General features: G+C 39.8%; 1 protein-coding gene and 2 long non-coding RNA genes across 5 annotated transcripts; all 3 read left to right on the forward strand.

Annotated features, from left to right (window-relative positions):
* The first annotated feature begins 20583 nt into the window (after positions 1-20583).
* Positions 20584-30924, forward strand: LOC307252857. The gene is made up of 3 exons (XR_013844939.1): positions 20584-20642; positions 29988-30119; positions 30839-30924. It is a non-coding gene; the product is annotated as an uncharacterized lncRNA (long non-coding RNA).
* A 2667-nt stretch (positions 30925-33591) lies between these two features.
* LOC307253188 (uncharacterized protein) lies at positions 33592-51944 on the forward strand. Of its 3 annotated transcripts, XM_080031099.1 has the most exons (10): positions 33592-33805; positions 37666-37745; positions 38560-38658; positions 42002-42184; positions 43419-43598; positions 44667-45630; positions 50254-50295; positions 50619-50672; positions 51215-51346; positions 51430-51944. In XM_080031099.1, exons 5-10 carry the CDS (start codon positions 43452-43454, stop codon positions 51708-51710), a joined length of 1620 nt encoding a protein of 539 aa, XP_079887225.1. In that variant the 5' UTR covers positions 33592-33805; positions 37666-37745; positions 38560-38658; positions 42002-42184; positions 43419-43451; the 3' UTR covers positions 51711-51944. The 3 variants fall into 3 exon arrangements, with proteins under 3 accessions (XP_079887225.1, XP_079887224.1, XP_079887226.1); XM_080031098.1 differs by lacking the exon at positions 42002-42184; XM_080031100.1 differs by lacking the exons at positions 38560-38658; positions 42002-42184.
* A 4408-nt stretch (positions 51945-56352) lies between these two features.
* On the forward strand, positions 56353-58907 carry LOC307252609. The gene is made up of 3 exons (XR_013844931.1): positions 56353-56411; positions 56928-57071; positions 58771-58907. It is a non-coding gene; the product is annotated as an uncharacterized lncRNA (long non-coding RNA).
* Positions 58908-72089: the final 13182 nt, after the last annotated feature.

Below are 72089 nucleotides of genomic sequence, written 5' to 3' on the forward strand. Positions count from 1 at the left end.
TGATTTGGAAATTGTTCTCTTTCCTATCTAACAATCACCAATGTCAAGCGGTGTATGAGGCTTGGTGTGTTGTTTTTCTAAACCCTCTCCAAGGTGCTTGGAAGTCTGAGCAGTGGCGGAGTTGGGAGTCTAGGACCGTGGAATCGTCACATACACGGTCTTGGCTCTCTTCCTCCGACGTCTGTTCTGCTTTCTTGCCCTTGGGATGGCTGGTAAGGCAGCGCTTTGGCGTAGCTGGACCTGGTCATTCCTTGGAGGTAGCCCTTGGGGCTTGGAAGTATTGGACAGTGTTACGGGGAGAGGAGTAGCTGCTGTAGACCCAGCGCTGCTCCTTTTCCTCGGCATCTGGCCTGCTTTCTTGCCCCTAGTTGGCTACTCACCCTTGGTTTGACTGGTAAGGCGACGTTTTAGTGGAGCTAGACCTGTCATTCCTTGGGGGCTTCCCCTGGGGGCCTGGAGGTATGTTCGGTGTGACGGGGAGGGGGGCAGCTGCTGTTAACTCACCGCTGCTTCCACCCCCTGAATCTGTTCTGCCTGCCTACCCCCTTGGGTTGCTCGGGAGTATGGGCGTTTGACGGAGGTATGGTATAGGGCCGTGGAATCGTCACATACACGGCCTTTGCTCCATGCCTGCGGCGTCTGCCTTGCTCCTTCCCCCCTGGTTTGGCTGGTCGGGCACCCTCCTAGCGTTGCTGGACCGTCATCCCTGAAGAATCACCTAGGCTTGAGAGTACGAGGAGGTTTGCGGTGCCTGAGTAAGTCGCTGTAATTTTGTCTTACACACAGCTCTACTCTTACCACTGCTTACCTACCCCCAATCTCCTGCCTCGCAGCCCTGCCTGGCCAAATCAGAGCTACCTTGCGGTGTTAACAACTGATTTGTGCTGATCAGGGGGTAAGTATACGGCCCCTCTGGGTTCCACTCGGAACAGCACGCAGAGTGTGGCGGTCCAGGGCGTCAGGACCTTAATCGTGGCCCAGTCTTCTATGGGGGTTAGCCCTACATACACCAGCACATCTTACACCACATACGACCAATCTGACCTTAACTCCAACTGAATTGGGCACCTTTCTCTATTCTCTAAATTTCTTTATTTAACCTTAATTTTAACCTAATTTTGACCTTAATTTTAACTCTAATTTCACTTTAATTTAATACAATTTTGACCTAATTTTAACTTTAAATTTTACTTTAATTTTACTTCAACTTTAACTTATTTTAACCTTAATTTTAACTTTACTTTTAACTCTAATATTAACCTTAATTTTAACTTTGTTTTAAACTTTAATTTTTACTTTAATTTACTTTAATATTAACCCTAATTTTAACTTTAAATTTAACTCTAATTTTAACTTTGATATATACTATAATTTTACTTAAATTTTTACTTGATCTTTTCGACCCCTTTTCTAATCCGATCGTCAATTTCATTCACGCTCTATACTAGGACCGTTCCTTAATATCAAGAGTATGAGAAGACTGACACTGGTCTGAGTAAGCCGCTGTAACATTGTCCCATACACAGCACTGCTCACTACCTATGTGGCCTTTCTCTGATCTCTAATTTATTTCATTACAACCCTACCATAACCTCTATCCTAACCCTAATCACCGACTTTTACCTAAACCTAACCCTGGCTTCTCTATAACAACCTTACCATGACCCTTATCCTAACCCTAATCTCCGACTTTTACCTAAACCTAACCCTCTCGCCTAACCCTAAAATACCGGGTTTTACCTAACCCTAACCCTGGCGTCTCTATAACAACCTTACCACGACCCTTATCCTAACCCTAATCTCCGACTTTTACCTAAACCTAACCCTCTCACCTAACCCTAAATACCGAGTTTTACCTAACCCTAACCCTGGCGTCTCTATCACAACCTTACCACGACCCTTATCCTAACCCTAATCTCCGACTTTTACCTAAACCTAACCCTTTCACCTAACCCTAAATACCGAATTTTACCTAACCCTAACCCTGGCGTCTCTATCACAACCTTACCAGGACCCTTATCCTAACCCTAATCGCCGACTTTTACCTAAACCTAACCCTGGCGTCTCGATAACAACCTTACCATAACCTCTTATCCTAACCCTAGTCGCCGACCTTTACCTAACCCTAACCACTCTGAAATAACAAACCCGATAACGACAAATTTATCCAATAAAGGCTTACATGATTCTACTTCAACAAAACTCTCTCAAAGTTCCTACCAAAACCCGATATGGGAAGATCAAAAACCAGGAAATTTAGAATACAATTGGCATAAAACCGGATACACCCCGTGATTTGATCACCACGGGGGGGGCCTCCCTCGGAGGAGAGTGTCTAGTGAGAAATGGCCGAAACACTCTGTGATTCCGAGGTCCACTACTGAAGAAATGTATCCCTAAATTTAAGATTTATCCACAAAAATAACTAGTTATTTAAACACGTTTATTCAAACCTAGAGTAAAAATACTCAAAAAACCTGAAATAAAGAACCCTTTCTGGGGCAATCCTAAATCAAGTAACAAATCGCTCTGGACAAATTCTAAAGACCTGAAATACAGAACCCTTTCGAGGGCAATCCTAAGTCATGTAACGAATCACTCTGGATAAATTCAAAAGACCTGAAATACAGAACCCTTTTTAGGGCAATCCGAAGTCATGTAACTAATCACTCTGGTTAAATTCTAAGAAGACCTGAAATACAGAACCCTTTTTAGGGCAATTTGAAGTCCTGAAATACAGAACCCTTTTTAGGGCAAAAGAATAACCTAAGTCAAGTAACAAATCACTCTGGATAAATCCAAAGGATCGGAATGCTTTTCAACATAGAAGTAATGAAACACTCAAGACAAGAAATACAGAACCCTGTTTAGGGCAATTTAAGTCATGAAAACAAATCACGTGGGTAATATGGAATGAGAAGCTGCTGACAACGTGCGACGGTCCGTGCATTGCCTTTGGCACCCCATTTCAACTGCCCAGTCGTCGGATGAAGCAGGGGGTGTCATCGAGATAACTCAAACTACCTAACCTAGCCTGTACCTCGGAAGAGCGGGCTCTCAATACAACTCCAGTATATATTACCCTGACAATGTTCTCATTTTCATTACTTCCCATAAGTTCAACCACCAAGGAATACTACATTATTTACATAAATAGTCCTCCAATTGCTTCCTCTACATCCCTCTCCTCGCCTCTCTTCCCTCATGTAGACATGAGGGAGTGGGGGGAGGCAGAGTAAACAGCCCAGGTCGGGGCGGAGGTATGTCTAGTCCGCACAGACAGCTTACCTTGACTCTGCCTTTCTCCGGTCTCCATCATTGTTCTACCTCCTTTAACTCAATTCACTATCGATTCCCAACAAAATATAATTTAATCTAATTTAATTTAATTTAATTTAATAATTTAATAATTTAATTTAATTTAATTTAATTTAATTCAATTTAATGTTAGTTTATTTTATTATATTTTATTTTATTTTATCTAATTTAATTAGATTTAATTAGATTTTGATTTAAGGTAATATATTTCTATTTAATTTATCCTAATTATTTTATTTAGTTTTAACTAATATAATATATTTTATTTAGTTAGAATTAATTTATTTCTTATTCTATTTGAGGATTAGGCCCAAATAACAACCAAAACTGTTTTATACAACAAAATCACCAAAACTCTCCTCTAACTTCCCTCTTCTCGCCTCTCTTCCCTCATGTAAAGATGAGGGAATAGGGGGAGGTAGAGTACACAGCCCAGCTCGGGCGGGGGTGTCTGCAGCCCGTACAGGCGGGGCACCCTGATTCTACCTTCCTCCTGGACTCCATCATTCATCTACCCAATAAACTCGATTTAGACCCAAATAACAACCAAAACAATGACTGTTATCAGTCCATAATCTACAATAAAATACTACAGTCAAGTACAGTTAAAATGCTAAAAAAACAACTGTTAAGTTCTCACTGTAGGGCAAATAACATCCAGTAGTATGTACCTACCAAACATCAAACAACAGTTACCTAACCCTAAACCCATTCATTTCAACAGGGATACTCTCAACAATTCATAAGAGAATACATAAGATGATGATAGATGCTGGGAATTCCGAAATTGCATCAATTACCCAAAAATATCATAATTTTATCATAATGAGCAAAAACTCCACATAAAAAAAAAAAAAAAAAAAAAAAAAAAAAAAAAAAAAAAAGTCATCAAACCAAGGCATGTCACATCTCAAAACGCTCGTCTCGATCTGCTCTATCCGAATATATAAGTTTTTTTACTTACAAACCATCCAGAAGCCGGGAATTCCGAAATGTCACAATTACCCGCAATGCATCATGGGAGATTCTCCACTTTTTTGACAAAATAAGTAATAACTCCGTCAAAAATCATCCAATCAACACATATGATATATCAAACGAATTGTCTTTACCCACTCTATCCGATTATATAAGTTTCACCTACCAAATAAATCAGGAAAAAATCGCGAAAAGTAAGACCGCCAGTCAATATGTACACACCATTAATAAGGTCATGGAGCGACATACAACAAAACAGACGGAAAAGAAGATCATTTCTGGGAGTATTTACCTACTCTTAACAGAAGACTTCTCTGGTGAGTATTTACCTCTTACAGTTTCCAATGTCCCATACATTTCTAATGTTATGTGATTTGGAAATTGTTCTCTTTCCTATCTAACAATCACCAATGTCAAGCGGTGTATGAGGCTTGGTGTGTTGTTTTTCTAAACCCTCTCCAAGGTGCTTGGAAGTCTGAGCAGTGGCGGAGTTGGGAGTCTAGGACCGTGGAATCGTCACATACACGGTCTTGGCTCTCTTCCTCCGACGTCTGTTCTGCTTTCTTGCCCTTGGGATGGCTGGTAAGGCAGCGCTTTGGCGTAGCTGGACCTGGTCATTCCTTGGAGGTAGCCCTTGGGGCTTGGAAGTATTGGACAGTGTTACGGGGAGAGGAGTAGCTGCTGTAGACCCAGCGCTGCTCCTTTTCCTCGGCATCTGGCCTGCTTTCTTGCCCCTAGTTGGCTACTCACCCTTGGTTTGACTGGTAAGGCGACGTTTTAGTGGAGCTAGACCTGTCATTCCTTGGGGGCTTCCCCTGGGGGCCTGGAGGTATGTTCGGTGTGACGGGGAGGGGGGCAGCTGCTGTTAACTCACCGCTGCTTCCACCCCCTGAATCTGTTCTGCCTGCCTACCCCCTTGGGTTGCTCGGGAGTATGGGCGTTTGACGGAGGTATGGTATAGGGCCGTGGAATCGTCACATACACGGCCTTTGCTCCATGCCTGCGGCGTCTGCCTTGCTCCTTCCCCCCTGGTTTGGCTGGTCGGGCACCCTCCTAGCGTTGCTGGACCGTCATCCCTGAAGAATCACCTAGGCTTGAGAGTACGAGGAGGTTTGCGGTGCCTGAGTAAGTCGCTGTAATTTTGTCTTACACACAGCTCTACTCTTACCACTGCTTACCTACCCCCAATCTCCTGCCTCGCAGCCCTGCCTGGCCAAATCAGAGCTACCTTGCGGTGTTAACAACTGATTTGTGCTGATCAGGGGGTAAGTATACGGCCCCTCTGGGTTCCACTCGGAACAGCACGCAGAGTGTGGCGGTCCAGGGCGTCAGGACCTTAATCGTGGCCCAGTCTTCTATGGGGGTTAGCCCTACATACACCAGCACATCTTACACCACATACGACCAATCTGACCTTAACTCCAACTGAATTGGGCACCTTTCTCTATTCTCTAAATTTCTTTATTTAACCTTAATTTTAACCTAATTTTGACCTTAATTTTAACTCTAATTTCACTTTAATTTAATACAATTTTGACCTAATTTTAACTTTAAATTTTACTTTAATTTTACTTCAACTTTAACTTATTTTAACCTTAATTTTAACTTTACTTTTAACTCTAATATTAACCTTAATTTTAACTTTGTTTTAAACTTTAATTTTTACTTTAATTTACTTTAATATTAACCCTAATTTTAACTTTAAATTTAACTCTAATTTTAACTTTGATATATACTATAATTTTACTTAAATTTTTACTTGATCTTTTCGACCCCTTTTCTAATCCGATCGTCAATTTCATTCACGCTCTATACTAGGACCGTTCCTTAATATCAAGAGTATGAGAAGACTGACACTGGTCTGAGTAAGCCGCTGTAACATTGTCCCATACACAGCACTGCTCACTACCTATGTGGCCTTTCTCTGATCTCTAATTTATTTCATTACAACCCTACCATAACCTCTATCCTAACCCTAATCACCGACTTTTACCTAAACCTAACCCTGGCTTCTCTATAACAACCTTACCATGACCCTTATCCTAACCCTAATCTCCGACTTTTACCTAAACCTAACCCTCTCGCCTAACCCTAAAATACCGGGTTTTACCTAACCCTAACCCTGGCGTCTCTATAACAACCTTACCACGACCCTTATCCTAACCCTAATCTCCGACTTTTACCTAAACCTAACCCTCTCACCTAACCCTAAATACCGAGTTTTACCTAACCCTAACCCTGGCGTCTCTATCACAACCTTACCACGACCCTTATCCTAACCCTAATCTCCGACTTTTACCTAAACCTAACCCTTTCACCTAACCCTAAATACCGAATTTTACCTAACCCTAACCCTGGCGTCTCTATCACAACCTTACCAGGACCCTTATCCTAACCCTAATCGCCGACTTTTACCTAAACCTAACCCTGGCGTCTCGATAACAACCTTACCATAACCTCTTATCCTAACCCTAGTCGCCGACCTTTACCTAACCCTAACCACTCTGAAATAACAAACCCGATAACGACAAATTTATCCAATAAAGGCTTACATGATTCTACTTCAACAAAACTCTCTCAAAGTTCCTACCAAAACCCGATATGGGAAGATCAAAAACCAGGAAATTTAGAATACAATTGGCATAAAACCGGATACACCCCGTGATTTGATCACCACGGGGGGGGCCTCCCTCGGAGGAGAGTGTCTAGTGAGAAATGGCCGAAACACTCTGTGATTCCGAGGTCCACTACTGAAGAAATGTATCCCTAAATTTAAGATTTATCCACAAAAATAACTAGTTATTTAAACACGTTTATTCAAACCTAGAGTAAAAATACTCAAAAAACCTGAAATAAAGAACCCTTTCTGGGGCAATCCTAAATCAAGTAACAAATCGCTCTGGACAAATTCTAAAGACTGAAATACAGAACCCTTTCGAGGGCAATCCTAAGTCATGTAACGAATCACTCTGGATAAATTCAAAAGACCTGAATACAGAACCCTTTTTAGGGCAATCCGAAGTCATGTAACTAATCACTCTGGTTAAATTCTAAGAAGGACCTGAAATACAGAACCCTTTTTAGGGCAATTTGAAGTCCTGAAATACAGAACCCCTTTTTAGGGCAAAAGAATAACCTAAGTCAAGTAACAAATCACTCTGGATAAATCAAAGGATCGGAATGCTTTTCAACATAGAAGTAATGAAACACTCAAGACAAGAAATAAAGAACCCTGTTAGGGCAATTTAAGTCATGAAAACAAATCACGTGGGTAATATGGAATTAGAAGCTGCCTGACAACGTGCGACGGTCCGTGCATTGCCTTTGGCACCCCATTTCAACTGCCCAGTCGTCGGATGAAGCAGGGGGTGTCATCGAGATAACTCAAACTACCTAACCTAGCCTGTACCTCGGAAGAGCGGGCTCTCAATACAACTCCAGTATATATTACCCTGACAATGTTCTCATTTTCATTACTTCCCATAAGTTCAACCACCAAGGAATACTACTTTATTTACATAAATAGTCCCTCCAATTGCTTCCTCTACATCCCTCTCCTCGCCTCTCTTCCCTCATGTAGACATGAGGGAGTGGGGGGAGGCAGAGTAACAGCCCAGGTCGGGGCGGAGTATGTCTAGTCCGCACAGACAGCTTACCTTGACTCTGCCTTTCTCGGTCTCCACTCAATTCACTATCGATTCCCAACAAAATATAATTTAATCTAATTTAATTTAATTTAATTTAATAATTTAATAATTTAATAATTTAATTTAATTTAATTTAATTTAATTCAATTTAATGTTAGTTTATTTTATTATATTTTATTTTATTTTATCTAATTTAATTAGATTTAATTAGATTTTGATTTAAGGTAATATATTTCTATTTAATTTATCCTAATTATTTTATTTAGTTTTAACTAATATAATATATTTTATTTAGTTAGAATTAATTTATTTCTTATTCTATTTGAGGATTAGGCCCAAATAACAACCAAAACTGTTTTATACAACAAAATCACCAAAACTCTCCTCTAACTTCCCTCTTCTCGCCTCTCTTCCCTCATGTAAAGATGAGGGAATAGGGGGAGGTAGAGTACACAGCCCAGCTCGGGCGGGGGTGTCTGCAGCCCGTACAGGCGGGGCACCCTGATTCTACCTTCCTCCTGGACTCCATCATTCATCTACCCAATAAACTCGATTTAGACCCAAATAACAACCAAAACAATGACTGTTATCAGTCCATAATCTACAATAAAATACTACAGTCAAGTACAGTTAAAATGCTAAAAAAACAACTGTTAAGTTCTCACTGTAGGGCAAATAACATCCAGTAGTATGTACCTACCAAACATCAAACAACAGTTACCTAACCCTAAACCCATTCATTTCAACAGGGATACTCTCAACAATTCATAAGAGAATACATAAGATGATGATAGATGCTGGGAATTCCGAAATTGCATCAATTACCCAAAAATATCATAATTTTATCATAATGAGCAAAAACTCCACATAAAAAAAGTCATCAAACCAAGGCATGTCACATCTCAAAACGCTCGTCTCGATCTGCTCTATCCGAATATATAAGTTTTTTTACTTACAAACCATCCAGAAGCCGGGAATTCCGAAATGTCACAATTACCCGCAATGCATCATGGGAGATTCTCCACTTTTTTGACAAAATAAGTAATAACTCCGTCAAAAATCATCCAATCAACACATATGATATATCAAACGAATTGTCTTTACCCACTCTATCCGATTATATAAGTTTCACCTACCAAATAAATCCGGAAAAAATCGCGAAAAGTAAGACCGCCAGTCAATATGTACACACCATTAATAAGGTCATGGAGCGACATACAACAAAACAGACGGAAAAGAAGATCATTTCTGGGAGTATTTACCTACTCTTAACAGAAGACTTCTCTGGTGAGTATTTACCTCTTACAGTTTCCAATGTCCCATACATTTCTAATGTTATGTGATTTGGAAATTGTTCTCTTTCCTATCTAACAATCACCAATGTCAAGCGGTGTATGAGGCTTGGTGTGTTGTTTTTCTAAACCCTCTCCAAGGTGCTTGGAAGTCTGAGCAGTGGCGGAGTTGGGAGTCTAGGACCGTGGAATCGTCACATACACGGTCTTGGCTCTCTTCCTCCGACGTCTGTTCTGCTTTCTTGCCCTTGGGATGGCTGGTAAGGCAGCGCTTTGGCGTAGCTGGACCTGGTCATTCCTTGGAGGTAGCCCTTGGGGCTTGGAAGTATTGGACAGTGTTACGGGGAGAGGAGTAGCTGCTGTAGACCCAGCGCTGCTCCTTTTCCTCGGCATCTGGCCTGCTTTCTTGCCCCTAGTTGGCTACTCACCCTTGGTTTGACTGGTAAGGCGACGTTTTAGTGGAGCTAGACCTGTCATTCCTTGGGGGCTTCCCCTGGGGGCCTGGAGGTATGTTCGGTGTGACGGGGAGGGGGGCAGCTGCTGTTAACTCACCGCTGCTTCCACCCCCTGAATCTGTTCTGCCTGCCTACCCCCTTGGGTTGCTCGGGAGTATGGGCGTTTGACGGAGGTATGGTATAGGGCCGTGGAATCGTCACATACACGGCCTTTGCTCCATGCCTGCGGCGTCTGCCTTGCTCCTTCCCCCCTGGTTTGGCTGGTCGGGCACCCTCCTAGCGTTGCTGGACCGTCATCCCTGAAGAATCACCTAGGCTTGAGAGTACGAGGAGGTTTGCGGTGCCTGAGTAAGTCGCTGTAATTTTGTCTTACACACAGCTCTACTCTTACCACTGCTTACCTACCCCCAATCTCCTGCCTCGCAGCCCTGCCTGGCCAAATCAGAGCTACCTTGCGGTGTTAACAACTGATTTGTGCTGATCAGGGGGTAAGTATACGGCCCCTCTGGGTTCCACTCGGAACAGCACGCAGAGTGTGGCGGTCCAGGGCGTCAGGACCTTAATCGTGGCCCAGTCTTCTATGGGGGTTAGCCCTACATACACCAGCACATCTTACACCACATACGACCAATCTGACCTTAACTCCAACTGAATTGGGCACCTTTCTCTATTCTCTAAATTTCTTTATTTAACCTTAATTTTAACCTAATTTTGACCTTAATTTTAACTCTAATTTCACTTTAATTTAATACAATTTTGACCCTAATTTTAACTTTAAATTTTACTTTAATTTTACTTCAACTTTAACTTATTTTAACCTTAATTTTAACTTTACTTTTAACTCTAATATTAACCTTAATTTTAACTTTGTTTTAAACTTTAATTTTTACTTTAATTTACTTTAATATTAACCCTAATTTTAACTTTAAATTTAACTCTAATTTTAACTTTGATATATACTATAATTTTACTTAAATTTTTACTTGATCTTTTCGACCCCTTTTCTAATCCGATCGTCAATTTCATTCACGCTCTATACTAGGACCGTTCCTTAATATCAAGAGTATGGGAAGACTGACACTGGTCTGAGTAAGCCGCTGTAACATTGTCCCATACACAGCACTGCTCACTACCTATGTGGCCTTTCTCTGATCTCTAATTTATTTCATTACAACCCTACCATAACCTCTATCCTAACCCTAATCACCGACTTTTACCTAAACCTAACCCTGGCTTCTCTATAACAACCTTACCATGACCCTTATCCTAACCCTAATCTCCGACTTTTACCTAAACCTAACCCTCTCGCCTAACCCTAAAATACCGGGTTTTACCTAACCCTAACCCTGGCGTCTCTATAACAACCTTACCACGACCCTTATCCTAACCCTAATCTCCGACTTTTACCTAAACCTAACCCTCTCACCTAACCCTAAATACCGAGTTTTACCTAACCCTAACCCTGGCGTCTCTATCACAACCTTACCACGACCCTTATCCTAACCCTAATCTCCGACTTTTACCTAAACCTAACCCTTTCACCTAACCCTAAATACCGAATTTTACCTAACCCTAACCCTGGCGTCTCTATCACAACCTTACCAGGACCCTTATCCTAACCCTAATCGCCGACTTTTACCTAAACCTAACCCTGGCGTCTCGATAACAACCTTACCATAACCTCTTATCCTAACCCTAGTCGCCGACCTTTACCTAACCCTAACCACTCTGAAATAACAAACCCGATAACGACAAATTTATCCAATAAAGGCTTACATGATTCTACTTCAACAAAACTCTCTCAAAGTTCCTACCAAAACCCGATATGGGAAGATCAAAAACCAGGAAATTTAGAATACAATTGGCATAAAACCGGATACACCCCGTGATTTGATCACCACGGGGGGGGCCTCCCTCGGAGGAGAGTGTCTAGTGAGAAATGGCCGAAACACTCTGTGATTCCGAGGTCCACTACTGAAGAAATGTATCCCTAAATTTAAGATTTATCCACAAAAATAACTAGTTATTTAAACACGTTTATTCAAACCTAGAGTAAAAATACTCAAAAAACCTGAAATAAAGAACCCTTTCTGGGGCAATCCTAAATCAAGTAACAAATCGCTCTGGACAAATTCTAAAGACCTGAAATACAGAACCCTTTCGAGGGCAATCCTAAGTCATGTAACGAATCACTCTGGATAAATTCAAAAGACCTGAAATACAGAACCCTTTTTAGGGCAATCCGAAGTCATGTAACTAATCACTCTGGTTAAATTCTAAGAAGACCTGAAATACAGAACCCTTTTTAGGGCAATTTGAAGTCCTGAAATACAGAACCCTTTTTAGGGCAAAAGAATAACCTAAGTCAAGTAACAAATCACTCTGGATAAATCCAAAGGATCGGAATGCTTTTCAACATAGAGGTAATGAAACACTCAAGACAAGAAATACAGAACCCTGTTTAGGGCAATTTAAGTCATGAAAACAAATCACGTGGGTAATATGGAATGAGAAGCTGCTGACAACGTGCGACGGTCCGTGCATTGCCTTTGGCACCCCATTTCAACTGCCCAGTCGTCGGATGAAGCAGGGGGTGTCATCGAGATAACTCAAACTACCTAACCCTAACCCTAACCCTAACCCTAACCCTAACCCTAACCCTAACCCTAACCCTAACCCTAACCCTAACCCTAACCCTAACCCTAACCCTCACTCTGGATAAATTCTAAGACCTGAAATACAGAACCCTTTCTAGGGCAATCCTAAATCCTCTAATACAGAACCCTTTCTAGGGCAATCCTAAATCCTGAAATACAGAACCCTTTCTAGGGCAATCCTAAATCATGTAACTAATAACTCTGGATAAATTCTAAGACCTGAAATACAGAACCCTTTTTAGGGCAATCCTAAGTCATGTAACTAATAACTTTGGTTAAATTCAAAAGACCTGAAATACAGAACCCTTTTTAGGGCAATCCTAAGTCATGTAACTAATAACTCTGGATAAATTCTAAGACCTGAAATACAGAACCCTTTCTAGGGCAATCCTAAGTCCTGAAATACAGAACCCTTTTTAGGGCAATCCGAAGTCATGGAACTAATCACTCTAGATAAATTCAAAGGATCGGAATGCTTTTCAACATAGAAGTAATGAGAAACTCAAGACAAGAAATACAGAACCCTGTTTAGGGCAATTTAAGTCAAAAAAACAAATCACGTGGGTAATATGGAATGAGAAGCTGCTGACAAACGTGCGTCGGTCCGTGCATTGCCTTTGGCACCCCATTTCAACTGCCCAGTCGTCGGATGAAGCAGGGGGTGTCATCGAGATAACTTAAACTACCTAACCCTAACCCTAACCCTAACCCTAACCCTAACCCTAACCCTAACCCTAACCCTAACCCTCTAACCCTAACCCTAACCCTAACCCTAACCCTAACCCTAACCCTAACCCTAACCCTAACCCTAACCCTAACCCTAACCCTTCAACATAAACTCTCTTAAAGTTCCTACCTAAACCCGATATGGGAAGATCAAAAACCAGGAAATTTAGAATACAATTGGCATAAAACCGGATACACCCCGTGATTTGATCACCACGGGGGGGGCCTCCCTCGGAGGAGAGTGTCTAGTGAGAAATGGCCGAAACACTCTGTGATTCCGAGGTCCACTACTGATGAAATGTATCCCTAAATTTAGGATTTATCCACAAAAATAACTAGTTATTTAAACACGTTTATTCAAACCTAGAGTAAAAATACTCAAAAAACCTGAAATAAAGAACCCTTTCTGGGGCAATCCTAAATCAAGTAACAAATCGCTCTGGACAAATTCTAAAGACCTGAAATACAGAACCCTTTCTAGGGCAATCCTAAGTCATGTAACTAATAACTCTGGATAAATTCTAAGACCGGAAATACAAAACCCTTTCCAGGGCAATCCTAAGTCATGTAAATAATCACTCTGGTTAAATTCAAAAGACCTGAAATACAGAACCCTTCTTAGGGCAATTTGAAGTCCTGAAATACAGAACCCTTTCTAGGGCAAAAGAATAACCTAAGTCAAGTAACAAATCACTCTGGATAAATCCAAAGGATCGGAAAACTTTTCAACATAGAAGTAATGAAAAACTCAGGACAAGAAATACAGAACCCTGTTTAGGGCAATTTACGTCAAGAAAACAAATCACGTGGGTAATATGGAATGAGAAGCTGCTGACAACGTGCGACGGTCCGTGCATTACCTTTGGCACCCCAGTTCAACTGCCCAGTCGTCGGATGAAGCAGGGGGTGTCACCGAGATAGCTCAAACTACCTAACCCTAACCCTAACCCTAACCCTAACCCTAACCCTAACCCTCCCATGCCCCTCTGTTTGCCTGAGCTAGGTCCAAAAAACCAACTTTTGAAAAGTGGTAAGTAGCCCTTAACCTAGCCCAGCTTCCACATTCCAATTCCACATTCCACATTCAGATTCCACATTCCACATTCAGATTCCACATTCAGATTCCACATTCAGATTCCAGATTCCACATTCAGATTCCACATTCAGATTCCACATTCCACATTCAGATTCCACATTCAGATTCCACATTCCACATTCAGATTCCACATTCAGATTCCACATTCAGATTCCAGATTCCACATTCAGATTCCACATTCAGATTCCACATTCCACATTCAGATTCCACATTCAGATTCCACATTCCACATTCAGATTCCACATTCAGATTCCACATTCCACATTCAGATTCCACATTCAGATTCCACATTCCAACTTCCGATTCCACATTCCGATTCCAACTTTTTACATAGGGTTTTTAGAAAACTTCACCACAGACCATTACCAGACCACTCAAAATGGCCTGGAACGTGCTCCTAGACACTTTCTGTGGGAAGTATTTTTGACTCCACACTTAGTCAAATTTTCACACAATTTCACTTGTACTCATTTGGCCATAACTTCTGATAGGAAGGTCATAGAGACCTACTTTCAACGGATTTGGAATCAGGAAGAGCCCTTCTTTTAACAGACATATTATGGGCCAAAACTCTACTGCGCATGCGCAGATTAAATCGGCCATAACTCGGGATGGAAACAACATAGAACCAAAATTTCAACGGATGCTGATCCGTCCCCACGCCTAGTATCTTGGTTAAAAATCTTGTGCAGTTGCCCCTCCCCTACCGGACGTTATTCCCAAAAAACCTGTTTTTCCATGTTAAAAAAAGTTTCTCGGAAATGGATAAAAATTGGTGAGCATGTAGTCCTGGCCAAGGGCTACAACAGGCACTGCTTGGAATTGTGTTGCCCCTCTGCGTTGGGGAGTTACGGAGCTTCAAACTTTTCAAATCGCGATTGCAGTACCCACAATCGCCACCAGGGGGACGAAACTTTTTAGGCCAATGCGCCTGGTCCCAAGGTATCCGAGGATGGTCTCGGTATGAGGTTGCCCCTCTGCGTTCAAAATTTACGTCCAAAAAACCACTTTTGAAAAGTGGGCAGATTGCTCTTAACCTAACCCTAACCCTAACCCTCTAACCCTAACCCTAACCCTAACCCTAACCCTAACCCTAACCCTAACCCTAACCCTAACCCTAACCCCTAACCCTAACCCTAACCCTAACCCTAACCCTAACCCTAACCCTAACCCCTAACCCTAACCCCTAACCCTAACCCTAACCCCTAACCCTAACCCTAACCCTAACCCTAACCCTAACCCTAACCCTAACCCTAACCCTAACCACCCCTCCCCTCACACCTGAACCTAAGTTTAGCACCGGAAAAAACAATCCCCATCTACCACATAACCCACCTTCCCATATTTCCCCTCCCCCCCACCCATCCCCGCCACTCACCATATATTTTAATACTAGCACCATGATTATGGAATTTTATAATAGGTACACATATTTATTTTTCTATTATTGGAATTGTGTATGTGTGTATTGATATATGTCCATTTTTATGGTTTTTATTTTATTTTATTTTATTTTATTTTATTTTATTTCATTGTTTTAATCCCACAAAAGTACCACATTTTACTGACCATTGTGCTGCTGCCTCTTCCTCTGCTCAATAGTCTGGGTCCTGGTCTCCCACACCGATGGGAGCCACCACCCCTGGGCTGGAACTGGCTCCCTGGATAGCACCAGCCACAGACTATACCACTCAACCATCCTATCATTTCACTTTCACATAACACAACAGCATCAGATCAGTAGGCCTGTGCACCCAAAACACAAGATGTCATTTTAACCCCAACCCTAACCCAAACCTAACCCTAACCCTAACCCCAACCCTCTAACCCTAACCCCTAACCCCTAACCCTAACCCTCTAACCCTAACCCTAACCCTAACCCTACCATCCAAAACATACCTTTGCAGGCTTGGTTAAATCCCAATTTCTTAGATTCCATAGGATATGCACTAGACAAGAGGACTTCCAGACTGCTTTAAAAGTGCTATGTCAAGTGTTGCTCACTAGAGGGTACTCTCGGTCCTTTCTTAGACTAATCCAAAGCACTTTTCTTACAGTCAAATCAATTAACCTAGATCCTTTGATACCACTTGTTACTTTTTATTCTCAGTCTGCAGTAGCAATGTCCAAGACCTTTAAGAATAATTTCCAAAAATTCAAAGAACAAAGTGACTTACTGAAAGACCATAGGATCATTGCAGCATATAAGAAAAATCAAAATCTACAAGATAGACTAATCAAAGCAAAATTAAAACCTTTAACTCAACGAGTAGAGGTGACCCGCACAGAGTTCTATAAACATGAACTCTGGGCCTATAATAAACAAAACAAAAATGTGTTTGCAACTCAAAAAGGGACAAACAGTAAGACTAAAAATTGTGTAAATTTGATACAATGTCAGAGTTGTTCACTCCAATATGTGGGTGAAACGGGCAATACATTGCTCACCAGGTTTACTCAACACAGGTATAATATTTGTGGTAAAAAAGAAACCCATCTACCCTTAGTCAAACATTTCATTGAAAATGGGTGGAATAAATTAACAGCTACCATTTTGGAAGCAAATCCTAATTGGACCGGAAAACAAAGACAATATATTGAAAAGCAATAGATTTGCAAATTGAATACTCATTTTCCACTAGGCCTTAATGAGAAATAAATACTTATGACAGTTATAGATTCTAGCGAGTGCACAAACCAGTAACCAGCCTTCGGCTGGTTACTACTTCTCATAAACCTAACCCTGTTTATAAGAATGTAGAAGAACTACAAAAGGTACCCAACCTGTTTTTTCATGGGGTCCAAATACTTTTCACAACCACACCCAGACACAAGTAGCTTTTCTACTGCTTTTTAAATGGCCTTAAGCGGAGCCGCGGCTCTGTGTAAACACCCAACTTTGAATAGATATTGACATAAATATCTAAAAATCTAAAAATAAAGGTTATCTAGGTAGGTTCTTGGCTTCCAAAGACCATGGGCCCCCCAAGTGGCTGGGCCCTAGAAAGCTTTCACACTTGTATACCCCTTATGGGCGGCCCTGTCTGCACATACTGTAGATGTGAGCTGATTTTGTGTAGAGATTATGCCCTGATACTGTCATGAAAGGAAGCATTTCTGATATTGTTTCCCAATTCTCAGAAACTTGCAAAATATGTCTACCAATGGATTTTAAGGATTCAGTTTTGCATTTGAGAAGTCATCTTATTCTGAGAAACACATCAGAATGGCACGCCTTCTCTGTAGACATTGTCTATCAGCTTTGCATATATTGCAGCAACTTAATTGACACCAGAGTTTTATAAACGATCTCCAGCAGGTATCATCTGCTGAAGACATCTCTTCATCATAGTATTTTGGATCTCCTTGCAGCTAATGGGGAGTTACAACAAGTGCATCAGGCAGAATCAGGCAATTAGGGACTCTTTCAATGCAAATCCAATCCTAGCATCTTCCCTGTCATAATGTGCACAACGGCTGCATAGAAAATCATTATCACTTCCTCTTGCCTTTGTGAGACAAACAGGATGGCAGTTTTCCATATGAGTTCCAGGTCTGCTGTCGGGTCATATGGTTCTGATCTCTCTCTCTAACTAATAAAGTCAGAAATTACCCAAAAATAACTTGACATTGTTATCTTAAACGTTTCATAAATGTATGGCAAGAAAATTAAATCAAATTAATATTATGACTTCATAATTAATCATTTATTTGCACATGCATTGTACCATATCTCTTGTTAAACAAAGTTGTCGGTTGATATGGACAGTAATGAACGATTTGTGTGGATATCAGAAAAGAATGTATGAATAAAAATAAAAAATTAACATTGGATTCAACCTTAACTACTGACCTTAACTGTCTCTGATGTTGTATGTGGTATCATTGTAATCCCTGACCATGACAACATATCGTTAGACATCACTAGTTATGTGGTATTATGTTTGGTTCAGGAGTTATGATGAAAAATGCATAATTAGGCTATGGCGGAAAGTAAAATGGTCTCCATGGCAACCATGATTCAATTTTGCAATGGCTTAATATCTGAAAATGTTCAGAGCCCAAAACTGTTTAAGTGTACCAAGTTTCAAGCTTTTCTGAAAAGGTTAACAATTTTGCACATATCCCCTCTACCATATAGCAGTACTTTAGGAAGCCGAAAATTGACATAAAGGTATGGTTAAGAAAACCCTTAGAAAATAACTTTCCACCACTTGGATTCCTTAAGACTTTTAGTATGTTATTTATTACATATTCATGAGTCAAAAACTGTTGGAATGGTTTATGTTGCAATTTTTGAGAGGTCAGGTTATATAATGCATGGACTATATCCCCTCTTTTAATGAATCCATTATATTTGAGGTAGCAAGGAGACTAGTTTGAATAAGACAAAAGACAATGTGGGCTGGAGGTGGGGGTTGATCGTTGAAGGGGTGTCAGCAAGGGCATGGTTTGGCAGGTATGTATCTGGGGGACAGAAGAGTGACCTTTAACTTCAATGGACTCTAAGTAACATGTCTTTATTCAATGAATGATCCCAATAAAACAAATGCAGAAACATATTAATCAAAGACTGAAAAGATGGAAAAAGACAGCTGGGTCTAGTCCTGTGTTCTGAGTCCCAGGCTGTTCTAGCTGGTTCTGATTGTTCTTTGCTCTGACCCCCAGACACTAGCTGGCTCTAAGGGTCCTGTGTTCTGACCCTCAGACTATGTTTTAATCTTACTGGTTTTATCTGTCATTTGAATGTTAATTATTGAATATGAATGATATGTTGTATTTCATCAGAGTTACTTTCAAGTGTTTAGACAAATGTGTTGCTTAATTGACCAAACCCCATGATTCTGTTACTAGTCTGACATTAGTTTTGGAATATTTGGTTTTCAAGCTAGCTGTCAGGATTCTAACTGTTACAACATGTGTTGTTATGGTAGTTTCAGAGTGGAAAAAGTAAGTGGATCAGTTTACCCCCTTGATTTCTCTGGTCTGTCTCAGTTTACCCCACAGCTGGGGTAAAGTGAGACACAAGACAACTTTTTCTTAAACAATCATATTTTCACTGCCCTTTGTCTTGAATAAATTCTGCTAATGCCCATTTCTAGGAAACATCCTGAATGAATGGGAAATGTGTAAATTTGACTGAAAATCATTTTAGCTCGCTAAATTATTTTCCATATACATTTACAGTATGTGGCAGTAAAAACAAACTATTTGTATTCCTTTTTACAGAACAAGCAGCCAAACTGGAGGAACAAGCAGGCAGCCAAACTGGAGGAACAAGCAGCCAAACTGGAGGAAAAAGCAGCCAAACTGGAGGAACAAGCAGGCAGCCAAACTGGAGGAACAAGCAGCCAAACTGGAAGGACAGCAGACTGAGATTGAGAAGCTGAAGGAAGGTATTCTCTCCGCCTCTAGAGGGCGTATATGATTCTAATAAATGCAGGTTGTTCTGGGGCTTTTAGAATACGTTCCTGAAATTATTTTCCTAATTAAAAAATCTTCTTAAAGTGATTGATAGGCGATAGGCTGTGTATGAACACCAGATTGTCTTCAGTGCACACACAGTACGGACAGGTTTCAACAACAAGCGTTCTCCAGAATCACTGACTGCACCTTTAATGGAAGGCGGATGTGAAAGTGTTTTATTTACATGATTACCGCAGCATAGTCGTTTTACTGTCATCTCTTTCATGTGGGAATTATCTGTGTATCTGTTCTCAAAATCTCAACTTCTAAAGCACTTACATCAACTAAACTTTCCATAATCATTCTCAGCACTATTCTGAAGGTTATTACAGAAGGATTTGTTCATATGTTGTTCATTGTCTGATTTATGAGACATTTTCTTTTTTTAAAACATACAAAAAAGGCATTTTTAAGACCTGTATATAGTAGTGTTTGACTTATAAACAAAAAAAAAGTCTGTAACCCAAATCTGTTCTGTAAAAACTGGACACTAATATTCTGTAACAAAAAAATGGAATTAAGATTTTAACTCTGGCTTCATCCAACATCTAGATTTTTAGTTTTTTTTAAATAACATTTCACACACAAACACACACACACATACACACACACACACACACACACACACACACACACACACACACACACACACACACACACACACACACTCACTCACAGACAGACCAATGAACAGATAGGAAAATAAGAATGTAGCCAGTCAGAAGAGGACACTACGGGGTGGGTGGAGTTTAATATAGTTTGAAGACTGTAAAAGACTTGATGCTGTTTGATGTGAGCCAGAGAAACTCAGAAACACACACACACACAGACAGACACACTCACACACACACACACAGACACAGAGATGAAGACCCTTGCTGTGTTGGCTCTGTTGTTGCTGGCATGCCGTGTCTCTGCGGATCCACCAGTTGATGCACTGAAGGAGTTGTCCGACTCCTGGGCTAAACTGTGCGCAGACGTGACGGCCCTACAATCTCTGACTCAAGGTAAGAATCACTAGTGAATAACTGGCCTCATGTTCACAGATACCTCGACAGAAAAAAGCACATTTTAATTTTGATGTAATTGATTTCTTTCACCTTAGGCCATATTCCGTATAAATTATGTTGCAGTTAAATCAAACTATTTGTATTCCTTTTTTCAGAACTGCACTGTACCGCAATACGTAATTATGGCTTAAATAGTGTCAAGATGATGTAGATATGCCAAATGTTCAGGCTTGTTTTGGTTGCGGTGCAGAACATGCACTTTTATTTGAGAAGTATTTTATTTATTGGAGACCTTGGTTGTTTGCAGCAGTATTCTCTTTTCTATACTGAAACAGACCTATAAGGTGCAATTGTAGTTAAAATTGGGGTGGAGGATTTGGGGAGAAAATGGCAGTTGGGATAGAGATTCAAATTCAAATACCTCAAACCCTCCACTTGTTCTCTTTGGTCCCTCCCCTATGGTCCCTCCCTGACACGCTCTACAGGTGTGTGGAAATCATCACATCTGTGTCTCTTTCTTGGGGTGGTCGCACATGTCCCCCCTGACATTAATGTTGTGTGGTGACCGAATTTCGCCCATGCTGACAAAGACACAGGCGAGGCTGGACAATTCGATGTTTCAGGTTTATTTCAGAGGTTCCATCAGACAATACAGAGGACTTCATGGTAGCATGAGCATGGGGGGCTGTCCCCCAAAGGCTAGCTGTATACGCCTGTGAGCAGTCTTATATCAAAACCTTGGCATGCTGGTTCTCCTAAAATAGGCATATCACAGGTCCCAGCATCGGATGACGTTTATCTATTAAAAGGTTGTTCTCGTCTCTAACATTTAAAGGCCTTTGCTCAGCAACTCTGGTATCAGCCATTCAAAATCCACTACATTAACACCAGTTATTTTAAGTCTGTCTTTATAACGTTTCTTGTTAAACCTTAGTGTAGACTACTGTTTCCTTATCACCGGACCGCTGAGTCCCTCAGTGTCGTTTTGGGTTTGTCTCCAACTCCGTGCGTGAAGGCAGCATTATAACAGCTGAGGAAAGGAAAAAGGAAGCGGTCAAGAAAACCTTTTTGCTTTGCTTTATGCTGCTCTCACCTTTTTATCTCTCTCCCTTTTTATTAGCCCACACCTAGGCCTACTACACACACTTTAACAGTAGCTGCCCGAGACTATGGAACATGTCTCCCCCTGACATTAACACCATCACAGACGCAGCTCAGTTTAAATCTAACCTGAAAACATATTAATTTAGAAAGACTTTTAATACACAGTAGCACTGAGACATTGTCCTCCTGTTTAGTTTAGTTTAGTGTATTTCCACATACAATTGATAAAAAATAAAACATGTAGTTGAAAAAAAAAATCAAATACATGTGTGGATGTGGCAGAAACCTGTACAGGCTTATATGAAGCCACACCCAAAATACATTTACATATTCATTTTAAAAGAGCAGCACACAAGCACACACACACACACACAAAAACATATGTATAAATGAAAAAAAAAATAAAAAAGAATGCAAAACAATCAAAGAAATTCAGAACAAAACCCAAGACGATACTCAAAAAGAAAAAAAAAGATAGAAAAATAAATTAGTTTAAATCAGATAGAACAAATACAAATTAGATACAAGATACAAATACAAATACAAATTAATGTGTTTAAAACCAAACAATCATGTTAAATATATAAATCAAATTCCTGTTTTAAAGAAATTGCTTTAGATAACATGGAATTCTGCAGTCTTTTTTGTATATGGTCAATGTTATAGAAGAATCAAGTACATGTACATTTTCATTCCATAATATGACGCCACGGTATTTAATGCAAGATTGACTGCGGGAAGATTTATAAAGAGGCAGATGGAGATTTCCAGCTTGTCTGGTACAATGAGTATGAAATTTAGAGTTTGAAGAAAAATAATATCCAAAAGTACAAGGTACATCCGTCAACTTATATCTCACCTTAAAAACAAAAGTGCAAATTTGGAGAATATTTATATCATAAATAGACAACAACTTCAATTTGTAGAAAAGTGGTGCACTTGGTACCAGAGGTTTTGAGAAGGTCGCTAATCTAGCAAACCTTTTCTGCAGTAGCACAATTTTATTTAGGTACGATGAAAATGTACTCGCCCAAACAATATTACAGTATGTTAAATATGGATAGATCAGACTGTAGTATAATGTTAATAAACATGACTTATGAACAAAAACTCTTATTTTTCTAAGGATCCCAAGTGATTTAGTTACCTTATTACAGACAAGACCAACCTGTTCTCTCCATGAGAGTTTATCATCAATAATAACACCCAAAAAACATGTTGATGAGACTTTAATTATTTCTTCATCATTTATATAAAGTTTAATTTGGTCATTGTCATGAATCTTTTTACCAGCAAACAACATGAAATTAGACTTTTTGACATTTAATGATAAGTTGATTGTTTGGAACCAGCTTGAGAACTGGATAAGATTATGATTTAGCTCCTCTATTAGACTTTTTAGGTCTCTATGAGAGAGAACAAGGCTGGTGTCATCTGCAAAAAGTAAAGGGAATATGGATTCCGAAACCTGCGCAATGTCATTTATATAAATGAGAAATAATAAAGGTCCTAATATGGATCCTTGAGGTACCCCATGTTGTATGCAGTTTCTTGTGGAATCATGGCCGTTAATATGAACATACTGTTTTCTGTTTTTAACATAGTTATAAAGCCACTTATGGACAGTGCCAGAAAGACCATATTTGAATAATTTTGAAAGCAAAATATTGTGATTAACCGTATCAAAAGCCTTCGAAAGATCTAAAAATATACCTATCGCAAACTCATTTCTATCTAAAGCTGTATGTATCCTATCAATTAACTCTAAATGGGCCATATAAGTTGCATGATTCTTTCGGAATCCGTATTGATGGTTATAGAGAACATTGTGTTTATTAAAGTGCTCAATGATCCTTTTATATACCAGTTTCTCCAAAATTTTCGAAAAATATGGCAAGAGTGAAATTGGACGGTAATTTGTAAGGGATTCTGGATCCCCTGCTTTGAATAAAGGTATAACCTTAGCGATTTTCAGGTCAGAAGGCATAATGCCAGTTTTCATTGATGAAAAGGGTTAGGGTTGGAAAGGAGCCCTTAATATAATCTAATGGATCAGCCTTTGTATCAACTATTGTTTTGGAAAGAGATGTACCAATGCTTGAGAAGAAATCATTGAACTTGCAAGCTATGTCAAATGGATCAGTTAAAGAAGAATTTCCACCTTTAAAAGATGAAGGATAATTTAAAGAGGCCTTTTTCTTTTGATGGAGTTGCTTAATAATCTTCCATGTATCTTTAATATTACTTTCAGATTTAGCAAACTGATCACTATAGTACCTTTTCTTGACAGCTCTAAGGAGATGATTGTATTTGTTTTTGTATGATTTATAAGTTGCCAAATTTAAAGGAGTTGGTGATGAAATATATTTTCTATTGAGTTTATTCTTGATAATGGAGGACTTTTTCAGAACAGAGGAAAACCAGGGATTATTCAATTCTTTCCTAGTGTCAACAGACCGAGTAACTAAGGGAAAACATTTACTAAAAGCTGAGTTAAATATTTCATTAAATGTTTGATAAGCGGAGTTTGGATTACTCTCCATATAAACCCTTTCAAAGGAAACCTTCTCCAACATTGCTTTAAATTTGGATTTATTTTTTTAATTATAATTTCTGTAAATTGTCGAAGACTTGTCCTTTACCTTTAGACCATCTAAAACAACAATTTGAAATACTGGAAAATAATCAGATATTTCAGTAAATAGAATTCCCGTTTTTGTTTAATAATTGAGAGAATTGAATAGTATATTATCAATTAGTGTAGCAGATGTGTCCGTTATTCTGGTAGGTTTATTAATAGTGGGATAAAAGTAACTTGAATACAATTGGTTCAAAAAATCTTCTGTTGGAGACTGTGTTTCACTTTTAAAAAGGTTAATATTGAAATCACCAAGAATATGACACATTTTCTTTTCCTTGTTGATGAGCTCCAGGCTGTTTGTGAGGCTATTATTGAAACAATTTATATCAGTGTCAGGTGGTCGGTAAACCCCACCTATGACCACATTTTTGTTATTATTGTAAGACAAGATGGTAACACTTTATATAACTATCCGTTGTAACTTGTTAATAGATCATTAGTAAACTCTTTATTAATGATTTATTAATGATGTGTTAAGTGTTTATTAGCAGTTTGTTAAGGATTTATAACAATACCTTACAGACAGTTAATAGACCATTAATAAACTTTTAGTTAATTAGTTATAAATAACTTGTGAAATGACAGTTAACCGTTTGTTAAGGATTTATAACTGTGCTTTATAGATAGCCGATAAATAATTTTCAAGCTAGTAGTGAATTACTTACTAATGACTTATTAAGTATCAGTTAATAGTTTATATGTGTTATCGGCTCGTTATTCTAAAGTTGCAACTATTCCTCATTTATTAATTGTTTGTAAATGAGGAATAGTTGCAACTTTAGAATAACGTCCCAATAACATATATATAAACTGTTAACTAATACTTAAAGGCCTACTTCACCGGTGGGAATATGAAGGTGTATTGAATTATGAGATCCTATGTAGTATAAATGTGCAAAATAAATTTAAATTGGTTCATCCTAGCCTGAGAAAAGGCAGAAAGAGTGTTTTTTTAACCCTATATTTCTCTTTCTCGTGACATCACAGAAAGAGAAATATAGGGTTAAAAAAAACTTACTTTGTAAATATTACTGTGATGTCACAGTAAAAGACATCACAGTAATATTTACAAAGTAAGTTTTTTGGTTAAAGTTGCAACTATTCCTCATTTATTAATTGTTTGTAAATGAGGAATAGTTGCAACTTTAGAATAACGTCCCAATAACATTTATAAACTATTAACTAACACTTAAAGGCCTACTTCACCGGTGGGAATATGAAGGTGTATTGAATTCTGAGATCCTATGTAGTATAAATGTGCAAAAAAATTGAAATTGGTTCATCCTAGCCTGAGAAAAGGCAGAAAGAGTGTTTTTAACCCTATACTTCTCTTTCTCGTGACTAAATCATATCTCTGTATGTAATATAAACTGGTTAAAAAAAACTTACTTTGTAAATATTACTGTGATGTCACAGTAAAAGACATCACAGTAATATTTACAAAGTAAGTTTTTTTTAACCCTATATTTCTCTTTCTGTGATGTCACGAGAAAGAGAAATATAGGGTTAAAAAAAACACTCTTTCTGCCTTTTCTCAGGCTAGGATGAACCAATTTAAAAAAAAAACTGCACATTTATACTACATAGGATCTCAGAATTCAATACACCTTCATATTCCCACCGGTGAAGTAGGCCTTTAACTAATATATTAACTCACACTTTACAGATCAGTTGTTAATAGATTGTTAACCTTCTACTAATACCAGTGAAACTTTGTAAAACTGCACATGGGTGAAACAAGTTCAAGGTACAGAAATTTGACATGATATTTAAAATATCTAATTTTTGTACCTCAACCTTGTTCCACCCATAGGCTGTTCTGTGTACTGTTTTTTACCAAAGAAACACCACAGATGAAATGTTGAACATTGTGTTTAATCTATAGAAACACACATACTGAGCCATCACATGGCATAACAGTAGTATACAAAAGTATACAACAACATACAAACCCATGAGGTTTGGGAACTTTTTGTGGTAAACACTGGATAAACAGAATTTCAGAGGGACATTTAATGTCCATACATCACGGCAATGTCATGGATTATCCGTCCTAATGGCCCTTTGCGATGCTATAAAGCACAGTTATAAATCCTTAACAAACGGTTAACTGTCATTTAACAAGTCATTTATAACCAATTAACTAAAAGTTTATTACTGGTCTATTAACTGTCTGTAAGGCATTGTTATACATCCTTAACAAACTGCTAACAAACACTTAACAAATCATTAATACATCATTAATTAAGAGTTTACTAATGATCTATTAACGAGTTACAACGGATAGTTATTATAAAGTGTTACCACAAATTTTTGATGGACAAAGACGGACACTCCTCCCCCAGACCTGATTTGTCTGACAAAATGAGTAGAGTTATATGTTGGCAGTTCATACATGCCTGTTTCTTTAGATTCTTTTGTAAGCCATGTCTCAGTTAGGACAATTACAGAAAACTCATGATTTAACAATGATAAATAATGTACCAATTGATCATAATTTTCAGAAAGACTGCGAACATTTAAGTGTAATACTGAAAATAGCTTACATTCTACCGGAAATGCTTCAATTAGATGATTAAAACGTATTTCATTGTAATATTCAGATGAATATGGCAAGTTATCAGATAGAAAATTACTATCAGGGTCAAAATCTAAATAATGATGATTTGTTTTCATGTTTGTTTAGTTCAAATGGATTAAATAGCATACTATCATTAACTGTAATTAAATCTGTCATTAGCATTTAGAACAATACCCACACACCAGAGACACAATAAACCCATACCCTGCAGGATTTTGTTTAGGAACTACCTAACTTTTCTAGTTGATCAATGCTCCAGATGCACAGAACTTTAGCCTGTTCAGGTATGCCATTCAATTTAACAAACACTTTACAGTTAGAGGTCCAAGTGGCCTGAATTTTCCCCTGCTTTTTCATGACCTCTTGCTGTTGTGTAAACTTTTCTCTTCTTAGTGTATGTTACATTTGATTGTTTCCTTGATGTAAAGCAGTTTGGACCTGCTGGTTGCTGTAAAGGGCGTTATAAATAAATGTTGATTGATGGATAGATGATGAACTACAGAGAATAATGATGCCAGGGTTGTGTTCACAGACAGCTGAATACATTTCCATTTCTCTCTCTCTCTCTCTCTCTCTCTCTCTCTCTCTCTCTCACACACACTTTATCTGCGTCGTTTTCTTTTCAGAGCAAGCAGCGAAACTGGAGGATCAGCAGACTGAGGTTGATGAGCTGAAGAAACAGCTGCAAGGTTTGTGGATTAATCACGTCTCCTCTAACAAAAACATGTTCAAACATTTTCAACTGGAATATATTTTCCTAACTAAAAACAAATCTTGATAAAGTGACAGCAGGTCACTGTGGTCATCCAAGCAACTTATTTTAAAGTCCCACGGTCGAGGTACAAACTTTGGGGTGATCACACTTTAACAGTTGCTGCCCGAGACTATAGAACATGTCACCCCCTGACATTAACACCATCACAGACGCAGCCCAGTTTAAATCTAACTGTGGTCATCCAAACAACTTCTTCTAAGGGAGCACTCACACCAGGCAAAGTTGCCCTGTACCATACTCAAGTATGATTGCCCCCCCCCCCCCCCCCCACTCCCCCGCTGGCCTGTGCTCACACTGCTCCTAAAGATCTGGTCCTGAGTACAGTTGCTCCTTCCCTACGTCACGTGCGCGTTTGGGATTTGGAGCATAAGCTAATTGTAGGCTAAACGATTGTTTTTGAATATTTTCATCCAGACAAATTTGCAGCAAATATTCGACTTCCAACTCAGAAAACAAGAATCCCTCTGCAATTGTTTTTAAATGTATGTTGTGCTTGAACGTAATGGGTCACGGTGGACAGTCTCATATAAATTGTAGGGATGACTATTAAAATAACAGTGAGAAAGAAAATCAAGCACAATGTAAACGCTTTAGGAGCCCTTCAGCCTTAACAGTCTTCTCAACAATTACCACGCCGTTAATTTACACGCTGTTCTTATGTGCAGCACGCTGTTTATTATCGTACTAATATAATAGCGGGCCTGTCGCCGACAGTTGGGACAGTTACTCAGCTACGCAGTGCGCATGTGCGGGGGAGGGGGTGAAGGTTGCGAGGGTGCGAGGATGGGGGTTGGAACAATGCGCGCAGTCGATGCAGTGCACATGTGCAGGGGGGAGAGGTAAGGGGGATGCGAGGGTGCTTCGGTCGGATGGGGGTTGTGCGCGCAGTCGATGGAGTTGCCTACCTGCCTGTGGAGTTTGAGTTTTTATGAAGCTGCCTACCTGCCCGCTGCCGCGCTGGTTGAAGCAATAACGGCCCAAAGAAAGATATTGCCACATTATCTCAGGTAAGAGTTTCTGTTGGCTAAACTTTTTATTTCCTTTAATGACCCTCTTATCGTGTAGTCGCGCTATGCCCCCTGCCCCACACTCCCCGCAGGACTGTTTTATTTTGTCTGTCTTTATAACGTTTCTTGTTAAACGTTAGTGTAGGCTACTGTTTCCTTATCACCGGACCGCTGAGTCCCTCAGTGTCGTTTTGGGTTCGTCTCCACCGCCGTGCGTGAAGGCAGCATTATAACAGCTGAGGAAAGGAAAAAGGAAGCGGTCAAGAAAACCTTTTTGCTTTGCTTTATGCTGCTCTCACCTTTTTATCTCTCTCCCTTTTTATTAGCCCACACCTAGGCCTACTACACACACGCACTTTAACAGTAGCTGCCCGAGACTATGGAACATGTCTCCCCCTGACATTAACACCATCACAGACGCAGCTCAGTTTAAATCTAACCTGAAAACATATTAATTTAGAAAGACTTTTAATACACAGTAGCACTGAGACATTTTCCTCCTGCTGTTGTGTAAGCTTTTCTCTTCTTACTGTATGTTACATTTGATTGTTTCCTTGATGTTTAGCAGTTTGGACCTGCTGGTTGCTGTAAAGGGCTTTATAAATAAATGTTGATTGATGGATAGATGATGAACTACAGAGAATAATGATGCCAGTGTTGTGTTCACAGACAGCTGAATATCTCTCTCTCTCTCCCCTCTCTCTCTCTCTCTCTCTCTCTCTCTCCCCTCTCTCTCTCTCTCTCTCTCTCTCTCTCACACTTTATCTGCGTCATTTTCTTTTCAGAGCAAGCAGCGAAACTGGAGGATCAGCAGACTGAGGTTGATGAGCTGAAGAAACAGCTGCAAGGTTTGTCGATTAATCACGTCTCCTCTAACAAAAACATGTTCAAACATTTTCAACTGGAATATATTTTCATTACTAAAATAAAATCCTGCTAAAGTGACAGCAGGTCACTGTGGTCATCCAAGCAACTTCTTTTAAAGTCCCCCTGACATTAACACCATCACAGCAGAGCCCAGTTTAGATCTAACCTGAGAACTTATTTACTTAGAAAGGCTTTTAATACACAGTAGCATTGTGACATTTTCCTCCTGCTGATGTGTAAACTTTTCTGATTTTACTGTTTGCTATTTGATTGTTTCCTTAAAGTAAAGGGCTTTATAAATAAATGTTAATTGATCGATAGACGATAAACAGCTGAATCTCTCTCTCTCTCTCTCTCTCTCTCTCAGGTAAACAGGTGGCTTTCTCTGCCTCTCTGTTGGCTACTGGCAGTCAAACCTTTGGACCCTTTAACAGAAACACTGCTCTGGTCTTCAAACACGTCGTCACCAACATTGGAAACGCCTACAGCCCAGACACAGGTACCAAAACTAGACATTTAAATTTTTGCCGATGGTGAAAACAGTTGAATTTTCATTTAAGGCGATATGCAGTAGGCAAAACCATAATTAAATTTCAAGCAATGGTTAACTTTGAGATTTGTGTCTATTTAGCCCCAATTACATTATTTCTCCTATACAACCATATTATTAACAGCCATAATTTCAACATAAGTGTTTTCAATACTCTGAAACAAAAATCTCAACTTCTAAAGCACTTACATGAACCAAACTGTCCATAATCATTCTTAGCACTATTCTGAAGGTTATTACAGAAGGATTTGTTCATATGTTGTTCATTGTCTGATTTATGAGACATTTCCTTCTTACAAACATGCTGAAAAAGCATTTTTTATGAGCTGTATCTATTATTTTTAAGATTTATAAATTGAAAAAGTCTGTATCCAAAATCTGTTCAGTAAAAGCTTTGGAAACTAATACGTTGAAAAAATTCAAGATTTTAACTCTGGCTTCATCCAACATCTAGATTTTGGGTTTTAAAAAGAGATGCAAATTCATGAATAATTGATTTGATTTTTGCAAATATGCAAATTATTTCAAGAATTTCTCTAAAAAATGTAAAACTATTTTTTTATGTCAGTAACCAACTGGCAAGGTTTCATGTTAATATCTATACATTTAATTATTTACCCTATTCACCTGCAGTGTCTTGCTTTAAAATGAAAAAAAACTTTCCACAGGTGCCTTCACTGCGCCGCTGAAAGGAGCCTATCACTTCGAGTGGCACATTTATGGATCCGGAGGTCGGTTTACCGGCGCTGTGTTGGTGAAGAACTCAAAGAACATCTTCCTCGCTTTTGATGACCAGCCGTCCGGTGCACAGTCTGCTTCTAACGGCGCCTCACTGCTCCTGGAGGCTGGAGATGTCGTGTCTGTGAGTCTGTGGAGATTCACAACAGTGTATGACGACACCGACCACTACAACACCTTCAGTGGGCATCTGATTTTCAACACACAAACATCTTCACTTACATGATGTTAAAGCAGGTTTTGCTTTTCTTAAATAATTCTTGCATTTAAAACATTATAATCTTAATATTAATCACTGCAGCAAAGTCAAGTTAACTTCTCAGTTTCCTTCATATAAAAGCATAAAGTCATAAATGTTTAAATCTGCAACTGAATGAAGACACATTTCATGTCATGTAATTTGTCTGATTCCTTTGTCATTAAAAATCACTGCAAAGCATCTCTGGACGTTTCATTAATATTGTTGGTTCATTTAAATATCAACAGATTGAAATCAACAACAAACAATTGCTTCAAGTCATAATAAAACAAGACGGAAGTTTTTATTGCTCAGAGCATTTAAACACTTTGAGCCGTTTCCAGTATTTACCTTCATTGGTCTGAAAGTGTATTACATTTAAATTATATTATATTATTGATTTACTTGTATAAATATCTTTATTATATGTTGGTTTGATTAAAATGCAGCAGTTTAAAGTCAGCTCTACTTGTATTCAGACTTTCCTAAGCTTATATTCAGATACAGGTACGGGGTGTCAAGGGAAAATATTTCACCATTTTCATAGAAGCTAAAGTACATTAGAAAATGTAGAATTTTATTGGACTGTTTTTGTATTTATTTGTAATTATGGAGCCAATTTTAATCATTTTAACACTGCTGGGTGGCTAGCGATTAGCATAATATTAGCATAGTCTCACTAACCAATTAACACTATGGGTAAGCAGCTAGCGCTTAGCATGTAGCTAGAGACACTTTGAGCCCAAAAGTATAGTGAGACATTGGAAAACCTTCATATGACTGTTTGTTTTTTTAAGTAAAGGTTTCTGAACTAAAACTGCATTTATAGTCTCTTTTCTCTTCACAGTAGCTAGCTAACAACACATTAGCATTGGCACGTTCAACACTCACCGGAGATTTAAGGCTATAAATAGCCTCGTTTGAGTAGGAGCCGTCTTGCTCAGACCTGTGCAATTATGACGCGCGTCTTGCTGAGCGCAGAGCATAATTGCGCGGGTCTGAGCAAGACAGCTCCAACTCAAACGAGGCTAATAACTGGACAGGAGTAGTTGACCCCCTGCAACGTGGGGTGCACATGTACCATTTTCTGCTACTGTAATTACACAGTGTCAAGCGCTCTCTACTGGAGAACACATGCAATTAGATTTTTAAATACCACACAAGGGGTTAGTAGCCCTATATATACTATCTATGTAGTAGCCCTATATTCCATATGGGTCACATGATATTAACATTAAATAACACAGCTTAGGTTTAGTAGCCTCTTTTCTGTTACAGAAACCGTGGACTCCATTTCCTCAAAGGCTGGAGAACACAATACTTCAACACAATGAAATAAATGCAATGTAACAGAACAAATATCACCACACAACGTACTACTGTGCACAAATTAAAAGCAGGGAAGTCTGGGGACTGGAACACACCCTGCGTTCCAAGTCACACACTTTTTCTTTTAACTACACTACATACTAAAGTACAGAAGAGTTTTAGGGCCATGGGAGTGAAAAAGATTTTTTTTCATTATGTCGAGAAATGTCAAGAATAAAGATGAATACTGCAAAATGCAATTGGAGTTAGTGGGGCATTTATGTATTGTTGGCATACTGCAATTGACATGCATGTATTGGGACATCCTAAATATTTTTCTGGCATACTAAATAGTATGAAAGTATGGGTATGGGAATGCAGGGCCAGTCTTTCTTTGATCAGATGGTTTACATGTAACAGCATCGTTTCACCAGCAGGGGGAGCCCACTCTCTGTGTCTCTGTAGAAATGCAATTTTTTATTCAACTTTATTGATATAAAAATTCACTTTTTCACATTGTGAACTTCAACTGTCGTGAGAGCTTTTCACTGCTTGACTCACAGATGTTTGAATGTAACAAAAAATGTTCAAACATTTCCCCAGAAACTAAAAAAATAAAGTAATTTTTAAAATGTATTTTATATGTAAAAAAAGAAAAAAAAGATAGATAGATAGATAGATAGATAGATAGATAGATAGATAGATAGATAGATAGATAGATAGATAGATAGATAGATGGATAGATGGATAGATGGATAGATGGATAGATAGATAGATAGATGGATAGATAGATAGATAGATAGATAGATAGATAGATAGATAGATAGATAGATAGATAGATAGATAGATAGATAGATAGATAGATAAAATGATAGATGGATAGATAGATAGATAATTGATGAAACTTTAATGTCAACTATTACAAACGTGTTACAAGTTTCAACTGAGTGAGAAAAAATAAAAAAACATTGATGTTGTTTCAGTAACAAGTCAAAGTTCAACACACACACACACACACACACACACACACGCTGCACACACCAACATTCCTGCAACAGGTTGAACCGGTGATTTTCACTGACTTCACTGTTAAAACCTTCACAGGTAAAAACACCTGAGCCAAGTTTAAGACACGCGCACACACACACACACACACACACACACACACACACACACACACACACACACACACACACACACACACACACATACACACACACACACACACACACACACACACACACACACACAGGGGGTGGAAGTGACGGATCAGTTTTATGAGTGCAACACGTTTAGCGACAGGTGAGCAGAGCGACGGGTCTCAGGTGATTCTGAGGAATTCTCTTTCACGGTAAGACGACGCTCAATCTTTTCCTTCAAACAGTTTAAAATAGTCAATTCATTTCCTTTAAATCACTATGTTAGATTAGACAACTTAATGGATCCCACGAGGGGCGATCCGTTGTGTGCTTGAGTCTGTTACTGTATATGCTATCTATGGTTTGAACACGTCTGAAGTACTTGTCGTGATTCTATTTTGTGTAGCCTACTTCTACCGCAACATTTTTCACTGCTCCACCTTTATTTAAAAGTTACTTTGTAGATTTTGTGTCAAACGAGGCTAATATCTTCTCGTGTGTGTGTGTGTGTGTGTGTGTGTGTGTGTGTGTGTGTGCGTGCGTGCGCGTGCGTGCGTGCGTGCGTGCGTGCGTGGGTGTGTGTGTGTGTGCGTGCGCTGAAAATAAATGTCCAGTGTTAATTAACAGCATAGGCTCTGTAAAGTGGCATGTAAACAAAGGGGACCCACCGTAGCTACATGCTAGTTTTGATTTTCACTAATATGAAAGGAGAAATGCTATGGAAGCTTAATAGATTATGTTTTAATCTCTAAACTGACCAGTGCTTTGAGTCTCACCTTAAAGCTTTAGTCACTTTACAAAGTCAGATTATTGACACAAAATGTACTAATCTAATATTTGTCTTCATGTATATGCTGAGAGACCGACAGACAGACAGACAGAGCGACAGACAGACAGACAGACAGACAGAGCGACAGACAGAGAGACAGACAGACAGACAGACAGACAGACAGACAGACAGACAGACAGACAGAAGGCTATATAAAAAAATATACGTATAAGAGATATTTAAAGTCATTTTACTTTCTTCTGGACACTGACTGACTGACTGACTGTTTCTGTGAAATAGATGAAAATCATGAGTGAATATTTGTGAAAGATGAAATCTGTCAGTTCGTCTGGCGTCTGTTTGTGGTGATCTGTGTTTGAGATAAAAACATGGAGAGATTGGAACTCTGTCACGCAAGTCCCTGTGTGTGTGTGTGTGTGTGTGTGTGAGAGAGAGAGGTAATCAGAGAGAGAGAGAGAGAGAGAGAGTGTGTGTGTCTGTCTGTCTGTGTATGCGTGCGCGCGTATGTGTGTGAGTCTGTGTGACTTACAGTTTTCAACACACCAAATATTTTATCATTAAACATATTTCCAACGCAGCTATTCATGTGAGCTTTACAGATATTGGTATTAACTGTGGTTGTGGATCTTGAGGAGATACTATTTAAAAAACTATTGATTTAGTCAGTAACCATTCTCCAGAATCTCTGACTGCACCTTTAAATCAGCCTTAACCCTCCTGAGAGTGATACTAACACTAAGATATTATTACATCATCATGGCAACTCCCCAAACTCACATTAGTGTTGAGTCATCATGAGCCAAACGTGTATCCAGCCATTGTTAGTCTGCACAACATTTGATCATGACAACAACTAGGTATAAAGCAGATCATTTAACAATACAAGTGTCTCTCTCTCTCACAGATAGACAGACAGACAGAGACACACACACAGACATACACGTACACACACACACGCACATACAGAGAGAGAGAGAGAGAGAGAGACACACACACACACACACACACACACACACACACACAGAAACATACACACACAGAGAGAGAGAGACACAAGCACATACACACATACAGAGAGAGAGAGAGACGCACACAGAGAGAGAGAGAGAGAGACACACACACACACACACACACACACTGACATAACGACAGATAGACACAGACACAACCTTTAGTTATACAGCAGCTCATTTTAACTAAACAATTCATTCAGACCCTGGTATTTATTATTCTTTTGTCATTTGAATTACTCATATTTATTGTTTAGTAAAATGAATGCATTGGTCTCAGCATCCATCTTTAGCTTTCTTCCTATAATTCAATCAGTGTAAATCACTTTGAATGACGTGTGATGTATGAAAGGTGCTTTATACATAAAGATTGATTGATTGATTGATAGATGGATGGATTGATTGATTGATGGATTGCTTCTACACGCGATAGACTGTCACCCTGCGTTCCAAATCTCATACTCTTTCTTTTTCCTCTCCTACATACTACATCTGACCATAACAAGAATCTAGTTAGGATGCTGTATGCTACAATTGGGCCATACTTTAACTTATTTATTTCATCCTAACATGGCTCCTTGATCTTGCCTCTTTCTTTTATATCCGTCTCATCTCTGGTTGTTTTCATATGGAGGCTTCGTCGATGTGACGTCACTTCAGGTGTGCACTGGATTGTGGGTCAGAATCGCCCAAATAGGATGTTGTTTTCAACACTAAAAATCTCGGCCCGATGTAGTAGACATCTATGTATTTCTAACCATACTAAATCTGGCCACAAGAATCGGGACGTCCTAATTCTTTATTCTACCATACTTAACAGTAGATAGCAGAGGTGGGGGTAAGTCACTAATGTGCAAGTCACAAGCAAGTCTCAAGTCATAACCTTCAAGTCTCAAGCAAGTCCAAGTCACTGCGGTGAGAATCAAGCAAGTCACAAGTCAAGTCATTGCTCAGGTCAAGCAAGTCACAAGTCAAGTCATACAAAAATCATATGATCTAACCCAGTTTCTACATTTAAATGACCTGCATTTCACAGTTCTCTTCTTCATACCGTCATCGACAACATCATCCTTGAACTACAAATGAATTATTCTTGGTCTGACCGAGGGGTCTTCAACTAAAATTTAAATGGGTCCAGTTGACAACATTTTTTTACAGCAAAGGTCCGAATCTCATAATGTCTGCATCCAATAGCGACCCCTTATCTATCACATATGATCAACACTACACCTTTCCTTTTCTTTCAACCACATTTAGGCTACTTTAAATTTCCAAGTAGCTTACTTTTAACATGGAAAACAAGAAAGGCAAATAGTAACAGATAGGCCTATACTTACACAGAACAGACACTTAATGCCCATAATGCATTTAAAATAAAACAGGGCAAGGATCTGCGCTATGGCAAAAATATCATATCACCTTTTTTTTATGGCAGTATCACATTTTGATTTATCCCAATTCATTAGTTTTTCATACTGGGGGGCGAACTGTCATAACGGGCAGTTTGCTGTGCTGTCGGTGCGGCGGCTGTGAGCTGTCGGAAGGAGCCGGTGAACGTGGACGGTCGAACTGCATCATATAGGCCTAGGCCTACTTCATAACGGCTGTTTTGTCTCATGCTTAAAGCCTACAGTCCGTGGAGGTAGGGCGCTCGATAAGGAAGCGTGCGTTATCAAGGCAGCAGCGCTGCAGGAAACGCTCGTTACTTTTGTTTTTTCTTATACACGACTTCCCGGGGCCGTTACAACGTGAAAAGGGAAGGGAAGAAGGCGCTACATATTTACTGTGATTGGGTTATAAGCGTGTGGGAGGCTCACGTGAATTATTCTTGGTCTAGCCGCCTCCATTACTGCTGCTCCTGTGTTGACCTGCTGACGCTGTTTGTCCGTGCAGCGCGCTGCGTGCATTGCACTGTAAAATCACCCGATCATGTTTCAAAATAAAACATAATTTCTAACGTAATCTAACTTTTAAAAATTCAAGTCATTTCGAGTCATCTGTCTCAAGTCTAAGTCAAGTCTCAAGTCATGAAGACCAAGTCAAAGTCAAGTCGAGTCTTTTATCAGTGTTAGTCAAGCAAGTCTCAAGTCCTCAAATTTGCGACTCGAGTCTGACTCGAGTCAAGTCATGTGACTCGAGTCCCCCATGTCTGGTAGATAGTATGGGGACTGGAACACAGCCTGTAAAACACTTTGAATGACATGTGTGTTGTATGAAAGGTGCTTTATACATAAAGTTTGATTGATTGATCATGTGACTCTTTCCTCTTCAGATGGACCCTCCCCTTCCTGTCCCAAAGCCTCGCGCTCGCTACATGAGAGACAGTGTGAGCTCCAGCACCATCTTGGAAACGTGAGTCAAATCTACTGAATAAACTCTTTAAGGCCGTTTCCACACACAGGGATAGTTTAAAACAATGCATTTTCCAGATCTCCATTCGCTTGTTGAATTCTAGTACACACAACGGTGTTTTAGAATATCTGTCTGTTCACATGACAACACACAAAACGATCACAAATAAAGACAATAATAGCCATTGGAAGTTATTGAAAACTATCGTAAACGCTGGTGTAATGATGTTTCTCTGTCCCAGACAAAGAAATACAGAGTTTGACTTTTTTAAAGCTCCAGTTTCAGTGTCTGGTTGTGATGTCTGCATGTGGACTAAAGGACAAACAGAGAGAGAGACACTGTTACTAAAGGACAAACACACAGAGAGAGAGACACTGTTACTAAAGGACAAACACACAGAGAGAGAGACACTGTTACTAAAGGACAAACACACAGAGAGAGAGACACTGTTACTAAAGGACAAACACACAGAGAGAGAGACACTGTTACTAAAGGACAAACAGAGAGACACTGTTACCAACATACCCCATAGATGCCTCAACATGTCCTTGATCTACAGAATATTCTGTTACATTTGCAATTTTTTTAAATTACACACACACACACACACACACACACACAGCTTAACGCTGATCAACTTTGTGTCAACTCGTTTTGGCGATGGCTTGAAAGTAACCAACATTAATTCATATGAAAAAGTTATGCACTATATCTTTAAAATAGTCTTTAACGCTCCTTCCTGATTCGCGCGTGTGTGTGTGTGTGTGTGTGTGTGTGTGTGTGTGTGTGTGTGTCCGTGTGTGTGTGTGTCCAGACATCGGCGCCTTGTCACAGCTGGTGATGTTGACTTTAGAGCAGAACTCAGGAATCACGTTACCGCCTCTGGAGGGCGCCACTGAGCCCTCAGAAGACGGTATGAAACCATTACTTTTTAAAGAATACCTATTACGCTTTTTCTTCTTTTCTGACCTATACATGTTGTTATAATGTCATATAGTCATGTTAAACAATACCAAGGTGTCAGATAATGATGTACATGCATTTAGACGTATTCCCTGCTTACTGTCTGAGGTGGCTGTGCACAAAAGGGTTAGGGTTACCTGTCTTATTCCCTGGATTGCCCTCTGAGGTCTATTCACGCGCCGGCGCGTGCGCGCATATCTTTATTAATATCTTCCTGAAGATATGGCTGAAAAATAAAATGAAAACATCATCTAAAACTAGAGGCTCTCCTGTTTCCAGGGAATGTTCTTGTGATACTGTCAGTCCCTTACAGGCTTAGAAAACACTGTGAGAAGCAAGACCCAGAAGCTCCCCAGCTACCACTTAGCTTGTAAATAGTGCATAGAGTATATACATAGTGTGAAAGTAGTTTGTTATTATTGTTTTTATATTTACTTAATGGTTTGTTTGAAAAATGTTTTGTGATGCTTCCTCTTTTATTAGTGTACATCCCATGAATCATCATATGTGGTTCAAAGTCTTCATTCAGTCTAATTTCCTAATGTTTTTTGAAAGTAGAGACAACATTTCTACCAAAAAACATCTGGACCAAATTTTATATTAGTCATGTTTTGTGCACTCCCCTACTGTGTTTTGGAAAATTTCCACTGCATTTTTGAAGCTAAGGCTTAGGAGAAGCAATTTCAATAGCCAAAACAACTCAACTGGATGACTAAAGGTTCTTCTTTCACACAAATTTCCAGGTTTTTCAAAAATCGCAATACATTTTCCAGCATTTTAGCCAATTATTTATATACACAATGGTCTAGGACATATGTAGACCTCAGAAAACAAAGGTCTAATGTGTCCCGCACATTTCCATATAAAACACTTTGGTATAATTGATCTTCTTGCACATTTGAAATAGGTATTTATAGAAGTATGTAACATCGGAGAAAATAGCCCTAGACCTAATGAAATAGTTAGACAGTAAATCTCTACTCTGTGTTTCACATTGTGTCGTTGCCTCAGCAAAGCATCTCCCCTTCAGTCTCCCTTCACCCAGAGTCAATCATCACCCACACACATGTAGGGCCGACTGTCATGCTGAAAGTACAGCTGGTGTGTGTGTGTGTGTGTGTGTGTGTGTGTGTGTGTGTGTGTGTGTGTGTGTGTGTGTGTGTGTGTGTGTGTGTGTGTGTGTGTTAGCAAGATGTATGATGAAGGAAGTCTGTCTAATCTGATGACACAGGACCTGGATGCTTTACTTAGGCTCCACCACTGGTTGGTCAGTGGAGCAGGGCAGAATGTGGATGAACCTTGTGTAACTTGACAAATAAAGAAACTTAACTTACAGGCCGTGGGAGAGAACAGAGGCAGTTTGGTGTCAGTGCTTTCTGCACATACATGTGTCTTAGGTGTTAAGGTGTGAGTATTTTAAAGGAGCATGGAATGGTTAATAGGCGTGTTTACATCATACTAAAACAGGCCATGGAAAAGCACAGAGGCAGTTTGGTTTCAGTGGTTTCTGCCAGAAGCCAAACCCTCTCCATGGAGTCAAGAGAGTAACAGTGTGTGGGTGGTAGGATGGCCTATGCTAACAGTATGGTGGTAGGATGGCCTATGCTAACAGTATGGTGGTAGGATGGCCTATGCTAACAGTATGGTGGTAGGATGGCCTATGCTAACAGTATGGTGGTAGGATGGCCTATGCTAACAGTATGGTGGTAGGATGGCCTATGCTAACAGTATGGTGGTAGGATGGCCTATGCTAACAGTATGGTGGTAGGATGGCCTATGCTAACAGTATGGTGGTAGGATGGCCTATGCTAACAGTATGGTGATAGGATGGCCTATGCTAACAGTATGTGGATGGTAGGATGGCCTATGCTAACAGTATGGTGGTAGGATGGCCTATGCTAACAGTGTGTGGGTGGTAGGATGGCCTATGCTAACAGTATGGTGGTAGGATGGCCTATGCTAACAGTATGGTGATAGGATGGCCTATGCTAACAGTATGGTGGTAGGATGGCCTATGCTAACAGTATGGTGATAGGATGGCCTATGCTAACAGTATGGTGATAGGATGGCCTATGCTAACAGTATGGTGGTAGGATGGCCTATGCTAACAGTATGGTGGTAGGATGGCCTATGCTAACAGTATGGTGGTAGGATGGCCTATGCTAACAGTATGGTGATAGGATGGCCTATGCTAACAGTATGTGGTGATAGGTTGGCCTATGCTAACAGTATGGTGGTAGGATGGCCTATGCTAACAGTATGTGGGTGATAGGATGGCCTATGCTAACAGTATGGTGGTAGGATGGCCTATGCTAACAGTGTGTGGGTGGTAGGATGGCCTATGCTAACAGTATGGTGATAGGATGGCCTATGCTAACAGTATGTGGTGATAGGTTGGCCTATGCTAACAGTATGGTGGTAGGATGGCCTATGCTAACAGTATGGTGATAGGATGGCCTATGCTAACAGTATGGTGGTAGGATGGCCTATGCTAACAGTATGGTGGTAGGATGGCCTATGCTAACAGTATGGTGGTAGGATGGCCTATGCTAACAGTATGGTGGTAGGATGGCCTATGCTAACAGTATGGTGGTAGGATGGCCTATGCTAACAGTATGGCTGACAGTCAACTATGTGTCTGTCGCAAGAATCGCTCCGTCAAAGTGTGAGGAGAATGAGGATAGTGCCCAATGAGGAAATAGATTTTAATTAATGCCCAATCTAAGTCACACCTGTATGTGTTTTCTTCCAGAACGCCTCACCTTAAAACTTGTGTTTGGAATTCTGACAGAAACCCCTGAGGGCAAAACTCTACCGTGTGACAGTAAACAAGGGTTGGACAGTTTCTACTCTGATCTACAACGCACATCAGATTTAATACAGTCATACGGAATTCATAAAGTATGTGTTTCATTCTCTGTCTTTAGAGTAGCCTGAGTTATGAATGAACACTAGTGCATTTTGAGTTATATTGTATTTGGGTATCAAGGGCAAGTTCCTTATTAACCACCATAAGAAGATGATAAAATAAAATAAAAAGGAATTAATATAGCAGAATCTAAACCAAGCTTCTGGTTCTAATTCAAATTCAAAGCATGTTTTCCATGTATGGTCAGGCTGCTACACGCTTCAGCAAAGCATCTCCCCTTCAGTCTCCCTTCACCCCGAGTCAATCATTACCCACACGCATGTAGGGCCGACTCTGTCATGCTGAAAGTACAGCTGCCAAATAATCATATGTGTGTTACCAAGATTTATGATGAAGGAAGTCTCTGTCTAATCTGATGACACAGGACCTGGATGCTTTACTCAGGCTGCACCACTGGTTGGTCAGTGGAGCAGGGTTAGGGAGTTGAACCCTCCACCAATAAGAGCCGAGGCACTAGACGCTGGTGGAGCCCTCCCACAGCAGAGCAGCAGCCCCTCCCCTACCCACTCATTCAATCAGCTGTTCTGCCCTACTGCACTCCACTTTGGTGAGCTCAGTTGTTTACAGTGATATGTGTCTCTAACTGGAAAGTGTTCCCCCCCCCCCTCCAGTGAAATTTCCCTGAGCATCAAGCGGTAGCGAGCGGTCGGGGGGGAGCCTGTGTGTAAGAGCTGGGGTGGAGCTAAGTCTGAATCTTGTCTTTACAAAACACAACCAAAAAATGTTACTATGTAAAATACAGCCAGAGAGAAGAGGACTGTGCAGATAAACACACCACCACACATTCTAGTGGGGCAGAAGTCATCATTAAGAGGGATTGTTTTGAGGGACGCTATACTTAGTTTTTTTTAATGAAAATACAGCATTTTATGCCTTTAAACTATAGCTCTGCTAAATGTTGGTCAACAACTTACAAATCATTTTTAATCAATGATATTAATAGAAACCATTGACTTGATTTTACGTTGTTTTCAAATGTATGTTTTTGGTGTTTTTTCACCTTTGTTTGACAGTCAAGTATAGAGTGGAGAGAGAGAGAGAGGGAGGGAGAGAGAGAGAGAGCGAGAGAGGGAGGGAGAAGGAGGGAGGGAGAGAGAGAGAGACAGGGAGGGTGGGAGAGAGAGAGGGAGGGAGGGAGGGAGGGAGGGAGAGAGAGAGAGTGAGTGAGTGAGGGAGGAAGACATGCAGTGAAGGGCTTCTATATATTCCACATATTTAATACATTGTGGGTAATATATTATTAACCCATATTTATACTAATTGGCCATTTTTAAAATCTTCATACTCTTTCAGGTGTCCAGTTTAGGGTCAGCTTGTGACCATCCAGCGTTCACATGCATTCTCAGCAGGAAATAAATCTAGTGACACTTATGACTCATTCAATGACGAGCCGGGTAATTTCCCACAGTTTCATGTCTCAATGTGCTCTTGAATTAAAATAATCTATCAATAACATCAATATACTACTGAGTCTGAGGTTCGTATCGATCCATTAAACAGTTATCATGAATTAAGTCTTTGTCTGATTTCATGAAACTGGATTATTCTTCTTACGCTCCAACACTGGTTGGCACAAACTCCGTATTTGTCTAGACTGATGAAACTGGATGAAACCATTGTTTACCTGTTTACACTCCATGACTGGAAGGTACAAACTTCTTGAAGTGAAAAATGTAGTTAATGATTAACAAAATAAGTCTGATATGAAGTCTATTATGTTCATTTATCTAAGTCCTTTTCGTCCACGCCTCTTTCTGCTGTTCTACATAAACACACCACAGGTTAACACATCACACAGTTCAACCATCAGCGTCATGATGAAGGTCCTTGTGCTTTTGATGCTCGTCTGCTCCGTCTACGCCGAAGAGATAAAGACTCTGTCGCACCAACAGCCGTGTCTGCAGGACGTCCACGCTGCACTGAGAGAGATCACCGCCTCACTGGCTGAGACGAAGGTGGAGGTGAGATACCTGCAAGCAGAGAATAAAGGTACAGTGTCTGTCAGGTTAATAGAAAAGCATTTAAACCCTTAGACACACTGCTGTTATGCACCGGTTTCAGTGTCATGGCATATTTTCATTTACAGTAGGGGAGAACGGGGGAATGTTAGACATCGGGTAATGTGAGACACCCCCTGTATCTAGGCAACAGAACAGATTTTGGGTCATGTGAGATATATGTTTTCAAGCCCCTCTCATTTCCCCTTGGCCATGAAGGAGAGGACCTCATGGTGATGTTGTAAGCATGTTTTTTTCACAAAAATGTATTTTTTGCATGTAAAAGTAAATGTTCTTGTCAACTAAATCAACTGTTGTGCCAAAGTAAATTGATTCAGGTAGAAACACTTATATCATACGTGTTGATGAACTACCAACATATGAAACCATGTGATGATGCTAACTGAAGATTAGCCTGAATTGCTGAGAGGTAGTTTTTTCTCAAATTGTGGCAGTGGGGTTAAGTGAGACAAATGCTGTGGGGTAAAGTGAGACAGTGTCTGTGCCCTCTTTTAATGAATCCATTATATTTGAGGTAGCAAGGAGACTAGTTTCAATATGGACAATGCGGGCCAGAGGTGTCGGTTGAATGGTTGAAGGGGTGTCAGCAAGGGCATAGTTTGGCACGTATGTATGTGGGGAACAGGAGAGTGACAAGTAATTTATTTAAATTAATGATCCCAATAAAACAAAAGCAGAACAATATTAATTAAAGACTCAAAAGATGGAAACTGACAGCTGGGTCTAGTCCTGTGTTCTGAGTCCCAGCCCAAGTGTCTCACATTACCCCATTCTCCCCCAAGTCACTAAGTATTCTTCACACCCCCAAGATGGCAGCTCGTTTGGTTGCATGCTCTGTCTCTGTGTGATTTTAATGTGGTTTTACTTGGGTTTTACTTGGCTTTTATACCTTTTAAACCTTCTTTTAAACCTGCTTCACTTCGCTATCGTTGCCTTGCTGTATGGATTAATTTTTGGAAATCTGCGTGGATTATTGCTCTGCTTTGCCTCGCTGGCGTTCTCCACCTGCAGCCAGCGCTCACCTGCTGCTCCTCCTCCCTCCCTGCCTGCCTGCCTGTCTACCTGCTATCTCTCCTAGCCTGGGTCAGCCAGTTTGAGAAATTCCTCAGCAAGGAACTCCGGAGTGTCCTGCCATCACAAACGGAGACTGAGTTCATCACCAATCACCGGCCCAGTCTCTGGGCCGTGGCGGCAAGTCTCCCTCTGCCTTCGGTTGCTGTTTTGCTACTCTGCTGCTGTTTTACTGTTTCGCCTTTACACCGCTGTGGGCTTCTGGATGAAGCCTTGGCGAGTAAGTGTCTAGACCGGCACCTTTTTCTCCTCCGCTGCCTCCCCCGGCACGTAGCTCCCTGTCCTTCTCTTTTGGCTGTCCGCTGGCTGCTGTTCTCCTCCCTCTGTTTCAGTGCTCCCGCTCGCTGCCCGAGTATGCCTCCACTCGCCCCGGTGGACCATGAGTTGTCCTGTCTGAAGTCTGAGCTCCGCTCCATTGCGACCCTCCTGGATGATGTCCTCCTGCGTCAATCCTCGCTCCTCGCCCGGGTGGAAGCGCTACAGCAGGATGATTCCAGCTCGGCCAATGCTGTCCACCGCACATCGGATATCCCTCTTCCCCCCTGGACAAGCGTTGCTAAGAAGGGGAGGCGGGTCTCTCTCCCCTTGTTTTCCCCTGGCATGGATGAATGTGATGACGATCCCATCCCGTTGTCAAACTTCTTCTCTCCCCTGGAGAAGCTAGCTGAGCTACCGGCTACTTCCTCAAGCACCGCTTCGGAGCAGCCAATCCCTCCAAACTCCCGACGCAGAGAGCGTCGCACCCCTCCATCCAGCCCGCTGATGTCCCAGGACAAACGTCAAAGGTGCTCATCCCCTTCATCTGCATCCTTCTCAGAAGACTTTCCTCCTCTCCCAGCCCCTCAGCGACCTTTCCCGCTTGGTGCGCTCCCCCCGACGCTCAATGATGACGTCATCTGCGCAGGTGACGTTAATCCCTCTTCTACTGCTCTGCATAACTCTGGTCCCTCCCATGTCTCCCTGCATTCTAAACTGTCATTCTATGACAATGGCTGTAAGAATCAGACTCCTGAAATTCTATTATTTGGTGACTCTATCATCAGAAATGTACATCTCCCTGGCGCCATCACTTACTGTCTCTCCGGTGGGATCACTACTGACTTTATAGAGCTGATACCTGTCTTCATTGATCTCTATCCGTCTGTTCACACTGTTTTGTTGCACATGGGCACAAATGATGTCATGGCCAGGCGCTCCCTCAAACTCTACCATGATCTTGAGTCATTGATTCTCACTGTTGAAAGCCTTGGTAAAAGATGTGTTCTCTCTGGCCCTATTCCTACCCTTTTCAAGAGCTCAGAGCGCTTTAGCCGTCTTTTTGGTTTGCACACATGGATGCAAAACTTCACCACTGCAACAGGCCATGGTTTTATTAGCAATTTCGACTACTTTTGGACTGAGCATGACCTCTTTAAAGCTGATGGTCTGCATTTGAACAGGAAGGGGTCCGAAAGATTAACAAAGAATTTCATTAATTTCATTGCGTTTAGCCTGAAATGATGTTTTCCCCAGAATGACCCTGACCCTGCCCTGCTCATGTTGTCTTCCTGTCACAACACTGTCTTAGACAGTGCGGGTCCTGCTGTCATCTCTAGTATGGGCGCTGTCCCTGCATTCGGCCCCCTTACTCCACCTTGTTCTCCTGTGGCTATATTACCCATAGCTCATCCCCTGACCCATTTCCCTATGTTAATTTCTGCCCCTATTCGCTTCCATATTCCTATTAGAGTTACTGATAGGCATAATGCTGTACTGCTTGACCCTATGTCCATAGAATCAACATCTTGTGTCAACTACTCTTCTCTTCGATGCAGAAAAGGATTGAAGCTGATTCATTGGAATATTAGGAGTATACTCCAATCTGAGAAATTGGATCACTTGAAAATATTAGCCCTGCAAACTGATCCCGATATTTTGATCATTACTGAGTCATGGTTAAAAAAACATCAAAATGACAGTGATGTGGCCTTGCCTAACTTCAACATTTTTAGATCGGACAGGCCTCAAAGAGGTGGTGGTGTGGCCATTTATGTTAAGTCCTGTCTTTCTGTTTCTGTTTTACTCTCAATCTCTATACCCAAATGTTTTGAATTTCTGGCTCTCAAAATTGATTGTGGTTTTAGTAATTCTCTCATTGTTGTTGGAGTATATAGACCTCCATCAGCTGACGCTGGGTCTATTGATCGTTTGGCTGACCTACTTTCCCACTATTCTAATTCTGAAGTTTTAGTTATGGGTGATTTTAATCTGGATTGGTTGACAAATGCCTCTGATCATTTAAAGGAAATATCTTCTAACCTAAATTTGTCACAGTTAATCATAAATCCAACCAGGCCAAACATGAAAGAACCCTCAAGATCAACACTTATAGACCTAATCTTCTCTAATAAGAGTGATAAAATATCTTTATCTGGAGTACTTGAATTAGGTATAAGTGACCATTGTCCCATTGTATGTGTCCGTGATACACATATAAAAAAATCCTCAGCCAGGGTTTTAATTAAGAGAAACCTAAATATTTTTAATAAGCAAGCCTTTCTTCATGACCTTTATAATAGTGATATTCACAACACCCTGGCTATTCCTGATGTCGAACTAGCTTTAGACTTTTTCATTTCCACCTTTCTATCTATTTTAAATACACATGCCCCCTTTAAGAAGTATAGAGTTAAGGATAGATCCAGTCCTTGGGTTAGTCCAGAACTTACATCTCTTCTCCGAACTAGAAACAAAGCCTGGTCTCTTGCTAGACGTACTAATAACGCCTCACATTGGACTGCATTCAGAGCCTTAAGAAATAAATGTACATCCTTAGTGAGGAAGAATGTATCTGACTACTATTTAAAATTGATCACAGACACCTATTCTAACCCAGCAAAATTCTGGAAGGTGGTTAAAACCAACAAAAATAGCTCTGCTACATCAGCTTCTATTCCAATTCAGGTTAAATTTGATGATAGTTTTATTACCGATCAAACCGAGATCTGCGCTGGTTTTAATAGACATTTTAATGTTGCTGGCCATATCTTCAAAGAGGACAACTCTAGATCTTCTCTAGCAGACAACCAGCTACCCCTTGAACAGGTTCATATGCCTACCACCAATGATGTTCCTCAGTTTTCTATTATTCCTGTGTCCTCCAGTATGGTTCTTGATGCTCTCTTAAGCATTGACCCCAAGAAATCCACTGGAGAAGACAACCTAGACCCATTCTTTCTCCAACTCTCAGCCCCTGTAATTGCAGAGTGTATTACCCACATTTTTAACCTTTCTATATCTTCCTGCGTTATTCCAAGGATCTGGAAATCAGCTTGTGTCCTTCCTTTGTATAAAGCGGGAGAAAAAACTGACCCTAATAACTATAGGCCAATATCCAGACTGTCATGTCTGTCAAAAACGCTGGAATCCCTTATCAATTACCAATTGAAAACATTTCTCTCAAGTCACACTATTTTATCTGTTCACCAATCTGGTTTTAGAACTAACCATAGCACTATCTCTGCCATCACTCTGGTTACTAACAATATTGTCTCTGCCTTAGATAATAGTAATCACTGTGCTGCCCTCTTTATTGATCTCAGTAAAGCCTTTGATACAGTAGACCATTCTTTACTATTAGATAAATTGGCTAACATTGGTATTAGTGAAAATGCGTGTAGCTGGTTCAGTAATTACCTTTCTGACCGATCTCAATGTGTGAAGCTAGGTAATATCCAATCTGGTTTCTTACCCATAACCAAAGGTGTTCCACAAGGTTCAATTTTAGGTCCGGTACTATTCACCATCTACATCAATGATATTGTGTCTCTTGTCAGTGGTTGTCAAATCCATTTATATGCTGATGACACCATCTTGTATTGTGTTGCTGACTCTGCAAAGTCAGCTATTGAGAACCTGCAACTGTCCTTTAATGCTCTTCAGAATGCTCTTATTTCACTTAAACTTGTCCTTAACCAGACTAAAACTAAATTCATGTTGTTCTCTAGGGCTAGAGATTTAGACAATAGTGCATGCATCTATGCTGTGAACGGTTCTTTGATCGAGAGAGTCTCTGAATATAAGTACCTTGGTATCTGGCTAGATGAAAAACTCTCTTTTACATTTCACATAAAAAATCTTGTCTGTCGTCTGCGACAAAAGATTGGATATTTTTATAGGAATAAAGCTACCTTCCCGTTGTTTAGTAGGAAAAGGATTATTGAGGCAGTTTTTATGTCTGTCCTTGATTACGGTGATGTGGTTTATCGGCATGCATCTCGTTCATGCCTTAAACTCCTTGACTCTGTATTTCACTCTGCTTTGAGATTCATTACAGGAGATGCTTATGATACACACCATTGTGTTTTATATGAAAAGGTTGGGTGGTCCTCCCTTAAGGAGAGACGTGATGCACATTGGCATATTTTTATATATAAAGCTCTGACTGGAAAGCTACCACTCTATCTGACAGAAATGCTGCTTATTTCAGATGGGCTTTATCAAACCCGCTCAACTGACATGATCATGTTATATGTCCCCTATGCCCGGTCTGAGCTTGGTAAAACCGCTTTTAGCTATAGTGCCCCTGACTCCTGGAACAGCCTACAACATACAATTAAAATAAATACACTCATATCTGTTAACCAATTTAAAAGTATTATTTTGAATCAACCCCTCCACACTTGTAACTGTTTTAATTAGGCTATTATTTATTTCATTCAATTGATCTGAATGTTTTAAATTGTTGTTGTCTGTGTGTGTGTGTGTAAACTTGTTATGTATTCTCATTGTATATTGTGTATCTGTACTCGACGTCATTGTAAAAGAGGGTCACCCCTCAATTGATCTTCGAGGTTAAATAAAGGTTACAAACAAACAAACAAACAAAACTTTCCTGATAGCAAATTTGTATTATTATTGAGTTTGTTTGTTCATACAATCAGTCTAATATATGTGAACAGGTGACTTTCTCATCTCATAGCCAGAGAACTTTGGGAGCTGTGGAAATAAAATGACAAAACACAGTCACAAGTTAAAAAAAAGACAATTACACACAGTCACAGGTGTCCAGACCACGGAAGAGTATTAGGGCCACAGGGAAGAAAAACAATTAGAAGATTTTTGTTCACTATGCATTTGGAAAATAAAGTCGAAATTTCGAGAATAAAGTTGAAATTTTGACCTTTTCAAAAAAAAAGTGGAGGGTCTTTTTTATTTTAAAAATGTTTTACAAGGAGGGTGTTTTTTTTTAAGTCCACCTTTTAAGACTTCATCAAACAGCTCATATGAACTGCCTCAACAAAATGCTTTGTGTAGATGAACTAGTGAAACTGTACTTCAGAATCGGCTTTAGTAACAAATAAATCATTTCTCGTGTATACTTCCAAGATGAATAGCTTTGCATTCCTTGGGTAATCCATCTCCCAGGAAATGGACAATAAATCTGAATCTAATTCTGAATTTCATCCACAAATATCTCAAAGCGATTACCAAACAAACTGCTTCTGCAGTGGAGTCAAACTTTATCTGCGTTTTTTGTTTTTTTCAGAACAAGCAGCAAAACTGGACAAACTGGAGGAACAGCTGCAAGGTTTGTGGATTAATCACATATCCAAATTATTGTGCCATATTTTTAACATCTAAGCTAGCTAATGTTATTAAGCATAACTAGTCAGGAGTTTATTTTTTATTAATTTTTATTGTCAAAGTCTACGACAAATCCTCTGACAGATAAATTCACATCCAGTCAAACAATGGGACCTCACTGATCTGATTCAAACTATTTGTATCTGACAGATACTTAGAAAAATTTGAAGATATTAATGTTTGGTTTCTTCCACAAATACTTTGGGGCATTTTCCATATACATTGATGGTGCAGTGAAATCACTTTCTGTTTTTATTCTTTTTTCAGAACAAGCAGCAAAACAGCAGACTGAGCTGGACAAACTGGAGAAACAGCAGCAAGGTGTGTGGAGAAATCACGTCTCCTCCTCTGGAGTATTATACTATTAATTCAGGTTATGAGCTTCATATTAAACCTGAAAATATTTTTCCTGTTTAAAGTTATACACCGTTAGATTGTTACTAGTTAACTGTCTGTTGGGTTCCTATCTTTCACATAGTGTCAAACACTCAGTGTCATGGCTTATTTCAATAACAGTAAGTCACTAAGTATTTTTATTGATTACAACTTTAAAACATATTTTTAAAGACCATGTGTGTGTGTATTTTTGTTACTAAGTGACTGCAGGGTGTGTGTGTAAAGCTGGACTGTATTGTGGTGCATGCTTTCACCACAATGGCAAAAGTGAATAATCTGTAAATGAATGTGTCTCTAGCCAGTTGTGCCTGCAACCAGTGACATGCCTGCTTTGTCACAAATGGGTAGATGATAAACTACAGAGAATAACGATGCCAGGGTTGTGTTCACAGACAGATGAATCTCTCTCTCTCTCTCTCTCTCTCTCTCTCTCTCTCTCTCTCTCTCTCTCTCTCTCTCTCTCTCAGGTAAACAGGTGGCTTTTTCTGCCTCTCTGGTGGCTACTGGCGCTCAAACCATTGGACCCTATAGTCTACTCACTCCTATAGTCTACAAACACGTCGTCACCAACATTGGAAACGCCTACAGCCCAGTCACAGGTACCTGAACTAGACATTTCCCTTTTGATCGATGTAGCAAACAGTTAATTCTCCATATAAAATGACAAACTATCTTCCCAAAGGTGCCTTCACTGCGCCGCTGAAAGGAGCCTATCACTTCGAGTGGCACATCTTTGGACCCGGAGGTGGGTCTAATACCGGCGCTATGTTGGTGAAGAACTCAGAGAATATCTTCCTGGCGTATGAGGAGGAGCGGACCCAACGTCCCTCTGCTTCTCAAAGCACCACACTGCTCCTGGAGGCTGGAGATGTTGTGTCTGTGCATCTGTATCAAACCTCAAAAGGGTATGACAGTTACAATCACCACACCACCTTCAGTGGGCATCTGCTTTTCACTATGTAACACAAACATATTAACCTACATGATGTTAACGCAGGGTTTTAATTTATTTGATAATTCTTGCATTTAAAATATTATAATCTTAATCTTAATCACTGCAGCATAGTATCTACACTTCTCATTTTCCTTCTTATAAAAGCATATGTCATAAATGTTTCAATCTGCAACTGAATGAAGACAAATTTCATGTCATGTTATTTGTCTGATTCCTTTGTCATTAAACATCACTGCAAAGCATCTCTGGACGTTTCATTAATATTGTTGGTTCATTTAAATATCAACAGATTGAAAGAAAAACACAAAATTGCTTTAAATCGTAATAAAACCAGACAGAAGTTGTTATTGCTCAGAGCATTTAAACACTTTGAGCCGTTTCCAGTATTTACCTTCATTGGTCTGAAAGTTTAATTTATTTAAGTTATAGATTCACTTACATACTTGTATAATTATCTTTATTATATGCTGGTTTGATTAAAATGCAGCAGTTTAAAGTCAGCTCTACTTGTATTCTGACTTTCCTAAGATTATATTCAGATACAGGTACGGGGTGTCAAAGGAAAATATTTCAACATTTTCATAGAAACTAAAGTACATTAGAAAACGTAGAATTTTATTGGACTGTTTTTGTATTTATTTGTAATTATGGAGCCAATTTTAATCATTTTAACACTGCTGGGAGGTTAGCGATTAGCATAATATTAGCATAGTAGTCTCACTAACCAATTAACACTATGGGTAAGCAGCTAGCGCTTAGCATGTAGCTAGAAACACTTTGAGCCCAAAAGTTTAGTGAGACATTGGAAAACCTTCATTTGACTCTGTTTGTTTTGTTAAGTAAAGGTTTCTGAACTAAAACAGCATGTATAGTCTCTTTTCTCTTCACAGTAGCTAGCTAACAACACATTAGCATTGGCACGTTCAACACTCACCAGAGATTTAAGGTTATAAATAACTGGACAGGAGTAGTTGACCCACTGCAAACGTGGGGTGCACACGTACCATTTTCTGCTACTGTAATTACACAGTGTCAAGCGCTCTCTATTGGAGAACACATGCAATTAGATTTTTAAATACCACACAAGGGGTTAGTAGCCCTATATATACTATCTATGTAGTAGCCCTATATTCCATATGGGTCACATGATATTAACATTAAATAACATAGCTTAGGTTTAGTAGCCTCTTTTCTGTTACAGAAACCGTGGACTCCATTTCCTCAAAGGCTGGAGAACACAATACTTCAACACAATGAAATAAATGCAATGTAACAGAAAAAATATCACCACACAACGTACTACTGTGCACAAATTAAAAGCAGGGAAGTCTGGGGACTGGAACACACCCTGCGTTCCAAATCACACACTTTTTCTTTTAACTATACTACATGCTAAAGTATAGAAGAGTTGTAGGGCCATGGGAGTGAAAATAATGTCGAGAAATGTCAAGAATAAAGACGAATGCTGCAAAATGCAATTGGAGTTAGTGGGGCATGTAGGTATTTTTGACATGCATGTATTGCGACATCCTAAATCTTTTTCTGATATACTAAATAGTATGAAAGTATGGATAAAGACTCTGTCGGTCCAACAGCCGTGTCTGCAGGACATCCACGCTGCACTGAGAGAGATCACCGCCTCACTGGCTAAACAGGAGGTGGAGGTGAAATACCTGCAAGCAGAGAATAAAGGTACAGTGTCTGTCAGGATAATAGAAAAGCATTTAAACCCTTAGACACACTGCTGTTATGCACCGGTTTCAGTGTCATGGAATATTTTCATTAACAGCAAGTCACTAATTATTTTTCACAAACCGGGTGATATTACTTGTATTGTATGTGACACATATTTGGACAATAAACTGATTATTTTCTTTTTAAGTATTTATTGAGTTTGTTTGTTCATACAGTCTAATAAATGTGAACAGGTGACTTTTATAACTTTAACTCTATCATGCCCACGGGAGCGCCGGCGCTCCGACATACAATATATTCTTTAGAGCGTCATATCTCCTTGACGGTTTCAGATAAAGACATGCTGTTTTTTAAGCTAACAATTAGACAAACATCTCTAAAAAGCAAGCCAAAAAGGACCTGTGTGAGAAGACTATTTACCCAATGATTTAACCTCGTAACTTTCGTTTTGTGTAACGCGGTATAACCGGTGGAATGCACAGAGTATGCACTAAGTAGCAAGAGGCAGAGTTACGTCTCCCTCACTGTCTTGCAGTAAACAAATGATTTATAGATTTATCTTCAGTCGCCATCTTAGCTAGTGACGTCTAGTACTTTATACACTCCTATTGGCTACATTAAATGACATCACAGCTTTAGTAGGCTGACCAATCAGAGTGAATCAATGTCCGCTCGCGCTGAGTTTGACAACCGGAGTTTGACAGTCAGAGAGAGAGGGGAAAAAAGCCAACAACCAAATAACGATAAAGAGAAAAGGCAAAACGTAAATTCACAAGAGAGGAGGTATATGAGTATCTTTTTGACAAGGATGCCGGTGAGGACATTGAGGACTCGGCCCCTGTGTCCTGCTGCTCCGAAGATGAGCGGCAGTTTGGAGACGGGATTGACCCTCTTCAGAATAACAAGTAAGTAGCCTAGCTAGCATAATCTTTTATGAAAGCATCAACATTGTGAAGGACTACAACCTTTCTATAACAAAAGACGTCTCTCGCTTTGTTTGTGTGTGTGTGTGTGTGTGTGTGTGTGTGTGTGTGTGTGTGTGAGAGAGAGAGAGAGAGAGATGGAGAGAGATAGAGGGGGGGGGGGGGGGGTTTGTAACGTTAACGGTGCCCAGAGCCAAAACAGACAATAATCAGCTTTATAAATCATGGATATTCTGGTCGTCGTTTGGCCACAAGCTTATTTTCACTCCAAATCACTGTCTGTGTTTTGGCAAGTTTATCCGCGCAGATAAGACGGCGCAACAGCGACAAAATACGTTCATTTTAGAAGACTGAACAGTGAGATCCATATAGGCTAATAATGGATAATAATGGGATGTGATTGTGGAAAAAGTAGCTTTGCGTGTAAGAGCAGCTGGGAGAGTGATAATCGTAGCCTTATCTACCTGGCAAATAAACTTGATGTTTGGGGGTGTGGCAGTGACGTGTGCTCGCTGAGTGCGGGTGGATGATCATGCACTGGCACTGAGATGGGATGCGCAGCAAGGTGTCTTTTACGGGGTGGCTCTTGGTCAGGTTCAGAAACAGAATTATAACCATAAAAATCATAAAAACTCTTATTGTAAAAACACTTTGCCTAAGTTTTTTACGTTCATGTCAGAACACCTATAACATGACAAATAAAACACTATTGGGAAAAGTCATCGATTTGGAGACAGGATTTTTATAAGAACAGAAATACATTCATTTGAATAGTGGAGCAAGGTAAAAATGACCTAATTTCAGTTCTAAATATACAGGCTACAGAGTTTTAGTATGGAAATGTGTTATTGGATTACAGATAGCATATACTGTTTTTACTCCAACAACACAGACCTAGTAAGTACAAAAATCACTGTGTTTTATTTGCCTAGATTGATTATATTTTTAGATGTTGATTGGTTCATTCTCTTATGTTACAGGGAGGAAGCAGACCCTGCAGCTCCTGTCAATCCACCACAGCCTGAGGCCCTCCACTGCAGTCAGTGGTTCAGCTCAGTAGGCCTACTACAGCAGGTAGGAGACGGATGGGTCGTGGACCTGGTCGTCATTGTTGACAAACTGCCATGACGAATACCACAGCTTATCTGTATACACAAGATTGTATATACTGTTGTGTATATAGTTTGTACAAGATTTTTAAATTGATTGATTGATTGATTTGATTATTTACCATGTATATATTTTTTACAGATTTAGTTCATATTTTCCATCATATTGTTCATAATATTCATATTGTTCATATTTTCAACCATATTGTTCAAAGAATACTCTGTTTATTATGTGACATTTAATTAAAACTCTGTTTTACCTGACACTGGGTCTTGCTTCTGCTGTTGACACATCTTACCACTTCTAGTAGAAAAAACGCCTGTATACACTACCCAAAAGAATGAGCATAACTCCTGAACTGAAGACGCTAGAAACCTCTGGTAACTTCTGGCAGAACACAAACTTGTGTGTGCAACTTTTTAGATTCAGATTTTCTTTCGTTTTAATGGTTTACTTTTTTTTTAAATTAAATATGTCAAAATTGAAGTTACGATTTTCATTTGTTTTAGCTTTTTGGACCAATATTCCATATTAGAATGCATAAAAGTTTTTATTGTGTTACATATACAATTACCTGAGGTTGTGCTGATTCATTTGGATGTTAAAACATAATGCTGGTGTAAAAAATAAGATTTTTATCAAGTAAAATACAAAAATATAGAAAAACGGAATGTTAGAATGGTGGGTCTCAGAGGGTTAATAGGAAACTGTGGAAATAAAATAATAACAAAACAAAAATAACATGAATAAAAACATAATAATAATTACAGTAACAGGTGTCCAGTCTTAGTGGAGGTAGGATAGACTTCCACATTTGTGTTTATACATCAGTTGGTCCATATGCATTGTTCACTGTCATAGATCATCCATACAGTGGATCAAAACCTTATCTGTTTTTTGTTTTGTTTTTTTCTTCAGGACAAGCAGCGAAACTGGAGGATCAGCAGACTGAGGTTGAGAAGTTGAAGAAACAGCTGCAAGGTTTGTGGATTAATCACGTCTCCTCCTCTAGAGGGCGTATTATACTATTAAAATAAAATATTTTTCCTGTTTAAAATTATAAACGGTAAGATTTTTATCTAGTTAACTGTCTGTTAGGTTTTCTATCTATCAAACAGTGTCAAACACTCAGTGTCATGGCATATTGTTAAGAAAAGTCCTCCACCTCAGACGACCCATCTGTGTGGCATACGAGCTCACTGTGTAGCGACAGGGCCGTTAGACTTTGTCACTCGATTTTTTTTTCAAGGAAGTCATGTCATTCAGTTATTCCTGAGTGACAGCTAGCAGCTAGCCCCCTCCTTCACAGACACCGCGCGGCCCCTCCCTCCCGAATGTCGGCCGGCTGATGTCGGAATGTTTAAAAACAGAGTTCTAAAACAGAATTCAGGATCCATGGTCTGAATGCATTTTTCAAAATGTTGCAGATATTTTCATGATTTCTCTCTCTCTCACACACACACACACACACTCACACACACACAGACACTCACTCAGACACTCACTCAGACAAACGGGTGGCTTTCTCAGCATCTCTGTCCCCTGGAGGTGAGAGAACTCTCGGCCCCTTTCCGGAAAACACTATTCTGATCTTCAAGCATGTCCTCACAAACATTGGAGATGCCTACAACCCACACACAGGTATCTGACATTAAAGGCCTACTTCACCGGTTGGAATATGGAGGTGTATTGAACTCTGAGATCCTATTTAGTATAAATGTGCAAAAAAATTGAAATTAGATCATTTTAGCCTGAGAAAAGGCAGAAAGAGTGTTTTATGGTCTCACTGTCTAACCCTACGTTTTCCTTACTGTGACATCACAGTAAGGGTTAGAATTAACAGGACAGCTGGGCCAAGGGAAGACTGAGGGAAGACTGAGGGAAGAAAAACCTCATTCATTATATTATAATAGTTATTTTATAATGATAGAACGTATGGGTGAAGTATTCCTTTAACCTTCCTCTCGTGTTAGGGTCGCCACCGACCCGTTTTGGTTTTCAAATGCATAAAAGAACCACTTACATTTTGTTTATTGCATCAAAATTTCTTGACTTTGTCAGGAACCTCTATTTCAACAAAATAAAAAAAATTTAAAATGTTTCACTTAATTATAAAATGCTCTGGTGGAAATTATAACACTGGTGGTGTTAGGGTCGTTTTCGACCCGGTTATAGAATAAGATGTAAAAAACAATAACTAGAGCCAAAACTGAAATCTTAAGTGCACTGTCAGCCAACACAATGACAGTCAGCTCCTCTCCCAATCATGTGAGCTCTGGGGGGGTTCTCATTTTGACTTTGTTTGCCCTTATACCTGCATAAAAGCGAAACAAACAGAAGGGCATATCCAGACATGTGAAGTCAATTCAGTATAGAGTTAGTGACTTGCAGAGTGCACATCTCCTATTTGCAGTATTCAAAAATGAGGAGATATACAGTGAGCCAAGTTCTGGATCATGTTTTTGGCCACCTGATTCTAAAAATAAGAGGTGTCAGGTCTGCCGAAGCACTAAGGACAGAAAGATAAACGGATCGTGCTTTACCTGCAAGAAATATCTCTGCAAAGAACACTAAAAGTGTTGCTTTTTGTCACACATCTGTACACACACACATACACATGCACACAGAGACTTTTACTCTGTTTCTTTTTACTAGTTTTGGAGCTAGTAATTGATTTCGATTAGTTTGATTTGTTGATTGGTTGTTGTTTATTTGACCTTACAAATCTATATTTTGTGTTGTGACTTGTTCTGGTTTTCATTGTGTGTTTGTATAATGCTGAAATAAAAGTTTTTTTGCTCTTTTCTAAAATAAATATTTATGGGTCGTAATTGACCGGTAACACCATAAATGTTAAAAAGGTCAATAATATTAATATGAAAAAATAAATAAAACAAATTTTGTTAAGAAATGTGTTCTCATACCCCTCAGTAATAATCAGGTAACACAACAACCAAATATTTAGTTATATGATTCTCTTGAGGTTCATTGTACCATTTTTTAAACTGAAATTGAGGCGCATACTGACAAAAAAAAGGCCCAGCCGCCTACACCAAAAATATTAAAAACAATATTTTCATGGATAAGGAAGCCTAACAAGGTAACCAAGAGATGAGAAACAAAAAGGATGATAGATAATTGTTTTTAGTGTTTTTTACAGCTGATTTCAGACACGGGTCGAAACCGACCCGCTAACACCATGGATGGTAGCAGAAAGTTAACACAGGAGGAAGGTTAATACATCTCACTCTTTAGCTTTGATGGTCTGTTTGATGTATGCTGCTATATTCGCAATCCCATTTGTTTCCCATTTAAAACAATTCAAACTATTGTCCAACAGGTGTTTTCACTGCGCCGGTGAAGGGGGCCTACCAGTTCCAGTGTTACTTTGCTATGGGTGGAAGTGGTTTAACTACAGCTGTTGGGTTGTTCAAGAACTCACAGCTCGCTTTTGCAACAGCTGAGCATCAGCAAGGCAGCGGTTTTGGGTCTGCTGCTCAAGGCGCTACCATGCTCCTGGAGGCTGGAGATGTTGTAGTTGTGAAGCTGTGGGAACACAATAAAGTGTATGATAATGACAATCACCACACCACCTTCAGTGGTCACATGCTTTTCCCCATGTAAGACAGAAGCAGGTGAAATCCATCCATGCTTTTAGTTTCCTTTAACACTGCTGCTCTTAACCTTAATCACTGCAGCACTGTGAAGTTAACTGAGCTGAATGAGAGAGAGCAATGCAACATGTAAACTATCATGTAGGAAATGTGATTCTCTTCTTCTCATTAAACATGATTGCAGCATTATCTCTGGATGTCTTTATTATCTATGTTCTGGAAAGTAGAAGAGAGGTTTGTTTTCTGGCATTATTTAGAAGGCCTATTAGAAACATATTGGTAGAGGGGTTACACATACTACAACCTATTAGAAACATATTGGTAAAGGGGTTACACATACTACAACCTATTAGAAACATATTGGTAGAGGGGTTACACATACTACAGCCTATTAGAAACATATTGGTAGAGGGGTTACACATACTACAACCTATTAGAAACATATTGGTAGAGGGGCTACACATACTACAGCCTATTAGAAACATATTGGTAGAGGGGTTACACATACTACAACCTATTAGAAACATATTGGTAAAGGGGTTACACATACTACAACCTATTAGAAACATATTGGTAAAGGGGCTACACATACTACAGTCTATTAGAAACATATTGGTAGAGGGGTTACACATACTACAACCTATTAGAAACATATTGGTAGAGGGGTTACACATACTACAACCTATTAGAAACATATTGGTAGAGGGGTTACACATACTACAACCTATTAGAAACATATTGGTAAAGGGGTTACACATACTACAACCTATTAGAAACATATTGGTAGAGGGGTTACACATACTACAACCTATTAGAAACAGAACACAAAATAAAGAGGAGTAAACACTTCTAAAAAGCGAGGGGCATTAATCAAAACAACAAGAAAGGAGATATATCTCTAATCTTTATATGTTTTCCATTTATTAGACCAGCCTATAAGTGATTAATCATTTACAATTCAAGTAAATGAGGTTAAGTATTACTCCATTCGTACAATGAATATGATAAGCTATAGTAGCCTAGCATATACAAATAGCATAAATATGAGAGATTTCTGTAGTAAGAATATTAACACGTTGTTGATGAAGTAGACGTAATTTAAAATAAATGTATTATTACTGTAGAGATGGACATGATGAAATGTATTTATTAATACTTAAGGATGTTTAACATGGATGAATATAGAGACCATTTGCACTTGTACAAATAGCATAAATATGAGTAATTTCTGTAGTAAGAATATAACATTAAGAAAAAAGCCTTATCATTATTATTATTATTATTATTATTATTATTTAAACCTTATTATCATTGTAGAGATGGACATGATGAACTGTATAATAGGCCTTATGATGTGTAACATGGATGTATATGTAGTTGTAGACCATTTGCAATTGTACATGCTGCAAACAGTAATTTAAATCCCCAGACGATTTAGATCAATGTAATTATATGATTTAATCTAAATGGTTTACGATGTAGGATACTTCACTAAACTACAACTAGACTGAAGTCTGAAATAACTACATGAAGCCCCCCCCCCCTCCTTGGCTCTATGATATTTTAATTAACTTTTTTTAAATTTCAATAATCATAATCTTTTTTGCGTTTTTTAACGTGACCAGACATTTAGCCGACGTGATAAGGGCATATAGTTGTTATATTTACTTGGTTATGATTAGAGTTCATCCAGTCCATTTCACCTGCTAAAACATGACTTTATTTGACTGAATGACTTTAATCCCCGGTAGCAGGATTGGAAACATTCATAATCTCAAAAGGAATCTAGTTGTGGTCTCGTATATGCAAAATCTCACTCTGTGACTTAGAACCCAGAGAACTACTGACTCATGGTCTTCAGATATGAGAGGGGGGCAGACTTTAGTCTTTTCAGAGTCCTAGTGTGGTAGGCAGGAGGGGTTTGGTGGGAGGTTCTGGCCCTCTTATTGACTGTGTGTGTGTACGTGTGTGTGTGTGTGTGTGTGTGTATGTATGTGTGTTTGTGTGTGTGTGTGTGTGTATGTATGTGTGTTTGTGTGTGTGTGTGTGTGTGTGTGTGTGTGTGTGTGTGTGTGTGTGTGTGTGTGTATGTGTGTGTGTGTGTGTGTGTGTGTGTGTGTGTGTGTGTGTGTGTGTGTGTGTGTGTGTGTGTGTGTGTGTGTGACAGCTTTACAGTAGTTGTACTTCAGACTGTGATAGTGAGACACAGGTGAACAAGTTGCAGGTTGAAGGTGATTTGAGATCTAGTCATAATAAATATTATTTATCTATTAACGTGTCAGCAGTTCCTCTGACAGCAGCACATCATTATGAGGCCTAATGATTGGCCAGTGGACACGTGTATGAATCGGCCGTGCTGGGATTAATACAGTTTTCTCTGTTTGAATCTGAATCTGAGGCTCCACAGGTAAACTGCAGAGGACCACAAGTGAGTCTGTTTGATTCTACCAGATTATTTAATACAAACTGTTACATTTGAAATGTCACATTTGTGTGTGTGTGCGTGTGTGTGTGTGTGTGTGTGTGTGTGTGTGTGTGTTAGACAGGGCAGTGTGGTGGTGACCTTCGACCTCTGGTTCAAGCAGCTGATGGATGTGAAGGAGGCGGAGTTTCAGCTGAAGGCGGGGCTTCAGGAGAATGAGGACACGCCATTGGTTATCGACATGAACAGCATCCAGCTCACAGGTGTGTGTGTGTGTGTGTGTGTGTGTGTGTGTGTGTGTGTGTGTGTGTGTGTGTGTGTGTGTGTGTGTGTGTGTGTGTGTGTGTGTGTGTGTGTTGTGTGTGTGTGTGTGTGTGTGTGTGTGTGTGTGTGTGTGTGTGTGTGTGTCTGTGTCTGTCTGTCTGTCTGTCTGTCTGTCTGTCTGTGTCTGTTGGTCTGTCTGTCTATCTATCTGTCTGTCTGTCTGTCTGTCTGTCTGTCTGTCTGTCTGTCTGTCTGTCTGTCTGTCTGGTTGTCTGTCTGTGTCTGTTGGTCTGTCTGTCTATCTGTGTACCATGTGTACCATGCAGCATTACGGTTTGTCTCAAACTCTGGATTCCGAACGCACCATTGTAAATTGTATGAGAAAGTTGGTCTGTCTTCCTTATACACCCGTAGGATGGAACACTGGTATATGTTCCTTTATAAGGTAATTTTGTACGATCTGCCTCCTTATTTGTGTTCTCTAATGGTTCCTAAAAACAGTGCTCGTATCACTCGGTCTAGCAGTTTGATTATGTATAACGTTCCTCGGACTCGCACTGCGTTTGGTGAAAGTGCCTTTAAATCTTTTGCCCCCTCATCATGGTGTAAGCTACAGGAACACCTTAAACTTGAATCCCTTATCACCATGAACAATTACAAAAGCAGGATTAAGGACTATTTAACCGCAAACTGTACATGCCCGGTTACTGAACACTGACTTACTGCCAATGAGATTGATGCTTTGTGACTTTTTATTTTATTTTTATTTACTTTTTATTGTGTTTTGTGTCTTGTTTTAAGTGTGAAATTTTGTTTTTTAATGTGAAACTTTTATGTTTTTATGCTGCCTTCTTGGCCAGGACTCTCTTGAAAAAGAGATTTTGAATCTCAATGAGTATATTCCTGGAAAAATAAAGGTTAATAAAAAAATCTATCTGTCTGTCTGTCTGTCTGTGTGTCTCTGTCTGTCTGTCTGTCTGTCTGTCTGTCTGTTGGTCTGTCTATCTGTCTGTCTGTCTGTCTGTCTGTCTGTCTGTCTGTCTGTCTGTTTGTTTTTAGCTTGTTTGTAGCGGTTGGCGGTTAGTTGCTGAACTTACAGTAACTCTGAGCGTTTGTCTCGTCACCGTGGTAACGTTGATCTGTTTGTTTGTTTAGAGAAACAGGAAGAGGCCCCGCCCACCGTCTCACCTTCCACAGGTGAGTTCTATCAATATATAACATCATAATATATAATATATAATATATAATATATAATATCATAATATATAATATATAACATCATAATATCATAATATATAATATATAATATATAATATCATAATATATAACATCATAATATCATAATATATAACATCATAATATCATAATATAGGGGAAGGTGGGGTGATTTGTGCATTTTGGAAGTTGCAAAACCCCTTGTTTCTAGAAAACCGTGGAAGAAATTGGAAATGTGACCACATATTTAAGAAGAGCCATCCATTTGACTCATCCTGTAAAGAAGGGAGACACAAGGAATAAGATATAAGCACATTTAAGCTCAAAAAACTGTGTTTTGCCTTTCAAAGTAAAATTTCCATGATCAAGGTTTTTTGATTATTGTGTCTGAACAATTATAGACACGTTTGAAAACATTTGACACATGTTTTAGTGCTTTGGTATGCTACACTTTGAGTCTATATAGTTAGCACAATGTCAACCCTAAATTGCTGCATCATGCCTATTATCCAAAATTCTGGGGATGGGGTGATTTGTGCGCAAGGGCCTGGGTGAGTTATAAGTAAGTAAGTAAGTAAAATGTATTTATAAAAGCACATTTATGACAGTTTGCACTGTCCAAAGTGCTGTACATAGTGCATTCAGTAGGTAAACAATGAAGGTAAAATAACAATAACCAAAATAAAAGACGTAAAGCCCATACATCCACATAAACACAGATAGTAGTGCAGAGGTAAGTAAGTAGTGCAGAGGTTAATGGGGAGGAAACACCAGGGTGTACATATGGGTTTTGAGCCTTGATTTAAAGGCAGAAATGTAGGGGGAATCACATTTGTCAGGTGGCAGTTGGTTCCACAAGCACGGAGCAACTAGTGCAAAGTACATTTCTGAGAGTTGTGCCAGTGGCATGGCTGTATACGCTGGTCACCAAAAGAAAGTGATAGTCTACAGTAGCTCAGGAGAGAGTGACATCTCAATTCCACTTAACGACACCACTGATGAGAGTTCAGATGGCCAGAAAGATGATGATGGTGACTTTGTCATTGTGACGCAATGACGCACAAATCACCCCACTACGTGGGGTGATTTGTGCGACAAGACAACTTTTTTTCCGAAAGCTATATTTCTTAAACAGTTTATTCCAGATCCAAAGTTTTTATTGCCAGGGATGCACAACATCCTGAAATATATGTACATATTTGAGTTGGAGACATAACTGTCAAGGCCTCACTTTAAAATCACTTTGAGTAAAAAGTTGCACAAATCACCCCACCTTCCCCTATAATATATAATATCATAATATCATAATATATAATATCATAATATCATAATATATAATATATAATATCATAATATATAACATCATAATACCATAATATATAATATATAACATCATAATATCGACCTGGCCCCCTGTCAGTGCTTTGAGACCTCAAAAAGGTAAAAGCAGAAGCACGTATCGCTCTTAACGCTTCTCAACGATAACACCAGAAAAGGAAGCTAGATTCGTTGTCAGTCGCTTTTTGGAAATAAACTCTCTGGAGCGGTCTGAATGGTACCTAAATATAGCGACAAAATCACTAAGTAACACTGCTGCTGCCTTTGTTTAGCTGTTGCGCCTGTATTAGCCGGGGCTTTTTAAATGGCTCTGCTGCTTCTGCATAGATCAACCTACCCTCAAAAGATTTGCTCTTGTTAGAAAAATAAACTCTGATTTTAATGATATTATGCCCCCCCCCCCTCTTTAATTTGCATTTACCAATATATAATCATTTGAACAAGTGTATAGTCTTCACATTTTACTCTAATAAAGCTCTCCTTCCAGTCTGGATGCTTGGGACTAATAGTAAGACACTAAGCAGATCTCACATGAGATAAGATACATTCCTGTATCTGGTAGAGCAAAGGGCCTTTAAGCCAAGCATTCTTACAACCTTTCTCCAGGCTGGGGGAGGACGACATCCATGGTCTCTGGTTTCGGTCAGAGAACAAGAGGACGGACTCTGAGATCTGCCTGACAACAAGAGTTAACCAATCAGTAGAAAATGTCATGATGTTAGAGATAATAAAAACCCCTGTTGATGAGAAGGGGCTCACTTCTTTTTTGGCTGCTCCTTGCTTTTCTGTCCTGTCAACCTGCCTTGTCAATTTACTCAAATAAATACTGAGGCCTAGATCCTGGATTTTTACACCTGTCTCCATAGTCTTTTTTCCTTCATAAATAGGCATTTTTACACGTACCTTTCACTCTGAATGCAAAAATCTCAAGCAAACTTTTTTCATGTTGTCATTCTGGAGGTATTATGTGTAGAATTTTGAGGGAAAAAAAACGTAATCCAGCGTTGTTTCAGATTGTAACGAAACGAAATGTGGAAAAAGTGAAGCGCCACAAATACAGAGACCGGAGACTCTTTCTCAAGGGAGACCTGTTCCCATGGAGACCTGTTCCCATTCCCACGTTACCATTCACACACACATTCATACACCGATAGCAGCAGCAGCTACCACGCAGGGTGCAAGCTAACTATCAGGAGACATTTAGGGTTCAGTGTCTCTTTGCCCAGGGACACTTGGACATGTGGCGGGGAGACGGGGGATCCAACCACCGACCCTGTAACCCAGTGGACGACCGCCCTACACACTTCACCACAGCCGCCCCATGCACTGTGTAATATCATTAACATGCAATAGATGATTGATATTAGTGTGTGTGTGTGTGTGTGTGTGTGTGTGTGTGTGTGTGTGTGTGTGTGTGTGTGTGTGTGTGTGTGTGTGTGTGTGTGTCTGATGCACCTGACTACAGACAAACATTATCGGTGATAGTCTCATGATGGAGAACTCACATTTAGATTAAACACTATGGAAGACTGATTTTACAAAGGCTGGGATAAATGGCTATTTAGAAAAAAAAAGCAAGATATGGAAAATATTCTTTATTAGAAGATTGTCACCCAACAGACTCTCTCTATGTCTCTCTCTTTCTCTATGTATATTATTCAAAATAGCAATCAAAGATAGTTTAAAAAACATATTTAGAACCCTTTGCACCATTTCCAAAGCTTAAGATTTAGCTGCTTCTTTATCAAAATTCAATTGAGCAATTTATTAAAGTCAAATTCCAATAACGAAAATATACAGAGAAAATAAATGTCTTCTCAATGAAGGAACCAGTGGCAGTAAAATGAGCAGCAGCGCCTGGAGCAGTTATGGAAGCGACAAGCTGAGAGCAGCGGACTAAGACTGGGACCGCATCAACACAAACACACACACACACACACACACACACACACACACACACACACACACACACACACACACACACACACAGCCTGCAACTAGTAAGCATCAACACACACACACACACACACACACACACACACACACACAGCCTGCAACTAGCAAGCATCAACACACACACACACACACACACACACACACACACACACACACACACACACACACACACACACACACACACACACACACACACACACACACACACACACACACACACACACACACACACACAACACACACACACACACACACACACACACACACACAGCCTGCAACTAGCAAGCATCAACACACACACACGCGCACACACACACACACACACACACACACAGCCTGCAACTAGCAAGCATCAACACACACACACGCACACACACACACACACACACACACACACACACACACACAGCCTGCAACTAGCAAGCATCAACACACACACACACACACACACACACACACACACACACAGCCTGCAACTAGTAAGCATCAACACACACACACAGCCTGCAACTAGTAAGCATCAACACACACACACACAGCATGTAGCCAGCCTCACTAACAAACACACACGCAGCAGCGCGGGACTAAACAATGACACACCAGACAGTGTGAATGAGCGGTTAGAATGAGGAGGTTTCAACAGTTTGGACACAGGTTAATAATGCAGGTCACAGCAAATAACAATGTTTCTTTCAGCCAACAGCACAAGCACAGCATAGCAAAATACAATACAGCCAAATGTGAAATCACAAACAGCACTGCAATATAGTCATTGTGTTTGTGTGTGTGTGGGTGGGTGTGTGTGTGTGTGTGTATAGACATGAGAGAGTTCGACAGTCACACTTCAATCCATTCAGTTCAACGATCCATTCAGGTGTTTCCCCAGAATCCCAATCCAATGAGTGAAAACAAACCGCTTATCAAAAAGCCACTCCAGGTTTTACTGCAGATCCAAAAATAACCATCACACAGGCAGCAAGCAGAAACAACCATCACACAGGCAGCAAGCAGAAACAACCATCACACAGGCAGCAAGCAGAAACAACCATCACACAGGCAGCAAGCAGAAACAACCATCACACAGGCAGCAAGCAGAAACAACCATCACACAGGCAGCAAGCAGAAATAACCATCACACAGGCAGCAAGCAGAAACAACCATCACACAGGCAGAAACAACAGCGTCTCTGCTGAAATATAGAAAGTGAAATATAAACATGTCCCAGTGAAGGTAGCGTGAAGCAAAACTCTTTCACACACATTCACACACAGTGGAACATAAATGTCTCTTACTGGTTGTTGGTTTGGGATGTGCATCCTACTTCAACTTCCTCTGTGACCTTTAAACAAATATAGAAACATTTAGAGTCAAACTGGAAATATCAAATCACTGGAACAACATGTGTTCTAATGGAAACATGGTTCTCATTTAAACCTCTCTGTTGTCAGAATATTTACATAAATATACTGTATAGTTCTAAGAGTGGAGAGGGTTTGAACTGTCCCTGCTCTATGGGCCTGAGGCAGTTCTACACAGTGGACACTAGGTGGAGCCAAATGACTTCACATCTTCACACAAACATTCTCTTTCATAGCAAAGCTTTTTAACAGAAGCTTAATGAAAGTTTCTATTTGCTTTAGTTAGTTAGTGAACTCTTCCATCCTGTGTTAGGGTTAGGTAACCTAGGTAACTAAACATCACAGGGAAATATTGACTGAAAACAAAATGTGTTTAAACTTTGAGACAAAACTCGTTAATTTCTCCTTTATTTCATTGTGTGGAAAAAAAAGGAATTTCTTTCTTTGTTTCTGATTATTATATTTATAGGGTTACAGCAAAATACCCCAATGGCCATTCCTCTGTGTCACACACACACACACACACACACACACACACACACACACACACACACCATGGTGTGTACAGGCGAGTCCTCCTCCACAGCTCCTAATCAGCTGGTGATGACGTCAGCAGTGATTTAAACTCAAACTTTTCAAGACAGAAACCAAAGCAGCAAAACACCCTTTAAGCCTTTTCTTATGATCTAGGGTTAGTGGTCAAGGGTTTCTGATGATCTGTCAAGTCTGTCAGTCACAATATCAACCTGTCAGTCACAGTATCAACCTGTCAGTCACAATATCAACCTGTCAGTCACAATATCAACCTGTCAGTCACAGTATCAACCTGTCAGTCACAGTATCAACCTGTCAGTCACAGTATCAACCTGTCAGTCACAGTATCAACCTGTCAGTCACAGTATCAACCTGTCGGCAGGTAAGGTTAGGTCTGTCAGCAGCTCAGAGAATGTTTGGATCCAAAGAAAACATCAACACCTGCTGCCAGTTACCTCCCTGATTAGATGCACTTTGGGAATGAATGAACAAGCCTATACTGCCCCTAGTGGTCAGAGGCAGAACATACACTCAACATAAAATGGCTCTAACAGCTTCTCTCTGGTGAAATACCAAACTGCATTTCATTATAATGGCAAAGAGTTTAATTAATCTAATATCCATCATTAAGCATAACTTAATGTGTTCACCTTTTTATTATTAGAATGTAACAACCATTCACACACAGAAAGGGTTAAGATTCCTGCTGTTTTTTCAGAACAGCCTTTAGTAGAAATGGAATATAATATTCATCTGTATCTTTTATTAGTGTATAATGTCTTGTTTTTTATGAGCTTAGAATGAGCCTTTTATATCTACATAGGAGCAGACAAACTTAACGGCCTAACACGTTATTTTTAGGGCTGTCAAAATTAACGCGTTAACCCAGGGTGATTAATTTATGGAATTAATGCGTTAATTTTTTTTAATGGCCACGTCTGTGTGGCGGCTGGCAGTTGCTCTCGCAAGCAACAGGAGAAACATTCTGCTCCGTTCACGGGAGGAAACAAACGTCTTCAGTTTTCAGAGGTGTGTGTACGTGACAACAACGTCGGCTACACACACACTGTAGCGGAGGAAACTGGTGGATGTATCGGTACTGCGCTGATCTGCTTGTACCACAGCTGTGATATATGACAGAAGTGAAACCTAGGTGAAACCTAGGTTTCACTTCAGAGGTGTCGGCCAGAACACCACTTATGGCCAAAAACGTCAGACTATAAGCATGAGACTAGGAGAGGAGGAGTAGGGTTTATCCGCTCTTTATTTTCCTTCTTTCACAGACACAGCAGCATAGATCGCAGGAAAAGAAACACAGGCTTAAACTCCGCTCGTGACTCGTGAGGAGACGTTACAACAGCTGTTGCGACCCGCGAATCGTGGCCGTTAATGACATGCATAAACTATAGCCTAACTTATTAGAGCAATCGGGACTGCGTAGGCTACTTACTCACTCACGGGTGATTCACATAAACTCAAATAAACACGTTTCACATGTGGAATGATCGATTACTGCGGCAACGTTCACACATCCGACCGAGGGAGAAGAGAAAGGAAACTTACTAAACAGACTCTCCGGCCGACTGACGTCACGGCCCTAACTGACAGTTATCCACACTGAATAATACACATCTTAACACACTGTAAGAAATATCAAACACTAACTTATGAACTTTGAAAGTGGAACATTTAGAAAGTGGAAAACATATATTTTATTTTTAATTTGATCTGAGCAGTTTTGCAAAATGTGAATTGTCCGTTAACGTGCAGAGAGTCAGTTAGGATCCTAGATACATAGCAGACAGATGAGTCACCTGTTAGAGAGTCAGTCTGATTGGTTGGAGGTGAATCGAGCAGCGACACGTTTGATTGGCTCTGCTGAGTGTGGAGGCGGACCTTGTGCCGGGGCGTCTGGGTAATGCAGTCTTTACTCTTCTTCCTCCAGGTTAATAGGCGTTGGTGTGGTGAATGTAATGTGTCCCCTATGCTGTGTCACCTATGTGTTTTCATTAGCTGGGTGTTATCAGTAACCGGGGAATCTGAGGGCTGAATGGTATATTATTGGGGATATCTCTCTCTCTCTCTCTCTCTCTCTCTCTCTCTCTCTCTCTCAACTGTCAAATAAAGGTTAAAACACGAAAATATATATTTAAAAATAGGAAATATATATTTAGTACTGTGCTTTCTTTTCTCTATATTTTAAAGTGTGTTAATGGATCGCCCCTTTATTTAATTAATTGTTATTTAGATGCATTTGATCTTTTTCCTGATCCCTCTCTTCTTATACGCTCCTCATCCATCAGCTACATGTCAGTGCTTCTTCAATATCCAAACCAGGGATGGAAATTAACACCCGCCACACGCCAAATGCGGGTAGATTTGCGTGCTGGCATGTAAATTGTGTCACTTCACCCGCCACTGTGTCGGGTAATACTTTCCAGTCAGGTCCGATCTAATTTGCATATTTAATACATTCGTCGTGAACATGATGACAGGGCGCTACACAGTTCAACAGTTTCTTTTTGCCTTTCTAGTCGAACTGAACTACGGCGCGATCCGCTCCGCTAGGAAATACTATCTGCGAGTTAACGTGTGGAGGCATAAGTCGACAAATCAATCGACTTACTTTGCCCCCTTTTTTTCTTCCCACAGCAGAGGTTGAGGTGCTGAAAATAAAGTGAAAACTGCGCTTTTCCTTTAAGCAGCAGAGCTGCCGCCGTTGTTACCGTATTTGCATCAAAGCCCTAATGGTAATACAAATGAGATGCTTTATTTAAACGCTGTCCGTGCTTAGAGGTGATTTTAATTGTGTCGGCTGAAACAGAAACTAACGGAGGGATTCGGCTCACATACAGTCCCTTGAGTCGCGCAGTCAGTTTGCCGACATGGCTTTGTATTTAAGGCTCGAGACATACAATCAGATCGCATACAAACAGGGAAGCCTTTCCCATCGATATCGCTAACGGGGAGAATATCCCCGGTTATTATTTGAGCCTCAAACCACAGAGTTCTTCCCCGTGCGGTGGCTCGCGCACTCACTAGTGATCTCACGGTGAAACGCTGCTTTGCTCGGACGAAGGCATCGTGTGTTTCTAGATGATTTAACGTCATAGTCTCAGACGAGCGTTTAACATTATGCTGCATCTTTTGCACTGCACTGTTTTTTATCAACAGTGAAAAAATGGTCCCACACCGGACTCTTATGTGTAGCTGATTACTTCATGCACGCACCTTGCAGAAGTGACGCTCCTGCAGCGCGCTCACGACCAGACGTGACACGGTGACATCTCCCATTAATAAAACGGCATAACTCCCTGATTTTCAGATTTCTATTTTTAAATTCGACTTGAGCGCAAGTGGAAAACCGGTCAATGTGTCGACACATTCACATCCCTAATGCATATGGAGAAAGTGATAAACAATATCAACATTTCATATCATTAACTAAAAAGAAAAAAGAAATCTAAAGGTAACTTCAATACTGTATTATAATTATTGACTAAATGATAAAAAAAAAGGTGTCTGCAGGGCCAGTGAAAATATACAAGGGGCCAGTAAAACTCGGATCTATTGGCCAAGCGGGCCAGTTGGGAAAAAAAGTTGCATATAACCCAGAGTATATATGGAGTTCAATTATACAATGTTTTGAAATAAAGATGGCGTGTATTGTGTATCATATATAGTAAGAGTGTACCATTTAATTTGCAACTCAGTTCCTTGGTAGCACCTACTTACAGTACAAATGACTTCTGATGGAAAACATTTGTATGAAAAACACTTTCATTAGCTATTCTTACTATTGTATTGTTTAACATTAACGCATATATTAAAAAAGATATTGCGTATAAAAAGTGGCTGGTAAAAAAGATGAGTGGCTGGTAGATTTTTAAATCTACCTGCCACAGTGGCTGGTAGGCAAAAAAGTTAATTTCCATCCCTGATCCAAACACACCCACAC

Source organism: Ammodytes marinus, assembly GCF_949987685.1.
Source record: "Ammodytes marinus genome assembly, chromosome: 7".
Taxonomy (NCBI): domain Eukaryota; kingdom Metazoa; phylum Chordata; class Actinopteri; order Uranoscopiformes; family Ammodytidae; genus Ammodytes; species Ammodytes marinus.

Excerpts from the sequence above, each read along its gene's own strand:
- LOC307253188 (XM_080031099.1), top strand. The coding sequence starts at position 43,452 with ATGATGAAGGTCCTTGTGCTTTTGATGCTCGTCTGCTCCGTCTACGCC. Across the intron at positions 43,599-44,666 it reads TGGCTGAGACGAAGGTGGAG|CCAGCGCTCACCTGCTGCTC; the intron begins GTGAGATACCTG and ends CTCCACCTGCAG. Across the intron at positions 50,296-50,618 it reads ACTGGAGGAACAGCTGCAAG|AACAAGCAGCAAAACAGCAG; the intron begins GTTTGTGGATTA and ends TTCTTTTTTCAG.